This window comes from Lycium barbarum, chromosome 1 (assembly GCF_019175385.1).
Source record: "Lycium barbarum isolate Lr01 chromosome 1, ASM1917538v2, whole genome shotgun sequence".
Classification (NCBI taxonomy): Eukaryota; Viridiplantae; Streptophyta; class Magnoliopsida; order Solanales; family Solanaceae; genus Lycium; species Lycium barbarum.
Genome location: NC_083337.1, coordinates 98927010 through 98999098, shown reverse-complemented (window position 1 = coordinate 98999098; position 72089 = coordinate 98927010). Strand labels below are relative to the sequence as shown.

At 38.0% G+C, this 72089-nt stretch overlaps 1 protein-coding gene, 1 long non-coding RNA gene and 1 pseudogene across 10 annotated transcripts; 1 reads left to right on the top strand and 2 right to left on the bottom strand.

Moving 5' to 3' along the window:
- The first annotated feature begins 37102 nt into the window (after positions 1–37102).
- Positions 37103–52897, top strand: LOC132636310 (squalene synthase-like). 9 transcript variants are annotated; one of them, XM_060353125.1, is made up of 15 exons: positions 37105–37514; positions 47548–47590; positions 47678–47767; positions 47949–48024; positions 48522–48591; positions 49161–49304; positions 49401–49505; positions 49636–49782; positions 50081–50227; positions 50615–50690; positions 51350–51438; positions 51926–52017; positions 52130–52157; positions 52249–52318; positions 52571–52897. In XM_060353125.1, exons 1-14 carry the CDS (start codon positions 37326–37328, stop codon positions 52309–52311), a joined length of 1359 nt encoding a protein of 452 aa, XP_060209108.1. In that variant the 5' UTR covers positions 37105–37325; the 3' UTR covers positions 52312–52318; positions 52571–52897. The 9 variants fall into 9 exon arrangements, 6 of the variants coding, with proteins under 6 accessions (XP_060209128.1, XP_060209108.1, XP_060209116.1 ...); XM_060353148.1 differs by having other exon boundaries at positions 37418–37514; positions 48529–48591; XM_060353133.1 differs by lacking the exon at positions 50081–50227 and having other exon boundaries at positions 37106–37514.
- Positions 38623–40514, bottom strand: LOC132636354 (uncharacterized). The gene is made up of 2 exons (XR_009581211.1): positions 39651–40514; positions 38623–38941 (listed from the first exon to the last, which is right to left on the bottom strand). It is a non-coding gene; the product is annotated as an uncharacterized LOC132636354 (long non-coding RNA).
- A 95-nt stretch (positions 52898–52992) lies between the features above and the next one.
- LOC132636347 (protein POLYCHOME-like) lies at positions 52993–54880 on the bottom strand (annotated as a pseudogene).
- Positions 54881–72089: the final 17209 nt, after the last annotated feature.

Genomic DNA, 72089 nt, shown 5'->3' with positions numbered 1-72089 from the left:
TATGTTACGACCCAAACCGATGAGCCGTGAGGAGTGCCCGACCACTACTGGCCAAGCACTCCAATGCTTGCATTTACTTCTCACTGATAAACATGGGCCTATACACGATCTATAACTGAGCTATACTGCCTCCTGAACAATCAACACAGCAAACACCGTCTCGAGAACTTACGACCAACACATACATATAAACAAAAATACTGAGAGTAGAAACGCAAGCCGATTAGGCCGCTACATATATTGTACAACAAAACAAGCACCGACGAGGCTACATAACATCACGACTACATAAGACTGTCTACAGATCTCTATGGAATACAGACTGTAGAAAATACAGGACAAGGCCCCTGCCATACCCATATATCTATATATCAAAACAACATATCAAAAGGGCTGCAGCTCCAGATCAATGGAGCGCACTGGCTGCTGCTGAGGGGAGGTCCTACTGATCTGGATTGTCTGGTTGGCTACCTGATCCTACGGGCATGAGCGCAGCGTCCACAAGAAGGGACATCAGTACGAACAGTGTACTGAGTATGCAAGGCATGAATAATATCATAGTAAGAGACATGAAATATAAAATAAAGAAGAGAGATAACCTATACATCCAATTGCCTCATAAGGCGGATACCATGCATGCTTAGCTTTCTTTATAAATTCTTTCGTGTACATATATACCATAAGAGTGCTGTGGGACGTGTAGCCCGATCCATATATATATTATATTGCTGCAGAACGTGCAGCCCGATCCATATATATATATATATATATATATTTCTGCGGAACGTGCAGCCCGATCCATTTAGCCATATATCCCGCGTCTGGGCATCTCGCGTCCGGGATGATATCATAATATACCAACAGATCAGGTGTTTATGCGTATATAATGCCTCACCCTTTCCCATAACCCCATATATATATATATATATATATATATATATATATATATATATATATATATATATATATATATATATTATAACATAAGTAGCATGCATGAGAGCCCAAAGAACATTATGACTCTATCGGAGTGACGTAAGGTCGGTAACCTCCGATTATATTATGGAATAATCATCATCACTCTATCTTACCTTGAAGGAACAATTATTATAAGGTGAGATCAACAACAATGAATAAAATCGAGAAAATCATGAAATAACTCAACATTCTCATAATAACATTGAAATCATAAACTTGGAACCTTTAAACATAAAATCATCATTATCATTGTAATCATCATAGAAACATTCTCATCTTTAACATCATGAGAAGCTTTAAGAATCATGAACTTCTAGATTTTGAAAACAAGGAGGTTATGGAAACATTTATGGAATCATAACATAGGAATCATGCCTTTGAAAGAAAGGGACGAACCTTAACATACCTGTGCGGCCTCCTATTATCTACGCTTATCCGTTCGTACTCGTAAATCTACATTCAAGAATATTCGCACTATCGTCAGACTCATTGTTATATACTTATGCCAGGTCTTCATATTAAACTATTCTATATCCTGCCGAAAATCGGGCAGCATCTCCCCTGTTTATATGCCTAGCCCGAAATCACAATCCAATAACCAACAACAAAAGCAACAATATCGACATCACAACAACATTATCAACACCCATATGCTCCATGAAACATCCCCCACGATGTTTCTTTAGCCTAATAATCGATTCATTAATTATATGATATTCTAACTGTTTTACTCTCGGAAGTTAATCCCAATTCGCAACAACAATACCAACATCAGATACATATGAAAATAGCACCATAATTCTTTTTATAACTCCATAAAATCCATTCCATATCACAATTATATTCTAACTTCAAACAATAATATATTTCATCTTTCTACACTAAAGCCTTCCAAAACAGTAAATAAAGTATAGGGTCTTACCTTAGGATGGAGAATACACAAAATCCAAGCATAGTCTATGCCCACAAGATCAATACATCTTCAAGCACCATGAGTTAGTTCCCTTGACATACCTTTCTAAATCTTCAACTAAGATCCTTAATTAATTTGGTTATGGAAACTTTGTTTGGAGCTCTTGGAAGTTCATAGTTTTTTCTAGAACTTTGGTGAGCTTCTTCATTTAATTTTTGGTGAAAACAATGGGGTTTTACCCCTTTTATAAGGTTCTAAATTCGGGTCGGGGTCACTGTAGCAAGTCGGTTACTGTAATAGTTACTGTAGCACACGTAGCTGCTCTGTCAGCCTAACTTGTAACGTTCATAATTCTCTTCTCCGATGTCGTGTTGACGAGCAGTTCGTTGCGGTTGAAACTAGGCTTTTGAAACACCTTAAAACTCCTTATATACTAGGAGATATACCCCTCCAAAGTTGACCCAAAATTCTGTCAACCTTTTCCAAATTTTCAACAAACTTATTTTCTTCGATTTGCTTGATCTCAGAATCTTCCGAAACGCTCCATACATGATATTTATCATTGATCATACTTGATAATGGTCATGTCCAGTGGTTCCAAGGTTTTCCTTCCCAGTTACGACTTACAAGATCATAATCCATCCTTTACTTAAACAATATACTTAATAATGCTTCGTTCCTCACAATCCAAAGTTGTTTTACTTGTCCATAGCTAGACATACTTACATTCAAATTTAACCAGTGCTTCTCCGAGGTACGGGGTGTAACATCCTCCCCCCTTTAGAAACATTCGACTCGAATGTTGAGCTCTTAGGGATTTCTATAAAAAAATTACTATAGTTTCCCCTGTAATTGTACCACTACCATCTTGTCACAACAACCCAAAATATGCAATGCCTCACAGGGCTACAACATCAATACCCATATTGGCCACACACGACCAACAAATCATTCAAAGAAGCATTGCATACCTGAGGATAATGGTGTCTCTGGATGGAGCTCTTTTGTTCTCATGTACATAATCATAAATCAACTAGTATCCCATTCTCGTTCTGTCTCCGTTACAGTAATCTTGCCTTATTATGTCACGGCTACTCACCATCCTGCGAATACTCTCTTTTTCTCGCTCTTTATTTCACTATTATTGGGCAACTCCCTTGTTTACTCCTTCGATGCTGCCTCAAGCTATTCCTTCTTATACTCGTTGATCTCTTATACGCACTATATTGTCTCCTTGTAATTCATTGGTTAGGCTCTCTGATCCCTTACAACTTAATCGTAATTCCACTTACACTGACTCCCCAAATGATTTTTTTTCACAATACTTTATTACTAATAAGTCCCTACTCTTAACGGTTATGTTTCTCAAGTTATCCATCCCAATTCTTTTTCAAGATCAGCTATAACAATATCCTCAACACAATCTCTTAAGTACGTACATACGTAACGTTTCCTCACCATCTTTATTATTCCTCGTAGCAGGGTTATGCTTATAATAAGCTAATAATCATAGTTCAAACTAATTCATAATCCAGAACATCTTCGAGCTCCTATAAAAGCTTTTCCTTTAATTTCCTTTTCTCAAATCCTACAATATAAATTTATAATTATAGAGCTAAGGCAAATTCTCACATTACCACAGCTTCCGCCTAACATCAGTATACTTATCTTTGACTCCCTTATACTGGTGATTACTTATCTAGTTGTTATTCTTCGTTGGCTTTCCATTGTTGCCTCTATACCATTTTGTTGGACATAACCTCACGTTGATGGTTCATATAGTTCCACAATATACACTCGCGTATTCGGTATGGTTAGCGACTCGTGAGATACTTTCCAATCTCCGGCAATACCGCTATCTTTCTATTATAAAACATCACTCCCCCTCTCTTGGAGATTGCCAAGCCGCCTATCATTATTCCTTTTGTTGGATAATTTTTTTACTTCTTCCGACACTAAGATTCCTTTTTGTTGTAACCTAAAGTGTCCTTTGTATTCATCATCCTTTTCATAATTCTCTCGGTAATTAACTTGGAGACCATTCTTACTCCTTGTCGCTCTTTAGGACACGTGCTTTAGGACATGTCACTGTATATCTGGGTGCGGTACAATTTCCCCTGTACTAGGGATTCGAACCACGGTCTAGAAACATCATATCTCACGTCATTTTCTTTGACTCGTTAATTCCCCTTATTTTCCTATCATACTTTCTTTCTCATACCTGCCCCGTAATATACTTATTTTCAACCTGCTCCTGCTTTCTCCCGATGTATTCTTTAACTTTAGCCTCCTTAAGCTAACATGTTTCTCTTTTTTTTTTTTGACAATGTCATAACTCATTACAGGACTAGATCTTCTTTTCCCCCCTTTTTAAAGAGGTCCATATACATCCACGACCTTCGAGCATCAATCATCTTTGATATTTATCAGCCAGCCTTAACTGTTACACCTTGTAAAATCCCCCATTAACGTACAACGAATAGGCTAGCAAGGGGCACGACGTATAAGATGTTGTGATAAGAAAGAAATAGCATTTGATGATCCTAATCGAGATTCAAAGGCAATTGATGTAAGGGAAGAAGGTTGTCAAGGAAAGCAAGGGATATGTTGCGTGTCGGTTAAGGATTATGAGCGGCAAGTTAATGATGGTGTAACGATGTCTTGGAGAAGAGAGATAATGTCCCTTAGATTGGCATTGAGGTGTTAAACAAGTGTCAAGAAAGTTCCATAAGGATTGGAGATCAAACGAGTCGACGAGAACAAGTTTCGGAGAACTAGGCATTATACGGCCAGACATACTAGCCGTATAAAACATACGGACCGTATGTCCAGCCGTTTGTCTTGCCTAGAAAAAGGGTCCTCACTAGACCAAAAATACGGCCCGTATAAAATGTACGGACCGTATGATGGTCCGTATGTTTCGGTTGGGACAGATTTTTAATGTTGATATAAGGACCCCTCCTTCTCATTAATTCATTTCATTTCCACTCTCCACCCTTCAAGAACCCTCTAGAATTCTCTCCACTCTACATCCACAAGAAACCAAGGGAAAACCATGATCAACTATACCAAATCCATAAAATCAAGTGTAGAAAACCTATCAAAGTTCATCTAAGCAAAGAAATCCCAAAGGAAGTGAGTTAGGGTTTTTGTGCAAGAAGAGAATTCCCACTCAAGGCTTAATCACCCATCATCTAAGGTGAGTTTTATGATCATTCCTTGTTTTTAAGGTGTTGAAAGATAAAAACACTTGGATTGTAGAAAGATATAAGAAATGGGTCATGAATGTGGGAATAGTGACATTGTTGGGTAAAGGTTTGGATTGAGTCATGGTTATCGATATGTTGTGATTGTAAATATGTTATGAATGACATTTAGAACATGGAATAAGTATTATATGTGAGAAAATGCAATAATGAACTATGACCATGATTATGGAGAAATTGGAGTGAAATGGTGAAATGTGGTTAATGTAGATGAATGATGATTGTTGTTTGCGATATTGTGAATGTTGTTATGAATGTTTGGGAGTTAATATAGGATATGGGAAAAGTTGTATAAACAAAGGAAATGCTGCCCAATTTTCCCTAGAAATAGTAAGCACGTTTAAGTAATCGATTAGCTAATCTTAATGCGAATTCTCTTGAAGGTAAACCACGGGGACATTGAAGGAGAACAAGCAAGCGATAGATTAGTTAAACGTAAAAGGTATGTAAGGATAGTCCTTTCTTTCTAAGGAATGAATCCTATGGCATGATTCTTCCTTCTTTTCCATGAATCCTCTACATCCCAGAAAGTTAAGAGTCTATGTTCATGAATATCCATATGAGATAAGAGATGCATTACAATCCCAATAATAATGATGATGAGTTAAGTATAAAGATTCTAGAGTTCATGATATGATGTATCTATAAGCTAATGATGTCGTTTATTGTATACACTCACCTTATACACTATTTCCTTCAAGGTGAGGCAGAATGCTTATAAATGCTCCATAATGGAATCGGGGGTTCACGACCTTATGTCACCCCGATAGAGTATAATTGTCTTAAGTTTCCAGTCATGCATTATGGTAATAGTATGATGAGAATATGATAAGTCTATGATATGTGCATGATGCTATCACACCGCGCCTACATGGCCGGGCAGACACCACTAGTGAGCGGCATGAGATGGTACCCCAGACGCAGGAGGCCTGGACGCAGGCTAATGATTATCACACCGTACCTATATGGACAGGCAGCTTATACATTTATGCATTTATGATATGATGATGATTATGAAGTAAGCCAGCACACATTATTCCTTTTATAATTGACAGTCAGATATAGTTGCTCCTTATTTGATGATCCTTTATCTCATTGACGTATTATTATTATTTATGCCTCTCATACTAAGTACAATGTTCGTACTGACGTCCGTTTTCTTTGGACGCTGTGTTCATGCCCACAAGTAGACAGGGAGGTGATCTTGATCCAGACTCGTAGGAGCTAGTAGCTGATTTGAGAGCACTTCATTGATCCGGAGGTGCTTTTGATCATTCTTTTGTGTAGATACGTATATTTTTGGCACGACGGGGTCTCGTCCCGTTCCTATGTCTAGCACTCTAGTAGAGGCTATTAGATACGCATGTGTGGGTTATATGGTCCCACGATGTTGCTATTATGTATATGTTTATATTATTTTGATAGCCGAAGGGCTTATGTTTATATATATATATATATATATATATATATATATATATGAAAAGTAATCATGTTTCCAAATGAGAAATGATTTTCTTATGATATAAGTACGAATAGTAAGGGAATGAGTGGTGCTCGGTGGTTAGCCCCGGGTACCCGTCACGGCCCCTAGTCGGGTCGTGATAAAAGTAGTATCAGAGCAGTTCAGTCCTAGGAAGTGTCTACGAGCCGTGTCTAGTAAAGTCTTGTTTATGGTGTGTTGCGCACCACACTAACAAACAGGAGGCTACAGGGCATTTAGGAAAACAATGACCATCTTTCATCTTAAGAGATCGTGTGATAGAGCTGTATTCTAAGATTTTCTCCTCCCTAATAGTGTGCTATGATTTCCGGTCTGTGCCGCCAAAGGGAAAAGCTACAACTGCCCAGAAGGGCAAGACCACGATGAAAAGGCGGGTGGAAAGAGAACCTCCGGTGAATGTAGAAGAGGGCGAATCACATAATGAGGCCTTATCTAATACTTCCTCTACCTCGCCCAATGTAGAAGAACAAGGAGGAGCTTCAACTCCAGTTCCTCCACCGGTCGCTTCGGGTCAACAAGTGACCGAGGCTATCCATTTATTGACGCAGTTAGTTCCCACCCAGGCACAGCGGCAGAATGTGAGCTCAAGTGATCGGGCAGCTAGTACCAGAGCTCGTGATTTTATGAGTTTGAATCCTCTGGAGTTTTCAGGTCAAAGCCAGATGAAGACCCGCAAGGTTTTATTGATGAGATGCTGAGGACATTGAGGATTATACATGCCTCCGAGACTGAATCTGTGGAGTTGGCATCTTATAGACTCCGAGATATGGCGGTATTGTGGTACAATAATTGGCTACCATCAAGAAAATAAAATGCGCCTCCTCCCGTGCGGCAAAAATTTGTAAATGCTTTCATCCGTCACTATTTGCCATCCGAGGTCCGCCGAGCTAGAGCGGATAGATTCTTAAATCTAAAGCAAGGAAATATGAGCGCCCGGGAATATAGCCTTCAATTTAATTCGTTGGCTAGATATGCCCCGACTATGGTGGCCGATATAGGAGATAGGGTACATAGGTTTGTGAGTGGCTTGGAGCCACATTTGCTTAAGGATTGTTTGACAGCTTCGTTACAAGATGGGATGGATATTTCCCGAATACAAGCCCATGCCCAGAATTTACAAGGACAACAACCTCCGCAAAGGGATGATCGTGATATCGATAGAAGGCAAAGCAAGAGGGCCAGATCTATGGGGGCAGGCAGTGATTATAGAGGGGGATCAAGGCAGACACATTCTAGACATTCAGGCCAGTCGGTGACTAGTGCACCTCCACTATATACGGGTAGGAGATTTGATCGCTCCTTTCCTTCAGGACAGGGCCAGAGTTCGAGGGCCTCAGATTCTCAGTTTGAGGGAGATTATAGCCAGAGGAGACCCCCAGTACCGTGATGCAGCCAGTGCGGTAGATTGCATTCTGGACAGTGTCGCCAAGGTTTAGATGCTTGCTATGCCTGCGGCCGGGTTAGGCATATGATGGGAGATTGCCCGTCGATAAGTGGTAGAGTTGGAGTTCAGCCTACAGGATCAGTGGTTGGTTCATCTTCAGTGCGCCCGGTAGAGCAGACTCCCCAGATCTCAGCAGGTCAAGGTAGAGGCAGAGGGGGAGCATTTACTTCAGGTGCCACTCAGCCCCGTGTGTATGCTTTAGCTGGACGACAGGATCTTGAGTCCTCCCCGGATGTGGTTACGGGTACATTATCCATATTTTCCCATGATGTATATGCATTGATAGATCCGGGTTCTACCTTGTCTTATATTACTCCGTATGTTGCTGGTTGAATTGGGGTGAAACCTGAGCCAATTAAACCTTTTAAGGTATATACTCCGGTTGGTGATCCCGTGATAGCTAGACAGGTGTATAAAAATTATGTAATTGTGATATGCGACCGCCAAACCAAAGCTGATTTAATTGAGCTGGAAATGTTAGATTTTGATGTGAATATGGGTATGGATTGGTTGGCCTCGTGTTATGCTAGTGTTGATTGTCGAATGAAAGTGGTTCGATTTCAATTTTTGGGAGAGCCCGTGCTTAAATGGAAGGGTAATACAGCATCTCCAAAAGGTAGGTTTATTTCCTACCTTAAAGCAAGAAAGATGATAGCTAAGGGCTATATTTATCACTTAGTCCGAGTACATGACACTGAAGCAAAATCACCAACTTTCCAATCCGTTCCGGTAGTGAATGAATTCCCGGATGTATTTCCAGATGAGCTTCCAGGCCTTCCTCCAGAAAGAGAGATCGACTTTGCTATTGATGTGTTGCCGGACACCAAGCCTATTTCTATTCCTCCTTACCGAATGGCTCCGGCAGAATTGAAAGAGCTAAAGGCACAGTTGAAGGATTTGCTTGAGAAGGGGTTTATTAGACCCAGTTCATCACCGTGGGGAGCACCAGTCTTGTTCATGAGAAAGAAAGATGGTTCCCTACGAATGTGCATCGATTATAGGCAGTTGAATAAGGTGACGATAAAGAATAAATATTCTCTCCCAAGGATTGATGATTTGTTTGATCAACTACAGGGTGCTAAATGGTTTTCTAAAATAGACTTGAGGTCAAGTTATCATCAAGTGAGAGTTAGAGAAGAAGATATTCCCAAAACAGCCTTCAGAACGAGATATAACCATTATGAATTCCGGGTGATGTCGTTTGGGTTGACCAATGCTCCGGCAGTGTTCATGAATTTGATGAATAATGTATTCAGGCCACTCTTGGATTTATTCATGATAGTATTAATTGATGATATTCTGGTATACTCTCACACAGAATCAGAACATGCAGATCATTTACGTATTGTTCTTAGAATTCTTCGAACCGGAGAATTATATGCAAAATTTTCAAAGTTCGAGTTTTGGCTGAATTCTGTAACATTTCTGGGCCATGTTATTTCAGATGATAGTATTCGAGTCGACACTCAGAAAATTGAAGCAGTGAAGACTTGGCTAAGGCTTACGACGCCTACAGAAGTCCGTAGTTTTCTGGGATTAGTAGGTTACTATATAAGGTTCGTAGAAGGATTTTCGTCTATTTTAGCCAAATTGATGAAGCTAACCCAGAAGTCAGTTAAAATTCAGTGGAATGATGCTTGCGAACGCGGCAGAGGCGGAGTTGAATCTGCGGCAGAGGCGGTGGTTAGAATTATTGAAAGATTATGATGTGAGTATTTTATACCACCCCGGAAAAGCAAATGTAGTAGCTGATCAATGGGCAGCCTGTGTGAAGTTTCTTCAGAAAAGAAAGAGATAATTCATGAGCTCCACCAACTAGCTAATCTTGGAGTACGTGTAATTGATTCGGGTAGTGCAAGGATTTGTATTAATGATCCCACAGTTTCATCTCTGAGTATGGAAGTGAAAGAGCATCAGTATGAAGATCCTCATTTGTGCCATTACAGAGACGTATTTCATGAAAAAGAGAAGTCTCTATTTGAAATTTATGGAATTCTTAGATACCGAGGCAGGCTATGTGTTCAGAATGTTGCAGAATTGCGCCGTCAAATTTTAGAAGAAGCCCATTATTCTCGGTATTCTATTCACCCAGGTGCAACAAAGATGTATCATGATCTCAAATTGATATATTGGTGGGATGGCATGAAGAGAGACATAGCAGAATTTGTAGCCCAATGTCCAAATTGCCAACAAGTGAAAATCGAACATCAAAAGCCAGGAGGATTATTGCAAGCAATGGAAATCCCTACTTGGAAATAGGAAGTGATCAACATGGATTTTATTGTGGGGTTACCTCATTCTCGAGGCAAGTATGATTCTATATGGGTGATTGTGGACAGATTAACGAAAGCAACTCATTTTCTTCCAGTCAGAACCACGTACTCAGCAGAAGATTACGCGAGGTTGTATCTCAAAGAAATTATACGACTCCATGGTATTTCGATATCCATTATCACAGATAGAGGAGCACAGTTTATAGCCAAGTTCTGGAAATCCTTCCAAGAAGGTCTAGGTACTCAAGTGAAGCTTAGCACGACATTTCACCCACAGACCGATGGACAAGCCGAACGTACCATTCAGACCTTGGAGGATATGCTAAGAGCATGTGTTCTAGATTTCGGTGGTAGTTGGGATGATCATTTACTTCTAATCGAGTTTGCATACAACAATAGCTACCATTCTAGTATCCAAATGGCTCCCTATGAAGCTTTATATGGAAGGAAGTGCAGATCCCCAGTTGGATGGTTTGAAACAGGAGAAGTACAGCTAATAGGCCCTGAGTTGGTTCAGCAAGCGGTAGGAAAAGTCAAGGTGATCCGAGATCGATTGTTGACAGCTCAAAGTCGCCAAAAATCTTATGCGGATAACCGTCGGCGAGACTTGGAATTTCAGGTTGATGATTGGGTATTTTTGAAGGTGTCGCCAATAAAAGGGGTAATGATATTTGGCAAGAAAGGGAAGTTAAGTCCTCGATACATTGGACCTTATAAAATTATCCGCAAAGTGGGCCAAGTAGCTTACGAGTTGGACTTACCTTCAGAACTTGAATCAGTCCACCCAGTTTTTCATGTCTCGATGCTCCGAAAGTGTGTTGGGGATCCTACGAGGATTGTCCCAATAGATGATGTTCAAGTGACAGAAAACCTAGCATATGAAGAAGTGCCCATTGCCATCATAGACAGGCAAGTACGAAGACTTCGAAATAAGGAAGTAGCTTCAGTCAAAGTCTTGTGGTGAAATAACAACCGGGAAGAAATGCTTGGGAAGCAGAAGAGATCCAAGTACCCGCACTTATTCCAACCCCCAGGAGAGATTCAAGATGAAGCACCAAGAATATGAGGTATGTATGCTTTCTTTTCATGCTTTTGGTCGTGTGCGGCCAATTTATAGTTCTATTGTATTGTTGCCCTGTGAGGCAATATTATTATGGGTTGTTGTGATAGGATGGTAGTGCCATATTACAAGGGAAACTCTGGTAAAATTTTTGTAGAATTCCCGAGTGTTTAACATTCGAGGACGAATGTTCCAAAAGGGGGGAAGAATGTTACACCTTGAAAAATCCGCCATTAACGTACAGCGAATAGGCTAGCGAAAGGCACGATGTATACGATGTTGTGATAAGAAAGAAATAGCATTTGATGATCCTAATCGAGATTCAAAGGCAATTGACGTAAGGGAGGAAGGTTGTCAAGGAAAGCAAGGGATATGTTGTGTGTCGGGTAAGGGTTATGAGCGACAAGTTAATGATGGCGTAACGATGTCTAGGAGAAGAGTGATAATGTCTCTTAGATTGGTATTGAGGTGTTAAACAAGTGTCAAGAAAGTTCCATAAGGATTGGAGATCAAACGAGTCGACGAGAACAAATTTCGGAGAACTGGGAATTATACGGCCAGACATACTGGCCGTATAAAACATACGGACCGTATGTCCAGCCGTATGTCTTGCCCAGAATAAGGGTCCTCACTGGACCAAACATACGGCCAGACATACAGCCCGTATAAAATGTACGGACAGTATGTTGGCCCGTATGTTTCGGTCGGAACAGATTTTTAATGTTGATATAAGGACCCCTCCCTCTCATTAATTCATTTCATTTCCACTCTCCACCCTTCAAGAACCCTCCAGAATTCTATCCACTCTCCATCCACAAGACACCAAGGGAAAACCATGATCAACTATACCCAATCCATAAAATCAAGTGTAGAAAACCTATCAAAGTTCATCTAAGCCAAGAAATCCCAAAGGAAGTGAGTTAGGGTTTTTGTGCAAGAAGAGAATTCCCACTCAAGGCTTAATCATCCATCATCTAAGGTGAGTTTTATGATCATTCCTTGTTGTTTAAGGTGTTGAAGGTTAAAACACTTGGATTGTAGAAAGGTATAGGAAATGGGTCATGAACGTGGGAATAGTGACATTATTGGGTAAAGGTTTGGATAGAGTCATGATTATCGATATGTTGTGATTGTAAATATGTTATGAATGAAATTTAGAACATGGAATAAGTATTATATGTGAGAAAATTTAATAATGAACTATGACCATGATTATGGAGAAATTGGAGTGAAATGGTGAAATGTGGTTAATGTAGATGAATGATGATTGTTGTTTGCGATATTGTGAATGTTGTTATGAATGTTTGGGAGTTGATATAGGATATGGGAAAAGTTGTATAAACAAAGGAAATTCTGCCCAATTTTCCCTAGAAATAGTAAGCACGTTTAAGTAATCGATTAGCTAATGTTAATGCGAATTCTCTTGAAGGTAAACCACGGGGACATTGAAGGAGAACAAGCAAGCGATAGATTAATTAAACGAAAAAGGTATGTGAGGCTAGTCCTTTCTTTCTAAGGCATGAATCCTATGGCATGATTCTTCCTTCTTTTCCATGAATCCTCTACATCTTGGAAAGCTAAGAGTCTATGTTCATGAATAGCCATAACAGATAAGAGATGCATTACGAGCCCAATAATAATGATGATTAGTTAAGTATACAGATTCTAGCATTCATGATATGATGTATCTATAAGCTAATGATGTCGTTTATTGTATACACTCACCTTATATACTATTTCCTTCAAGGTGAGGCAGAATGCTTATAAATGCTCCATAATGGAATCGGGGGTTCACGACCTTATGTCACCCCGATAGAGTATAATTGTCTTAAGTTTCCAGTCATGCATTATGGTAATAGTATGATGAGAATATGATAAGTCTATGATATGTGCATGATGCTATCACACCGCGCCTACATGGCCGGGCAGACACCACTAAGGCGGGCAGCGTATACACCATGTCCAGATAGCATGGGCAGACACCACTAGTGGGCGGCATGAGATGGTACCCCAGACGCAGGAGGCCTGGACGCAGGCTAATGATTATCACACCGTACCTATATGGACAGGCAGCTTATACATTTATGCATTTATGATATGATGATGATTATGAAGTAAGCCAGCACACATTATTCCTTTTATAATTGACAGTCAGATATAGTTGCTCCTTATTTGCTGATCCTTTATCTCATTGACGTATTATTATTATTTATGCCTCTCATACTAAGTACAATGTTCGTATTGACGTCCGTTTTCTTTGGACGTTGTGTTCATGCCCACAAGTAGATAGGGAGGTGATCTTGATCCAGACTCGTAGGAGCTAGTAGCTTATTTGAGAGCACTTCATTGATCCGGAGGTGCTTTTGATCATTCTTTTGTGTACATACGTATATTTTGGGCACGACGGGGTCCCGTCCCGTTCCTATGTCTAGCACTCTAGTAGAGGCTCGTAGATGCGCAGGTGTGGGTTATATGGTCTCACGATGTTGCTATTTTGTATTTGTTTATATTATTTTGATAGCCGAAGGGCTTATGCATATATATATATGAAAAGTAATCATGTTTCCAAATGAAAAATGATTTTCTTATGATATGAGTACAAATAGCAAGGGAATGAGTGGTGCTCGGTGGTTAGCCCCGGGTACCCGTCACGGCCCTTAGTCGGGTCGTGACATTAATGACCCTTCAACTTTTCTATTCCTTATAACATCATAGTTCTTTCATCGTATAGTCTGACCTATTTTCCTTTCTACTAGTTGAAGTCTTTGTATATAACTGAAGTACTTATGCATATCCGATCCGCTCCAGATGTCTTCTTTATTGTCTTTTCATTTCTACCTTTTATGACTAGTAATTCCATGGGTTAATGATTAGTGGGGACAGTAGAATTCATTATGCCCCCCTTAATGGAGTGTCCGATTATACCTCGCTCCTTTAACCCCTGGCCATTTTTTCATGATTATCTTCTCAATACCCTCTAGATTCTTCTTGCTCTGGGTTCCCACTTCTGGTTTACGTCTATATTATACCATTAAAGATTAATATTCCATACCCTTCATTCTCACGTGTCATCCTTTCATTCGCTTAGCTTATTTGTATCGTAATTCTCTTCAACTACTTATTTGCATTATAGCTATGCATCATAATTCTTCCAGTGTTCTGCCGCTTCTTGTTCTTATCATGAAATCCTTACAAAGTACACCCTTTTCTTTCTTCTTTTGTCGAGTCTTCATCTTCCTTTTTGACACAACAGCTGGTTCATATTTATGCATATCCCCCGTGTATCGTTCTATTTCCTTTATAATCGAATCTTTTTATTTCTTATCAAGGTTCTTATCCCATGTTACTGATGTTTTGCCTCTTGGCCAGACTTGGTTACTTATTATCCTTTCCCTGTCCTTGGTGATTGTTCAATTTTCTTTAACCAATCCATTAGTGTACTTTTCTTACTTTCGTCCTCAGGACCTTCCTTGAGTCCTTTTCCTCTGAAGCACTCTTCTCCACTTGCTATTTTTATGGTATTTTCCCTGAAATTCATAAAATATCCTTTCCGAATGAAAATCCGTTCTATTGCTAAATCATCTTTTTGGAAGGCTTTCCCGTTTCTGAGGTAATCGTGTCAGTATGGTTCCACATTTATCTCTTCGACTTCCCCCCAAGAGCTGGAAATCCCTTGGCATTTTTTTTGAAAAACCTGCTTATTTTCTCCCAATTAACATCCTTATTCGTTGTTACTTCCCATCAGTCCCACTTATCAGAATCTGATTTCAAGCCCCCTACATTCGTCTTTTGCTTCCCACTGCCACGCTCCTTTCTCCCCATATATTTTTTTTTTAGATTCATCCGAATGGTTCTTTGCTGCTATCGTCGTCTTGAATTTTTTTCTCTCGGAAGCTTGACTTAACCTTCTTTAGCAACATACCTCCGATGCTTACACTCCTCCTCTTCTCAGGGCATCATAATCTTCTTACTCTTGTATACTCACTTTCTTCTTTTCCCTGATGTTATTGCATCAGGCTTATCCATTTCTAACCTTTAGAGAAAATAATGTCAACTTGCTCTGTGGCACTTTTAACTTGAACTTCAATACCCTGTTCAATCAGTACCTTTAACATATCGCATCAGGGCACACATACTGACTAACATAACCACACATAATATATCGTGTATACCTTTACTAACACCTTACTTACAAAGTATCCCTAATACTATTTAAACTTGTCCTAATTCTGTAGCTGTAACATGTCTTCTCTCTCTTTACCCAACCAGTCCGCCTTATCTTTCACAATCATCTAGAATTTCCAACCATGAATTTCACAAGCTTCTAATTTCCCTCAAGCTATTTTAGTTCCTCATTCTTCTCTTATGTCTAGATCTGTAGGATTTCCTAGCACACTTCCCAGGGGGTCACCCATCCTAGTATTACTCTCACCCCAGCATGCTTAACTTTGGAGTCTTGATAGGATCCGGTGCGTTAGTGCTGGTACGATCACATCCACTCTGCTACGTGACCTTTATCGCATGACCTAGAACAAGTTGAAGTTCTAACGGATCCCAATAAAATTCCTGTAATGCATCTCCCTCCGAATTGGAAAGATCCCTTACTTTCCTGACCAAGCAAATGTTGGTTTAGCCTTCAGAACTCTTTATAATAACCATCGATCAACACACGACTATCTTCCATTCCTAAATTTAAGATTCCTAGTAGTGGCCAAAATATCTTAATCGTAGTTATCCATAAGTACTTTGGTTATCGGTTCCTCTAAAACTCCCATTTGTCACCTATTAATGATATCCTGCAATAATTGTACACACATAAGAAATTTCAATAAAGAACTCACATACCTGTAGTCGACCTGTCCTGAGCTTGGTCTGGAGGGCTATAAAGTGAAGTGTCATCTTCATTGTCCTCCCGCTATCTGCTAGTCAGGCCCTCCTCATCTCTTTCATCTGAGTCCGAGGGATACGGATATTCGGGCAGCTCCTGTTTTACTGACGGCCAAGATAATGGACTAGAATAATCAGTAACACTCTCAGGCGTAGTTGGCCTGACATAGTGCTCTGCCATCGGAGCAGCTGGGGGAGTCAACTCTCGTACAATCTCGAAAATCTGCTCCTCTGGCGTCCCATATGAACCCTCAGACGGGTTAGTGTCATAACTATCCTCCGATGGATCCTCCTCTCTAGAATTCAGAAATTCTGGGGGAATCGTCGCGGGGTCCTCCTAGGGATCAGTCGCGATGGAATAGCTAAGGCTCCTCCTGCTCGGTCCCGGAGCTTGTGGTCCTGAATCCACTCTAGGGGCCTTCTTGGCACCCTCACTGTCTGAGGCCGATCTCTTCATCTTTACCAATCTGTGCTTACCTACAGGAAAAGAGGGTCAGAAGTGATCTTTCCTAGATGCTGGCTCTATCGCACGATCTAAGATAGAAAGGAAAGGTCATTGATTCCTAAATATCCTGCAGCCTCCTGTTTATAAGTGTGGCCGTCTTAACACCCATAAACACGACTCTACCGGACACGCTATGTAGACAATCCCTAGGACGAACTGCTCTGATACCACTTTTGCCGATATCACAACCGATGAGCCGTGACGAGTGCCCGACCACTACTGGCCAAGCACTCCTATGCTTGCATTTACTTCTCACGGATTAACCTGGGCCCATACACAATCTATAACTGAGCAATACTGTCTCCTGAACAATCAACACAAGAAACACCATCTCGAGAACTCACGGCCAACGCATACATATAAACATAAATACTGAGAGTAGCAGCACAAGACGGTTAGGCCGCTACATATACTGTACAACAAAACAAGCACCGACGAGGCTGCATAACATCACGGTTACATATCACTGTCTACAGACCTCTATGGAATACAGACTGTAGAAAAGATAGGACAAGGCCCCTGCCATACCCATATATCTATTTATCAAAACAGCATATCAAAAGGGCTGCAGCTCCGGATCAATGGAGCGCACTGGCTGCCGCTGAGGGGAGGTCCTACTGATCTGGATCATCTGGCTGGCTACCTGATCCTGCGGGCATGAACGCAGCGTCCACAAGAAGGGACGTCAGTACGAACAGTGTACTGAGTATGTAAGGCATGAATAATATCATAGTCAGAGACATGAAATATAAAATAAAGAAGAGAGATAACTTGTACATCAAATTGCCTCATAAGGCTGATACCATGCATGCTTAGCTTTCTTCATAAAATCTATCTTGTACATATATACCATAATAGTGTTGCGGAATGTGCAGCCCGATCCATACATACATTATATTACTACGGAACGTGCAGCCCGATATATATATACATACATATATACATACATACATATATACATGTGTGTGTGTGTGATATTGCTGCGGAACGTACAGCCCGATCCATTTAGCCATATATTCCGCGTTTGGGCATCCCGCGTCTGGGACGATATCATAATATACCAACTGATCAGGTGGTTATGCGTATATAACGCCTCACCTTTTCCAATAACCCCATATATATATATATATATATATATATATATATATATATATATATTATAACATAAGTAGCATGCATGAGAGCCCAAAGAATGCTATGACTCTATCGGAGTGACGTAAAGTCGGTAACCTCCGATTATATTATGAAATAATCATCATCGCTCTATCTCACCTTGAAGGAAAATTATTATAAGGTGAGATCAACAACAATCAATAAAATCGAGAATATCATGAAATAACTCAACATTCTCATAATAACATTGAAATCATAAACTTGGAACCTTTAAACATAAAATCATCATTATCATTGTAATCATCATAGAAACATTCTCATCTTTAACATCATGAGAGGCTTTAAGAATCATGAACTTCTAGCTTTTGAAAACGAGGTTATGGAAACATATATGGAATCATAACATAGGAATCATGCCTTTGAAAGAAAGGGACGAGTCTTAACATACCTGTGCGGCCTCCTATTATCTACGTTTATCCGTCCGTACTCATAAATGTACATTGAAGAGGATTCATACTACCGTTATACTCATTGTTATATGCTTATGCTAGGTCTTCATATTAAACTATTCTATATCCTGCCGAAAATCGGGCAGCATCTCTCCTGTTTATATGCCTAGCACGAAATCACAATCCAATAACCAACAACAACAACAATACCGACATCACAACAATATTATCAACACCAATATTCTCCATGAAACATCCCCCACGATGTTTCTTTAGTCTAATAATCAATTCATTAATTATATTGTCACGACCCAGCCCCGTGGGCCGCGACTGGCACCCTATCTGGGTACCCAGACCAAATCACATGTTTATTATCAAATCCAAACTTATTTCAGAGTTTCATAAAAGTCAAATCAAACATAACTTACCGAAATATGTCTTAAGCGGTCGCACAAATCAAATACAAACTGAGCGACGGAATAGACATCGCCGGTCAAAAGTGCAAACATAAGCATAAGGGCCATTTGGGGCCATCATAACAAGCAGACCGCTTTAAGACCAGAAAAACGAAATCAAACCAACATATACAGGACCCTCACCCCACATATATGACTACAGGCCTCTACGAATTCAAAACAAAGACATATGGCGAGACAGGGCCCCGCCGTACCCAAATAGTCAAATATACCGAACATATACAAAGCAGAAGGAGTCTGTACCAAAAGTGGACTCCGGATCAAAGAGGAGTACTCCGGAATAGCAAAGAGGGAAGCCTACTATGGAGGATCACCAATATCTGCACCTGCGGGCATGAAACGCAGCCCCCGAAGAAAGGGGGTCAGTACGAAATATGTACTGAGTATGTAAAGCACGGAGTACAGAAATATGGATCAAAACTAAAAGCAAATCAGATAACAAAGTGGAGTACAAATCGGGATGTCAAAATCCGTATCAAAATCATATACGTATACATAATGCAAACGAAATCATGCAAACGCTTAAGAACGTGGTCGCCATTCCGAAGCTGGCGCCACACACAGCATAACACCAGAAGGTTTCAAATCTCCGTAATCTCCGAACACAAACACAAACATAGGTGAGCGTATCGCATCACGAGCCATATCACAGCATAACTCCAAACGGAACCCGGCCCTATGGCGAAGCCTCGGGAACCGTAACACAGCATACGGCCGAATTATCGTAAGGCGCACGAATCATAACCGGCCCGGGAACCGGTGAACGAAGTCATAATAAGGCACGAGCGGAGTCGTGAGCAAACAAATGCAATCATACTTCAAAATAGTCTTTCAAAACATAATAGTTTTACAAATCGTTCCATAGCACAAAATAAGCGAATACTTAGTCGATGCAAAGATCCGTTTCACAAAAGTTTCCAAAATGGTACGTATGGCTCAAAACGTAACTTAGCATATCATAATATTCCAATTATATCTCATAGGAGGGAGTTCCAAAATCGAAAGTATCATATCAGACTTTATTCACAAAGATAGCCCAATAAGACAAATAGGGCGTCTCGGGGTTAGCGGGCCCACCTCGAGTCAAATTGAGGTGGCGAACATAATTTACGAACATTTAGGGGCCAAAAGGTCATACATAATCATTTCTAAGTTACCCGACCACATTTCAATAGGTTTCGGATGATTGGTGGCATCCTAGCCAAAATAGAGCCCTTAGGCTTCAATTGAATTGAATGAATAGTAACTTTTCTATGGATCGGGTTTCGAGGAGCAGAAATGCTCCGGAAGTTCCAATATTCGCCTATCACACTAAGACATGCCAAATGAAGAAGTGGGAAGCTTTACATACCTTACAGACGTCGTATGCTCTCCCAAAAGTCAAGTCCCGTTTCGTCTGAAATCTGCAAATGGTCAATGTTACCAATTGAGATTCTTAGGCTTAAAAATGCCATTAACTTCATTTTTGTCTACCGAAATTTCGGCAGCATTTCCCCTATAAATCTAACACCCCCGAGACTTAGCTCGGCTCAAAATACATCAACAACAACAACCCAAACATCATCAATCAATATAAACCATATTCAAACTTCAAAAGTCTACCTTACTACGCAAGTTGGAAATCTTTCATTCAAACTTCAAAATTCCAAATCTATATCCATATTATTGTATTCATTTACTCATTCAAGATTATGCCATCACATTCCAGATACTTTCCAAGCCATACACGAAATTGCCCAAAATCCATTACTTTCCATAATTCTTTCAAAACACCAAAAGTCACGACGAACATTCTAACTTGTGTCGTTTCATTCCGAATTCATTAACATCAACCATAAATCATATTTAAAGTCTTTAGCACCTTAGACATACAATGATATACACAACTATACCAAAGGTATACACTTTCCGATAACGCTCCATCAGCCGACGTGTTTTATTGTATTATGTTACAAATCCGTTATGTTTACAGGTTTTGTTTGATTTGAGAATAACGATGAAAAAGAATATTTCTGAAAGTTGTACTATGTATTTCACCTTTATTCGATTTAAAAGTCTAAGAAGATTATGTGTGCATTAAGGGTCTGAGGGTTCACTCGGCCCTAAGTAAGGGTCGGGTGCCCATCACACCCTAAGGAGATTAGGGTGTGACAATACGGACCGTATATTGGTCCGTATAAAGATGGTCGGCCATATTTGTATTTTTAATATAAGGGACCCTTTCATTTCATTTTTCATTCCATTCATTCTCCACTCTTCAAGAACCATATAGAAAACTCTCCACTCTTCCACTACAATAGAAATCAAAGGAAAACTAAGATCATCAACACCAAATCTATGAATCAAAGTGTATGAAACTCAAGTAAAGCTCATCTTCTTCAAAGAAAACCAAAAGAGGTGAGATAGGGTTTTGTTGCTGGAGGAGAAAATCCACTCAAGACTTGTTCAACCATCATCCAAGGTAAGTTTCATGACAATTTTATGTTGTTTAAGGTATTGGAAGGTTAAGATACCCGAATTGTAGAAGAGCATAGCAAATGGGTCATTCAAGAGTGAATAGTGTCATGAGTGAGTGGTAGTTGAATGGAATCATGAATGTTAGTGTGTTATGAGTATGAATACATTATAAATGATATGTAGACCGTGAGATAAGTGTGATACACGGGAAAATACGATATCAAACCTATAACCATAAATGTGGGGAAAAATGAAGACAAATGGTGGATCATGGCCATTGTATATGAATGATAATTGTGATTTGCTATATTGTGATTGTTATTGTGGGTGATTGGGAGTTGATATGGAATACGGGAAAAGTAGTATAAACAAAGGAAGTGCTGCCCAATTTTCTCTAGAAATAGTAGTGCGTTCTTATAGTTGGTTAACTAACGATCGTGTAAATCCTCTTTTTGAAGGTAGAGGCGTGACATTGAAGGAGAATAAGCAAACGCGAAATTGCTTAAACGACAAAGGTATGTGAGGCTTAACTCTACTTTCAAAAGGCATGAATCTCTCAAGTCTTCCACAAATTCTTCTATAAGATGAAGCTTAAGAGTCCTTCTATATATTAAATCCCCTATAAGCATGATAGTGATGACAATGAGCTAGAGTCTAGAGACTCAAGAAATCGTGGCATGACGTTACTACAATGCTAATGATGTTATTATTGTTAACACTCGCCTTATGTTTTATTCCCTTCGAGGCGAGGCATGATACTCATAAATGTCCATAATACAATCGGGGGTTCACGACCTTACGTCACCCCGACATAGTATGGTTGTCTTAAAGCCTAATGAATGCTCTTAATGCTGTTGTATGTTATGACAATAAGACAATAAGTAATGCTAACTTGTAACACTATGGGACACAGGGAACACTAAGAAATGATAACATGAAGCTATGGTTTGAGATGTATAATAATGACGTGTTATGATTTATGTTGTGATGATAAGATTCCACCGTGCCTATATGGCCGGGCATGTCACCGCTAATGCGGGCTACGTATGATTCCACTGTGCCTATATGGCCAGACAGGTCACTGCTAATGCGGGCTGCGCCGAGCCGAGAGTGTCAGGCACGATCACCAATAGTGGGCGGCATATGAGGGTTACCCGGACGCGGGTAACGATACAGATTAGGATGTGACGATGTATATGATGACGTACGTGATGATGTATGGGATGTGATAACATGTGTGCTATGATTGTGTAAATTGTGAAATATGATAGTAATATGATTGCCAATGACATTGGTGCAGGTTACAACTTTATCCCATGACTCATGATCTTTCTATTATGTTTGTTTCTTCCATTCCTGCCTTACATACTCAATACAATATTCGTACTGACGTCCTTTTTCTTTGGACGTTGTGTTCATGCCCACAGGTAGACAGGGGGGAGATCTTGCTCCGGATTCTTAGAGGCTGCTAGCTGACTGAAAGCCCTCCATTGTCCCGGAGGTGCCTATGATGATTCTTTTGTGTACAATTGTAGATGTCATCGCTTAGAGGCTCGTAGATACTCGACGTGGGTCGTGTAGTTTCATGGCATGGTCATTATGTATATATGTATATGTATATATTATTTTTCCAGCCTAAGGGCTCGTATGTATAAAAGCATTTCGTTTCTAAATGAAAATGGATTTTATTATAAATTGAGCACGAATCGGATAAGTGATGGCTAAATAAGCTTAAGAAGTGATGGCACGTGCGGTGCTCGGTGGTTAGCCCCGGGTACCCATCGCGGCCCCTAGCTGGGTCGTGACAATATATTTTAAGCCAACTGGGCCGGGTATGGCCCTATTTGGGGTTCGACTCGGCCAACTGAAAAAGAAATAAAGGGAGGGAGGAGCCCTATGTAAAACGCGATATACATATGTGTATATGTATACACATGCGTATTGTCACACCCCGACTTTACTAGGGTGTGATGGGCACCCGACCCCATATCTGGAGTCGAGCGAACCCGCTGACTCTTATTACATAGACAAACTCTTGTATCAGTTAAGGAATAATTACATAGTAAGTTCTCAAATTTTTTTTTTTTCATAAGTAAAATCTGACACCATATAAGACTCGTGACATAAAACATAATAACATATTGGCTGGTGAAGCCGTCTACCAATGCTGACACTCTATACTCATGACTCTGTCTGCAAAGTCTCTAACATAGAACAAAACATCATAGCATATACTTGGACTTGGCAATCCTCCGGGACAAGTGGAGTTCGCCATCTCCGCTGGAACACCTTCAGTAAGGTCTTCTAGTCATCCGGGATTACCTGCGCGGCATGAACGCAGCCCCTGAAGAAGAGGGGTCAGTACGAGTAATGTACTGAGTATGTAAAGCATGAATAGTACCATAATAAAGGAATATACAGTATGAACAATAACAGAATAGACATAAGGAGCTTATACTGGGACAGATGTAACCTGTGCATATGAATGCCTTTCTGCAGATATCATGCATGCTTAGTTTCTTTTTCAGGAAAACGGTGTCTCTTATTTACATATACAGAAAACAGAACATTTCAGAGAACGGTGTCATTCATTTACATTCACAGACGCCGAGTACATCGGCTCTCCCACCCCCCTCCCCAACAGTGTCCCAACATTTTATATATAAATATCACAAATACAGATGCCGAATCCGGCTCTCCCATTATCCCGCGTCCGGGCATCCCGCGTCCGAGATGAAATCCAGCTGAATCAGGTGGTGGTATAACAGTGGCCCTTCCCCTTTCCCATATACATGTACATATACATATTCACATTCATATTCATATGTCATACAATTGGCATGCATGAGAACCCAAAGAAAGTCAGGTGTCCATCGGAGTGACGTAAGGTCGAAACCCTCCGATTACATTATGGAATACTCGGGTCACTTGTCTCACCTTGAAGGAACGATAATTATAAGGCGAGACTATCAACGAAAGATAGCTTTAAGAGGAGACATAGAGTAAGATCATAGGCATTATAACCGTCAATTCATAAGCATTTGAAAACTTTTAGAAACTAGTATAACACTTCCATATTCACATTGGATTCTTAGCTCAAGACTCTTAGTCGTGAGATCATTCTTGTCGTACTTATCTTAGGTATATTCCCTTTTCTGACATCATCGTTATCATTATCATCATGGAAGTATCCTCGTTAGCATAGTTACAGTACTTGTCATTCGATGAACGGAATAAAGATCAAAAGTTTTCCTTGGATTTCGCTTCAAAGAAAATCAAGCGGAACAATAAGGAAAACCGGGAACAAGGGGGCCCACCTCGGGTCAAATGAGGTGGCGCACTAAATTTACATGTGTTACATGTAATGGCGTTACTTGTGAGGGTATCAAGGTAGTCGAGTCTTAGTTATGCAAGTCCTAGAGGTTTAGGAAGGTTTTTCAACATTTTGCACAATTTCTGATTCAATTCTACTGAATGAAAAAGGAGAAACTTTAGGTGCGAATTTCGGGGAATAGGGTTGTCCCCGAGGCTCGTATCCAACTTAATACGTCTAAGACATGCCATAGAAAGAAGGGTGAAGCCTTACATACCTTTTCTGCTTCTTATGCGACTCCAAATTCACGTTCCAAATCCGCCAAAATCTACAAATTGGTCATGTTTACCAAAACTTAATTAGATCATTTAGAAGTGGAATCTTAAGGCAACATATGTCTACCGAAATTTCGGCAGCACTTCCCCTGTATATACGCCATCTCCAAAACATCAACTTAGCCAATTTTAACCAACAACAATCCGGGAATTCAACCCGGCCAAACCAACGACAATACTAGCAATCATTCTAGCAACACTCCAACATTCAATTCTATTCAATTCAATTCAATTCGATTCAATTCCATTCAATTCATATAACTTTCAAAACAATTCAATCAACATGCTACTTCATCCAACACTTTTCAATTTCAACAAGAACAATAACTACTTAATCCCTTCTTTCACATTCAATCACCACCACCCGACTTACAATCTTCCAAACAATGGCTCACTTTCAAGTTCATGAATTATATTTATAGCCTACACATTAGTAATATCATTCTTACAAATATAGGAAGTCATAACAAAATCGCACTAACTCCTTCCGTAATACACCAACAATTTCATATTCATTTCGAGCCATTAAGCCTTCATTTAACATCATAAAATTTACAACACAACAACAATCGAAATGCTACATAAATTCAATTCATCATATCTCACAACATCACCCCTATTTTCGGCCACAACAACAACATTCATGTTCCATGCATTTTCATCCATTTTTATACATTACACCAACAACCAAAAGACTAAATAAAACTTGTCCATCATCACTACACAATACCACACATACACGGCCACACTTGGCATGTACACGGCCACAACACAAATTCCATATTTTCATGGATTTCATTCATTTTTTCTATACAACAACATATATAAACCATCCACAACATACACAAAGAAGATGAAACCTTACCTTTCTCCTTTGATTCTTCATTTGGCTAAAATTATAACCTTGCAAGAATATGTGTTCTACTTGCTCCAACAACTCTTCCATGTCATAGAGGACCCTCCAATTGATAGGAATACTTGAAGAAAAATATTTTCCTCCTTCACACCCTCTTGGCCTTGTTTGGCCGAATTCCCCTTCTCTTTTTTTTTTCCTTTCTTTCTTTCTTTCTTTCTTTCCAAATTCTCTAGAGTTTTCATGAGAATTATGACTAATAAGTCATATATATAGTTAGTTTCTTCCACTTCTACTTATTTATGTTTAGGTCCCTCAAGTATGTTCACATGTCCCCTTTCTTCCTTCTCTAGAATTTTCTTCTATTTTCTTGAAATTTCTCAAATTCAACAAAGAAGACTAAATGTCTTCCTTTGGAAGCGTTGATCCATCCATTTTTTTTTTGACTTACAATTAGCCCCCATTAATTAAAAATATGGCACACCATACGGCCAACATGGCATTTTCGTGAACTTTCTTGAACATTTGTGAAATTACCATTTTGCCCCTAAGCTTCCACATTATTACCATGTACCATTTTGTGAATTTATCTTTTTACCCTTAACCTTTCTCAATATTTCCATACAATAATATTTATAAATAATATCCATAACCAACTTGTACATTAAAATAATTTTTGAAAATGGTCTCGCCCTTAACTTTCCACGACGACTTTTGAATTTCCAAACACACAAGATACGGGCTATAACATCCTCCCCCTCTTTAGAACATTCGTCCTCGAATGTTCAACTGACCTTGTGGGGTCTTGTAGCACTTCGGGAGGGGGTTCCTTTATAGTTGCCCTTTTCTCCATGTCCATTCCATATCTATTATCCTACTTTCCTTACTACCAAACTCTTGGGTCCTTACATGAGTCCTCATTCCATGTCATGGGTTTCTTTTATAGCTGCTCTTTCCATTATGCCCATTCCTTATCCTTTACCTTATTTTCCTTATAATCGAACCCCTTGACTTTTCATGAGTCATTGCTCCATGTCATAGGTTTTCTCTGGCTCAGTGTGTCACCTCATTATCCTTGTTCTTTCCGGGTCATTTCCTTTCTATCATTGTCTCGTCGCCGCATCTTAACGGAAACCACGTCTTAGTACGCAATCTTTACTTAACGATTCAATGTAGCCGTAGGCTATTTCCTTATCCTTAGGTCTTGAAATCTATAATATGGTCTCCCCCTCTTTAGGGGGCTCCTTATATACTAACCGTCTTCGAGCACCTTCCTTTCCTTGCTTAATTCACTTGTTCGTAATTCTTCCTTAGTTGCGCGTTTGTGCCGTAGCTGTGGCCTGTGTGTCCATATCTCTCAAGCGTGCTGCTACTTTTGTTCTCAGCACAGAACCCTTACAACTTTCACTCTCCCTATCCTAATCGCTATTCCTTTAGCCCCACTTGTTGAAGTCAGTGCTCCAACCTCATACACTCCTCTCCTATTTCCTTTTGCCACACTCTATCTCTTTTCACATGCCTACTTTGACTTCTTACCCAAATAGTCTCGCGCTTTGCCGGTAGTTTCTTTCGGGAGCTTCACTTACTAAGGTTTCTTACCTTTCACTTCCTTCCGACACTTTGATCTCTTTATTTTCCAAATATCGTCATACTAGAATTTCCAATCTTAACCTATAGTAAAATAATAGCATTTTACCTGGTGACACTCGTACCATTTATTTTTGTCGTCCCTTGAACTTCGGTACCCTTGTGTAATCAATACCTTCTTCACCGTAGCGCCGGTTGCTGGAACTTACATGTCCACCGATACAATCATATGTGGGATATCCTACGCCTCCATATATATATATATATATGCTTTCTACCAACTAACCGCAAAGTACTCCCAATCATTGTTCAAGCCTATCCTAATTCCACGGCTCTTTACCGAGCTAGCCTGCCTCGTTTCACGCGTCTTCTTATGGTCTCCCATCATCTCATATACCGTAGTTTCACTTAGGCTATTCTAGTTCTCCATTTGTCTTTTACGTCAGAATGTGTAGAATTTCTTATAAACTTCCCATGGGGGTCACCCATCATGGAATTGCCCCTACCTGAGCACGCTTAACCCAAAAGTTTCACTGAAATTCGGTGCCTTAATGCCGATATTTTCGCGTCCGCTTCTTCACATGACCTTTATTACATGTTTTGGAGCGAGTCGAGGTTTCACAGGCTCCAAGGCACTTTCGTAACGCGTCCTTCTTTCACAATTACGGTTTTACCCTTTTGGTTCCCGATGTTCATCTTCCGCCTGTGTGTATGGCTACCTCCTGTCTTGGACTTCCAGATTCCCGATGATAGCGACCCCACCTTCGTCGCCACGTCCAAATCCATAACCTTTCTGAACCAACGCATTTCACTTATTGCCTATTTACAGTATTTCCTTTCCATGCTTCCTCCAGTGGGGCGTACCCGTCCTGGCCGAACCTCCTTTACCGTTCCTACATTCAAAATCTGTATGCGGCCAATGTCATCAATGCCTCATAAAACGTACGACTACATGGCACATCCCCGCCATCCAGTACTTCCAGTTCAGGTAACAGAACAATTATGTCAGGACTTACCTCTATAAGCTTCCACAGCCTCGTTCGCTCCCTTTCGTTGTACGTATAACTCGTATGAGGAAATCTTATTCCTTATGACTTGGCTCTATCGCACGATTTAAGATTGAAAGAAGGTCAACAATTCCTAAATGCCCCGCAGCCTCCTGTTTATAAATGTGGCCGGCTTCACACCCATAAACAGGACTCTACCGGACACGACTTTGCAGACAACCCCTTAGACCGACCTGCTCTGATACCACTTTGTCACACCCCGACTTTACTAGGGTGTGATGGGCACCCGACCCCATATCTGGAGTCGAGCGAACCCGCTGACTCTTATTACATAGACAAACTCTTGTATCAGTTAAGGAATAATTACATAGTAAGTTCCCAAAATTTTATTTTATTTTTCATAAGTAAAATCTGACACCATATAAGACTCGTGACATAAAACATAATAACATATTGGCTGGTGAAGCCGTCTACCAATGCTGACACTCTATACCCATGACTCTGTCTGCAAAGTCTCTAACATAGAACAGAACATCATAGCATATACTTGGACTTGGCAATCCTCCGGGACAAGTGGAGTTCGCCATCTCCGCTGGAACACCTTCAGTAAGGTCTTCTAGTCATCTGGGATTACCTGCGCGGCATGAACGCAGCCCCCGAAGAAGAGGGGTCAGTACGAGTAATGTACTGAGTATGTAAAGCATGAATAGTACCATAATAAAGGAATATACAGTATGAACAATAACAGAATAGACATAAGGAGCTTATACTGGGACAGATGTAACCTGTGCATATGAATGCCTTTCTGCAGATATCATGCATGCTTAGTTTCTTTTTCAGGAAAACGGTGTCTCTTATTTACATATACAGAAAACAGAACATTTCAGAGAACGGTGTCATTCATTTACATTCACAGACGCCGAGTACATCGTCTCTCCCACCCCCCTCCCCAACAGTGTCCCAACATTTTATATATAAATATCACAAATACAGACGCCGTATCCGGCTCTCCCATTATCCCGCGTCCGGGCATCCCGCGTCCGAGATGAAATCCAGCTGAATCAAGTGGTGGTATAACAGTGGCCCTTCCCCTTTTCCCATATACATGTACATATACATATTCACATTCATATTCATATGTCATACAATTGGCATGCATGAGAACCCAAAGAAAGTCAGGTGTCCATCGGAGTGACGTAAGGTCGAAACCCTCCGATTACATTATGGAATACTCGGGTCACTTGTCTCACCTTGAAGGAACGATAATTATAAGGCGAGACTATCAACGAAAGATAGCTTTAAGAGGAGACATAGAGTAAGATCATAGGCATTATAACCGTCAATTCATAAACATTTGAAAACTTTTAGAAACTAGTATAACACTTCCATATTCACATTGGATTCTTAGCTCAAGACTCTTAGTCGTGAGATCATTCTTGTCGTACTTATCTTAGGTATATTCCCTTTTCTGACATCATCGTTATCATTATCATCATGGAAGTATCCTCGTTAGCATAGTTACAGTACTTGTCATTCGATGAACGGAATAAAGATCAAAAGTTTTCCTTGGATTTCGCTTCAAAGAAAATCAAGCGGAACAATAAGGAAAACCGGGAACAAGGGGGCCCACCTCGGGTCAAATGAGGCGGCGTACTAAATTTACATGTGTTACATGTAATGGCGTTACTTGTGAGGGTATCAAGGTAGTCGAGTCTTAGTTATGCAAGTCCTAGAGGTTTAGGAAGGTTTTTCAACATTTTGGACAATTTCTGATTCAATTCTACTGAATGAAAAAGGAGAAACTTTAGGTGCGAATTTCGGGGAATAGGGTTGTCCCCGAGGCTCGTATCCAACTTAATACGTCTAAGACATGCCATAGAAAGAAGGGTGAAGCCTTACATACCTTTTCTGCTTCTTATGCGACTCCAAATTCACGTTCCAAATCCGCCAAAATCTACAAATTGGTCATGTTTACCAAAACTTAATTAGATCATTTAGAAGTGGAATCTTAAGGCAACATATGTCTACCGAAATTTCGGCAGCACTTCCCCTGTATATACGCCATCTCCAAAACATCAACTTAGCCAATTTTAACCAACAACAATCCGGGAATTCAACCCGGCCAAACCAACGACAATACTAGCAATCATTCTAGCAACACTCCAACATTCAATTCTATTCAATTCAATTCAATTCGATTCAATTCCATTCAATTCATATAACTTTCAAAACAATTCAATCAACATGCTACTTCATCCAACACTTTTCAATTTCAACAAGAACAATAACTACTTAATCCCTTCTTTCACATTCAATCACCACCACCCGACTTACAATCTTCCAAACAATGGCTCACTTTCAAGTTCATGAATTATATTTATAGCCTACACATTAGTAATATCATTCTTACAAATATAGGAAGTCATAACAAAATCGCACTAACTCCTTCCGTAATACACCAACAATTTCATATTCATTTCGAGCCATTAAGCCTTCATTTAACATCATAAAATTTACAACACAACAACAATCAAAATGCTACATAAATTCAACTCATCATATCTCACAACATCACCCCTATTTTCGGCCACAACAACAACATTCATGTTCCATGCATTTTCATCCATTTCTATACATTACACCAACAACCAAAAGACTAAATAAAACTTGTCCATCATCACTACACAATACCACACATACACGGCCACACTTAGCATGTACACGGCCACAACACAAATTCCATATTTTCATGGATTTCATTCATTTTTTCTATACAACAACATATATAAACCATCCACAACATACACAAAGAAGATGAAACCTTACCTTTCTCCTTTGATTCTTCATTTGGCTAAAATTATAACCTTGCAAGAATATGTGTTCTACTTGCTCCAACAACTCTTCCATGTCATAGAGGACCCTCCAATTGATAGGAATACTTGAAGAAAAATATTTTCCTCCTTCACACCCTCTTGGCCTTGTTTGGCCGAATTCCCCTTCTTTTTTTTTTTTTCCTTTCTTTCTTTCTTTCTTTCTTTCCAAATTCTCTAGAGTTTTCTTGAGAATTATGACTAATAAGTCATATATATAGTTAGTTTCTTCCACTTCTACTTATTTATGTTTAGGTCCCTCAAGTATGTTCACATGTCCCCTTTCTTCCTTCTCTAGAATTTTCTTCTATTTTCTTGAAATTTCTCAAATTCAACAAAGAAGACTAAATGTCTTCCTTTGGAAGCTTTGATCCATCCATTTTTTTTTTTGACTTACAATTAGCCCCCATTAATTAAAAATATGGCACACCACACGGCCAACATGGCATTTTCGTGAACTTTCTTGAACATTTGTGAAATTACCATTTTGCCCCTAAGCTTCCACATTATTACCATGTACCATTTTGTGAATTTATCTTTTTACCCTTAACCTTTCTCAATATTTCCATACAATAATATTTATAAATAATATCCATAACCAACTTGTACATTAAAATAATTTTTGAAAATGGTCTCGCCCTTAACTTTCCACAACGACTTTTGAATTTCCAAACACACAAGATACGGGCTATAACACGTATATCTGTGTATATATGTTTATATGCAAAGGGAGGTCAAATGCACAAATTTAACGAATAGCTATATTCCAAAGCTGTCATTTAGTTGACATTTCAAATATAGCCTCATTGAATGTAACTAATCAATAAAAAACTTTGCAGAATATGACCTAATAGACTTAAATCATGGAAATTGATCTTCAATTAAGGTCATAATTAAACTAGCAATTGATTATTTCAATTGTAGCCACTTCTAGCCATATAACAAACAATTTATGGATTTAACCACAATTAAACAATTAATTAATTATGATAAATACCAATTTAGGTATTGAGGGGTAAAATGATTAATTCGTTCAAGTAGTCAAATTTCTTTGGATTAAACGGAGTAAAAAAATCAATTTCTGATAATTTAAACAATTAAATAAGAAATTATTTTAAATTATTTCCTTGATTAAATTTATCAAATATATCCTATTTGTCGCAAAATATGTAAATTACTTTCCAAATGACTTATAATATTATAGAAATTATTTTACCAAATAAGAATGGTAAAATATTATAATAATTTTATAAAATCATTTTGACTTCTAAAAATACATATTTCACTCCGTTTAATATCCAAGGACTCTGGGTAATTAAAATAAATTATGGGAGGTCAAAAATTAGGTGTCAACAAATATGACACTTGATAATTTGGACAATTAATTGAATAGTTTTTTGAAGTTATTTTCTGATTAAACTTGACAAATACTTTAATATTAATAGTAAAATATGTAAATTATTTTCAAATGACTTAATATATATATTTGAAGTTATTTTTCCAAACGAATGGAAAAATATTATCGAAATAATTTTGCAAAATCATTTTGATTTTAAAAAAAATACATATTTCACTCTGTTTGAGATCCAAGAACTCTGGGCAATTAAGTAAAATTATTGGATGTAAAAACTTAGGTGTCAACAATACTGAGTTAGAAGAAACTTTTGATCATTTGTTTTTCACATGACCATACTCTCAACATGTATGGAATTCTCTACTGAATTGGTTGGGTGTCCACAGACCTGTTGGGACTTGGGACCAAGAGATTGTATGGCTGATCCAAAGGATGGGAAATGGTAGACCAAGTGCTTGTATTCGGGGGTTCTATTTTGCAGCTGCAGTTGACCATATTTGGGCCAAATGCAATGGGAGAAGATTCTCTAATCAAGCTACTGGCCCTATGCACAGGCTCCGGGAGATTTGCTATTCAACTGTATATTGAAGGACAAAGCATTGCAAATGGAGAAGTCATTTAGATAAATTCAGTGTCTACCATGTTTAGTATGTTGTAGGAGTAAATGACTAAATGGTGCTACTAGTTTTTTTAGAAAATGTATAGATTGTTATTATAAGATCTAACTCTGAGTCATAGAGTTAGTTACATTGTCTAGAACACATTTTTGGTTGAATGAAAATGTAACGACCTGTTTCTTCGTTACTGTGAATTCCAAAACATTCATGGCATTAACTCCTTGAGACCTGCTTGTTCTATCTTTCATTTCTGGAAAAACGTTAGCTCAATCGGGAAATTGTACGAGTTGCGGGAAAAAAGGATAGGATCTGGACCACCTGGGTCCAGTTGAGCCGCTGTTGCGTCCTTCATGCCGCCCTAGCGATGGCGCAGCATCGAGGGTTTTACCGCAAAAGCGGTACAGACCATTTCCTTCGAGGACCGGCCCAGCGGTGCCACAGTCGCAGAAGCGGTACCGCTGGAGCGGTGACCCAGACTGCCCCAGCGGTTACAAGCAGTGATTTACCCTATTTAAGTGACATTTCGGGAATTGACCTCAGTTTTCAAAAACCGTAAAGAGTCCAGCCGCCCTTGGAGCCTTATGGAGCCAAAATTTATATTTTGTTGGGAAAGGTAATCCCTTTAACTCCTCCCATTCATTTCTTCCTTTTAATGATTCTTATTAACAGTCCCTTGTCTAGAAAACACAAAATGGGTATCTCAATCTCCTAAGGCTTAAAAAGATGATTACTTAGTTGTTCTTAATATGTACTCATTGGGGTAATTCCTCCTTGTTCATCACCTTGAAATGATTACTAACCTAGCTTCTCATTTTCCCTATTATATTACAAATGGGTCTCTACTATGAATCTTGAAAATGGGTTTCTAAAGGATAGATGAAAATGGTAATTTGACCTAGCTAGTGGCTTGAAGAGTTGACATTAGTCATGAATAGAGGTTGATAAATCACATGTTGTTGCTATGTATGGAATCTAGTGGTGGGTTAAGTTCCCAACCTTCCTTTTAATCTGAAATATCTTATAAGGGTTCTAACGATGATTTCTATTCTTGGGCCTCATGTTGTCTCAAATTTCCTTCGTGCGGATTACGACGTCATGATCGAATTGAAGACTCAATGGATGCTCGTGGAACCCGCTCGGCCTTGAGGCAGGTTATGGCTTCCCTTTCGGTAGACTCCGATTAGTTTTTCATATTCATGTATTAGAAAGAACAGAGAATGCATGTGTAGGAAATGGAGATTTGGGATGGAATCCTAGGATGGTATTGTTGTGTGATTTGTATGTTCGGGCTTGTGGCCGGTAGATTCTTTAGGATGCTTGATTTGGTTTTCGTGAGTATCGGTGGATTTTACGTTATTGGGAGTAGTGGTTGATACCTATTTTTTGTGTCTCACGATGAGAATTTCCGTAATATGTGATGAAGTGTGTTATGCTATTAATAGTGAATCTAGTTGATCAATGGAAGGATAGAATGTACAAATAGCTGCGATTGAGTTCTAGATTGAGTAGGAATGAATGCCTTGTGAGTAGGAGGTGAATTTACTTATACTAAGCTAATAGGCTAATAAAGGAAGAGCGGTAATATTGTATTGTTACTGATTTGATCTATTGTGTTGGCTTGATGCCACGAGTGAGTAATTGGTATTGAGAATTTTTGTTACAACTTGTTTGTGTTATAGTGGTACCTTAATTTGATGTTGATACGAGGATAGAATTCCGTATGACTTGTGTAGATATTGATGATAGTGTTGGTGTACCCATGTTGGTATTGGTGACTTTGATATTTAGTTGGCGTACCCATGTTGGTACTTGTGACTCTGATATATTGTTGGCACGCCCATTGTTGGTGTTTGTTATGCGTACCCATTGTTAGCGTACCCATTGTTGTTACTTGTGATATTGAGCATGATTATTGATGATGATACATGCATTGCACGCACTCTCATTATTCATGATATATTATTGAGATACTGATGATGCTTGATGAAACACTGTGATGAGTTGGGCTCGATTTTTACTTGAGTGACGTGAGAGGGCGATATCCGATGTTTGTTTTGGAATTGTTGATCGAGTGAGTGCACGGACTCCGCGGGTCCCCCAGAGTGGTGCCTGTGAGAACCCCCCGTGGGCAAAGATTCGAGGTCCCGTGTGTTTGTTGGGTAAAGATCCGGGACGGGTGGTACTTAGACTTCGCGAGTCACACTGGATTGTGCTACCGAGATGTCGATATTTCCATCTGGAGTACATGTGTACACAGCATTGGCATAACATTGCATTGCATCATACATTATTGCATTGCATTATGGCTTGTTTGAGATGATTTGGTGTTTATTTGTGATGTTGGATTCGGATTGATATATTGAGACTTGGCACAATTAGGATTAGATGCTACTTAGGCGATGATGTATACTTGTCTTCGATTATTTGTGACTTTTACTAGTTGGTTTATCTTGTGGATAGTTCGTAGGATCAGTTGTATGTTTGGCCTCTAAAGGATGTAGACTAAAGACATCATAGTGAAGAGTCGACTCCTAGATTAATAATGAATGGTATTAATGATTTATGATTGTCGTGATATTGTTGTGGATCTAGGTTGTAGTTATTAGCGGAAGGTGAATGAGTTAAGGGTCTTGTTGTCATATTGAGCGGTAAATAGATGTAGGACTTGATTTAGTTGTTGATCATGTTGATTTGTGACTTCTTTTATTGATATGTGTTTCTAACCATTGTCAGCCTATGATACTTACTCAGTACGCATTGATTGTACTGATATTGCTCTTGCTACACCCTTTCCGGGTGTAGAGTGTTTTCAGGTGATTGGTTGCAACATGTTCGGAGATGCGCGATGCCTAATCTGAAGGCCTCCTTCCACTTCATTCTGGGACGGAGGTTGGATCTTATAGTGTTGTTGTAATCCATATCATTTAGTCGCTCTTGTACTAGTCTAAACCAGGTCGTGAGAACTTGAAAAGAGTCTTTATTTATTTAACGGTTGTAAATATTTTCAATACTGGAGTTTTTTAGATAATTGATTTCCGCTGTTAATTGTACTTATTTATTGGAATATTCAAATTGTCTTTACTTGATTAATGTGTTATTGATTGAGGGTTCGCTTACCAAGGAGGGAAAGGTAGGTGCCCGCGCGGTTCTAAATTGGGTCGTGACAGAAAATATTAATGTTTAGCCAAAAAAACAAAAAAATTGCCTGCTTCAATAAGATCGAAAGCAAGTGCTAGATTCAATTATTTTCTAGGTTTCTTATTGAGAAAATGACAAAAATAGTCCCTTATGTTTGAGGGTAGGTTTAAAATAATCCCTTAAATATGAACTGAATAATTTGGTCCTTTAAATTTGTCAAAAGTTAACATATAGTCCTGGTCAAATGTTTAACAATTTAGGTTCGTGACATATGACGGAAACAACGGAAAAAAGATTTTAACCATAAAAGAAAATCTCATCAAATAAAAAAATATACCTCATAAAAACTGCACTAGACACCCAAAGATATTTTTAAAAATAGGAGAAATTACACCTTAAGATATTGCACCGGATTCCAGAAATAAATAAAAAATAGCAGAATCTACAAAATTTGTAACTCTAAATGTGAGTTCCCCCAAGAGTTGTGCCAAAGAAAGAGCTTAATGCGACACATATTTCACGATTTAAGTCCAAGCTCAAAAAAAGAGAGATTCCTTTTTAAACAAAAATACTTTCCATCAAATCTAATAAACAAATTCGATAAATATTTGATGTGAAATTAAAATTATTAATTTTTGACGAACTTAACAGACAAAAATTGTTCAGTGCATACTAATGGGACTATTTTGAAACCCATCCTCGAACATGATAGACCATTTTTGTCATTTTCTCGTCGGTCTTCCTGTATGTTATAGAAACATGCTTTCAACGAGTTTGATTAAAAGTCAAATTCCATAAATTATAAGTATTCAAATATTAGGTGCTTCACTTGTTCTCTCAACACCATTAGATTCATTTTCCTGTCCACCGACACATCCTATATATATTGGTGAGCTTTTCTTCTTGAAGGAATATAATTTAACAGTGATATGATGGGAGAAATAGTGAGGCATCCGAATGAGTTATACCCATTGATGAAGCTGTTAGTAATAGCAAAACGAGCAGAAAAAGAGACTCCTTCACAGCCACACTTGAGATATTGCTATTTGATGCTCCGCAAGATTTCTCGCAGTTTCTCTCTCGTCATTCAACAGCTTCCCCTCCAGCTCCGTGACGTTGTTAGTATTCTTTCCTTCTCTTCAATTCTTTAACCTTTTTCATATATTGTTTTTAATATGACTTAAACTAATTTAATTAAGATTATAGTAGCAAATAACTTATTAACCTAATTACTCAACTTTAAAACAATAGTGTAAAATTCTTTACATTAGTATATATTCGCTTTGTTCAATTCCCTCATTCTCAATTTGTTTGTCCGAGCGCGAAGATTAAGAAAGCAAAAAGAACTTTTAAATTTTATGGTTTTAAATTAAAAATATGTATAATGCATCAAAATGTCTTTTAATATTGTGATTAACCATGTCATTTGGCATGCTGGAATTAAAGAATTGCCAAATACATATGCTAACAGATGGAATATATTTTGTTACTTGCTTAATTAGTTTTAAAAAGAATTTACACCTTTATATATTTAAAAATAATTTAATTTTAAATCTTTTTTATCCTTAATAATTTTTTTATAATTACAATATATTTGCAATCACAAATTTTAAAAATATTTTTTTAAAGATACTGTGTCCGACCAATCAATTCTTTACACAAATTGAAAGCGAGTTCGTAACGTCTAAGTCAAATTCTTTCTTTTTAAACAACAATTAGGTTTAGGGCTGCATATTGGTCGGTTCGGTTCGGGTTTCAAAATTATTGGTTTAACTTATTGGTTATCGGTTTGTAGACATATTAAACCGTTAAAATATCGGTTAATGGGTTATCGGTTAATCGATTGTTGTATGTTATCGGTTCGGTTATCGGTTTAACCGTTAAGATTTCACACAACAAAAAAATGACTTGACCACAATATGGACGGTGACTGGTTACAATTGTAGTAGAAGGAGCTCTGCACTATGCCTGTGAAGCTTTTAGATGTTGCTATGCAACCAGGAAAGGTAGAGAGAGCACACAAAAGCGCAGACAGAAATTAATTCGAGACTGAAAAATGTAAGAAATTGAAAGAAGAATCAGCTATCCTTATTCTTTTACAGAGATAAAAATACTGATTCTCTCAAGAGTTTGTGACGGGACCAAACTATAGCAGCTTTCTTTAAAATCTTGTAAAGCTACATGGTATGGCATCTGTGCAAAGCTAATACAGAATAAAAACAGTGATTGCAGAGTTTGACTGGACCAAACTCCAGCAGTTTCCCTTTCAGGTCTTGTATAAACCTTCATAATAGTAACAAGTTGCTAAAGCGCCTTTTTGGTAATACAACAATTTGCATGCTGGCCCTCACTAAATCTACTTACAATACCAGATAATTAAGAATGCTTTGACTAGCAAGTTGTTCAAGCAACTTGCTTTGGTAACCACAGATACAAATTCTAAAGAAATAATCAAAACAAAAAGTTCTCACCCAACAAGCTATAGTTTTAAGTTCAACCAATGATGGCAAGTACTTTTGCTTTTGCATTTCCGACCCACAGAGCCCTATTCTTGAAAAACCAACAAGGTGTAATTAGTTCACTTCACATCGACCTAAAGCATACATCTCAGAAAGGTCTATTTCACTGAGTTAGAAGCAATGGAATTCTTTCATTATCTGAAATAAAGAACATCTCTCACCAAAAAACCACTGGTAAATATCACAATACTTCTATGGAAACAATGTGTCAATGATACCTATATTTTAAAAGAAGCAAACAGTCTATCAGGCAATCAATTTCAAAAATTAACAATACTGACCAATAGTGAGCATTGCTAAAGATGAATGCACCAAAAGAAGACATATATATAAGCATTCTTACGAGAAAAAAAAAAAAAAAAACTACCAAAAGAATAAGATGAAATGGAGCTTAAGTGTTCAGATTCCATTTGGATTTTGTGTAACTTGAGTTCAATTCATCTTACATTGTAAAGAAAGAACACAAAAATTAAGTAGAGAACCCTTTTTGCAAGCAATGCTTCAACCAAAAATAGAAATTGCACAAATTATTACCAGGTTTGCAACATTAACAGCAAAAAAAAAAAAAACTCATAACCAAAAACTCAATTTGCAAGCAATACAAGAAGAAATTCCCACTATTTCTCAACCCAACAAAGAAAAGACATTAAATTTACAATTCTAAGAAAGTGATTTCCCTAATTTCCCAACCCCAACAAAAACCCCATAACAGAAGAGTGAGAATTGAAAACGTACATGTTCGTGAAAGAGGCAGAAATCGTCAAAGAAGAGGCAAGAAAAAGAGGGGCTTGAGAATCATGTGAATGAGTAAGACGTAAGAGAGGCTTGAGACTTAAAGAGAGGCAAAGAGGTTGTGTAATGAAATGAAATGAAGTAACCCTAATTGTAGTGTAAGTGACTTAATATATATGAAAGGGTAGAAGTGTAATTAATTAAATTGTTATCGGGTTATCGGGTAACCCGTTAACAAAAATGGTCAACCCGCGACCCGACCCAATAACCCAAAAACACCACCCGGTACCCGAACCGGTAATCCATTAACCCGAACCATTAACTTAATAATCAATTCGGGTTATCGATTTAACCGTTAACATGCACAACCCTAATTAGGTTAATGATGCACGTATTTCCAAGGAATTGAACGTGTATCAAAACCATCGATGGTGACTTGTCTTCTTTGTTTGCCATGTATAATGCATGTGGCTAGCAGTTCTCCACTTCTTCTGTCTAATACGGAATCTTTGACCGAAAATATTATTGCAATAATGTAATGCCAGCTATATTACGACTAGATTGCTAGCTTATGATGAGCCCTAACTTATCATGCATGTAGGACAATTTAATATGATATCCATGCATTCAATTTTAGTATTTTACTTTTCTTTTTTATTTCTACTAAAAATAATATCTCTTTTTATGTTTAATCAATTGACAATTCAAATACCATGACAAGATTTAAACTATATTTTAGTACATTATAACATTTTTAATTTAAAATCACAAAATTCAAGTCCCTTTTATTCACTAAATTTTATGTCACCGCAAAATTCAAAAGCCCTTTTTATTCCTTAAATTTTATGTCAAGTCAAATTAAGACACTTAAATTGAGATGGAAAGAATAACTTTTATTCCAATTCAGAAGACCTTTTTTTCTAAAAGAAAAATTGATCCCTAAACATTTGATACCATTTTGTTCTTATATAAGTTTTGAAATTAAATTGACTGATAAATTTTTTTATCTTATGCTCCTAAGCTAAATTTTCAATCATTTCATAAAAGTTTTGCTTCACTTCCATAAATATAATATGTTTGTAATTAATTTTTACTTTATCAAGCTGTGTGTACTTAGAGGGTGTTTGGATTGACTTATTTTAAGTGCTTATTGATTTTTAAGCTCTTTTCTAAATTTTATAGTGTTTGATAAAGATAAAAAATGCTTAAAAGCATTTACTTTTAGGCAAGAAAAGTACAAAAATAATGCAAAAGCCAAAAGTTGGGTATTACCAACTTATGGCTTATGGCTTTTAGCTTTTAGCTTATAAGTTACTTTTAGAAAATCAATCCAAACACCCTCTTAATACCGTCGTATATAAATGGGCACTTTTTTTTTTCCACTCAAATCCCCAAATTCCTTCCTCCCGTGCAATTTGCTACTCTCTATGTTCACTTTTATTTGTCACATTTCACTTCTCGAAAGTTAAATTACATGGACTACTTTGATTAATATTTTAAGATATGTTTTTTCATTATATTAATATGAGAAAAATTACAACTTATAATATTTTTTGTATGATTTTTTAAACATCTAAATTTAATTTTAAAATATTAAATTAATCTAATTTAATTTACCTTCCAAGATTAGTCAAATTGAAATATCACAAGTAAAAATGGACGGAGAGAGTAGGATACTGAAATCCAACTAAACCCAACTCTTCATGGTGTCTCCTACTCCGGCCAACTCCAGCAAATATTTCAAGCTTTTTCTTGTTTCGACATTTCCTATTTCTCCAACAACAGTGACCAGTGGGATAGATGCATCCGTTCAAGGCGGATTTAAAATTTTTAGAATATGAGTACATCACTAAAATAGGAAAAGAAAAATATATTAAGTGAGAATTGTTCCATATTCTTGAGGATGAATAACTCATGATCGAACCAAGTGCACCAGCCTGTCCTTTAGGAGCATGGTACCAGCAAATAATATGTCTATTCCCTCCGTTTCCAAATAAATGATGTTTTAGGCTTTTTATTTTGTTTCAAAATAAGTGATGCTTTAGAATTTCAAGAAAAAAATTAATTTTATTCCTCCAATATTACCCTTATTTACATAATCAAGAAGAATTAAGTAGCTTTTTTTTTCTAGGCATTTAATTAGGGATAAGTTTGTAAAAACACTTTTAGGAGAGCACATTTTTAAAGGATGTGCATAAGCTAAAAAAAAACCCGTATAAAATATATGTAGTTTGGCGGAAAGACAATGTGTTAGTTTGGCGGAAAGACAATGTGTTAAAGTGCACAACTACAAGATTAAATCCGCTACCCAGCTTCTTCTTCCATAAGCAAATTTCTTTATTAATATTAGACCATCTCGAGCTCCTTTTGTTATCAACAAAAGCATAAATTATCAAATGGAAGCTATATATGAATATATTCAAGATCCAGTGATCTATTATTCGAAGGGATAATGTAACATTTCCACCCCAAAAATTGTTATGAAATAGAAAAAGCGGAAGTGAAAATCAAGAGAGAATGAATGAAAACTTATTGCATTAATTCATTATATTGTTTCTTGTATTGAAAAATAAAAGACTGCATCTCTATTTATAGAGAAATAAAGAGAATAAAATAAAATAAAATAAAATATATTATTTTCCTTATAGATACTGAACTAATAGGAAACTAAATATTTTATAATTAATATAGTAACTAGACTAAGAAGGAAATTAAATGTTCTAGAATATTTCTAGACTAAAAAGGAAATAAATCTATCTACCATCAATTAAATCATAAAGTAGAAGAAAAGTAAATTTTGACATCCCCTCAAACTCAAGTTGGTGTATCCAATTTGAGTTTGAAGACTTGATTCTTCTCCTTCTTCTTGAAGGTCGTGTAAAATTATTTTTTAACTTCATCTCCACTAGTCAATTGTGATGGTTTTCACTTTTCATCAATGAAGATTTGTGGAGCATTCAAAAATATATTGATGCTTGACATGGTTTAAAATAGGAATGGATTAAAACAAGTACTAGTTAAAAATTGGTATTGGTTGAAAATTGGAGCCCGGTGCGTTGAAAGTGAACACGGGTTAAAATTATTGGAGCCCAGTGCGTTGAAAGTGAGCGCGAGTTAAAAATGAGCCCTGCGTTAAAAATAAAAGCAAGGGTTAAAATTAGGTTGAAAATAGGAATGGGTTAAAAGTGGTTGAAAGTAGTTCTTCTTCTTCAATGAAATCACAGATCCATTGAGATCAATGAACCTGGCGTTGATACCACTGTTATGGAATAAAAAAAGCGGAAGAGAAAATCGAATAAAGAATGAATGAAAACTCATTGCATTAATTCATTACATTGTTTCTTGTATTGAAAAATAAAAGACTACATCTCTATTATAGATAAATAAGGAGAATAAAATAAAATAAAATAAAATATATTATTTTTCTTATAGATACTAAACTGTTCTTTGTCCATACACCTGTAGTTATATTTTGCTGACTGTAGTTCTTCCAATAATTTATTAGTTCATACTCGTTTTCGTGGCTTTGGTTATTGATGGTAGACTAGGGTCATGTTCTCGTTCGGCGAGGGGTAGGAGGGGTAAGTGGGTTAGAGGAGCGTCTAGGCTGAGAGTAGGTTCTTGGAACATTGGGACGTTAACGGGGAAGTCCATAGAGCTAGTTAAGATTCTTAAAAAGAGGAAGATTAATATAGCTTGTGTCCAAGAGACCAAATGAGTAGGTCCTAAAGCTAAGGAGGTAGACGGGTATAAGCTTTGGTTCTCTGGTAGGTCGAACTATAGGAATGGGGTAGGCATTTTAGTAGATAGTGAATTGAGAGATCAGGTGGTAGAGGTTAGAAGGGTCACTGATAGGATGATGTCGATTAAGGTGGTCATTGAAGGGCTCACTTTGAACATTATTAGTGCGTATGCGCCGCAAACGGGCTTAGGCGAGGAGGAGAAGAGGCATTTTTGGGAGGATTTGGACGAGTTAGTGGGAGGCATACCGCCTACTGAGAAACTATTCGTGGGAGGTGATTTCAATGGGCACATCGGGCCTATTTCAGGGGGTTATGATGATGTGCATGGAGGTTTTGGCTTCGGGGATAGGAATGGAGGAGGAGTCGCACTTTTGGATTTTGCAAGAGCTTTTGGGTTGGTGATAGCCAATTCGAGTTTCCCAAAGAAGGAGGAGCACTTGGTCCCGTAGTTCGGTGGCTAAGACTCAGATAGACTTTTTACTCCTTAGGAAGGATGATAAAGGGCTGTGCAAAGACTGTAAGGTCATCCCGAGCGACAACCTTACAACCTGACATAAGCTCTTGGTGATGAATTTAGGGATCAAGATAACGAGAAAGAAGAGGGTCGTGGGTGATCGGCCTAGGATCAGATGGGGGAGTTTGACCATGACTAATGCCCTGGAGATAGGAGAGAAATTGCAGGCTATGGGGGCCTGGGATAGTAGTGGGGATGCGACCAATTTGTGGGATAGAATGACTAGTTGCATTAGGGTAGTAGCTAGGGAAGTGCTGGGGGTCTCGACAGGTAGTCGTGGTGGGTAGCGAGGGGATTGGTGGGGGAATGGAGAAGTGCAAAGGAAGGTGGAAGAAAAGAAGGTGGCGTATGCGAAGTTGATAGAAAGCAAGGATGAGGTGGAGAAGTTGATGAATAGGGAACTTTATAAGATGGCGAGGAAGGAGGCGAAGTTGGCTGTTTCGATGGCAAAAACGGCAACTTTTGAACGTCTTTATGCTGAACTAGAGGAAAAAGGCGGGGATAAGAAATTGTTCAGGCTAGCCAAGGCGAGGGAGAGGAGGGCACGTGATATGGATCATGTGAAGCGCATCATGGACAAGCATGGCAAAGTATTGGTAGAGGAGGCTCGCATTAGACGGAGATGGCAGTCATACTTCCACAAACTCTTGAATGAAGAAGGGGACAGGGACATTATGTTGGGAGATTTAGAACATACAGGGAGGCATCGCGATTTTGGATATTGCAGGAGTATTAAGGTTGAGAAGGTTAAGGGTGTTGTTCGTAGGATGCGCAAGGGAAGAGCGACCGGACTAGACGAGATTCCTGGGGAATTTTGGAAGATTGCGGGCTCAGCAGGTTTGGAGTGGCTGACTAGTTTGTTTAATGTCATCTTTAAGACGGCAATGATGCCCGAGAATGGAGGTCGAGTGTAATGATCCCTCTATACAAAAACAAGGGCGATATCCAGAGTTGTAACAACTATAGAGGTATCAAGCTGCTAAGCCATACTATGAAAGTGTGGGAAAGGGTGGTGGAGATGAGGGTGAGGAGAGGCGTATCTATTTCAGAGAACCAGTTCGAATTCATGCCGGGACGCTCAACTACAGAAGTCATCCATTTTGTAAGGAGACTGGTGGAGCAGTATAGGGAGAGGAAGAGGGACTTACACATGGTAGTCATCGACCTAGAAAAGGCTTACGACAAAGTTCCAAGAGAGATCCTACAGAGATGCTTGGAGGCTAAAGGTGTACCTGTGGCGTACATTAGGGTGATCAAGGACATGCATGAGGGAGCCAAGGCCAGGGTAAGGATAGTAGGAGGAAACTCAAAGCACTTCCCAGTTTGTGATGGGATTGCATCAAGGATCAACTCTTAGTCTGTTTTTATTCGCCTTGGTGATGAATGAATTGACGTGGAAAATTCAAGGTGAGGTGTCATGGTGTATGCTTTTCGCGGATGACATAGTCCTGATCGACGAGACTCGTAGCGAAGTTAACGCTAAGCTGGAGGGTTGGAGACACTCTGCAGTCTAAAGGGTTCAAGCTGAGTAGGACCAAGACAGAGTACTTGGAGTGCAAGTTCAGTGAAGCACCTCAAGAGGCTAGCGTGGAAGTGAGGCTTGATACCCAGGTCATCTAGAAGAAAAGTAGTTTCAAGTATCTTGGATCTATTATACAAGGCAGTAGGGAGATTGACGATGATGTCACACATCGTATTGGGGCACGGTGGATGAAATGGAGGCTCGCTTCCGGAGTGCTATGTGATGAGAAGGTGCCACCACAACTTAAGGGCAAGTTCTACAAAGTGGTGGTTAGACCGACTATGTTGTATGGGGCGGAGTGTTGGCCAGTTAAGATCTCTCACGTTCAAAAGATGAAAGTTGTCGAGATGAGAATGTTGAGATGGATGTGTGGGCACACCAGGAGTGGCAGAATTAGGAATGAGGCTATCCGGGACAAGGTGGGAGTGGCCTCGGTGGAAGACAAGATGCGGGAAGCGAGACTGAGATGGTTTGGACATGTGAAGAGGAGAGACACAGATACCCCAGTGCGGAGGTGTGAGAGGTTGGCCATAGATGGTTTCAGAAGAGGTAGGGGTAGGCCGAAGAAGTATTGGGGAGAGGTGATTAGACAGGACATGGCGCAGTTACAGCTTATCGAGGACATGACCTTAGATAGGAGGGTATGGAGGATTCAGATTAGGGTAGAAGGCTAGTAGATAGTATCGTTTATCCTTTCATATTAGTAGTCGCAATATCGCGATATAAGTTCTTGTGCTTTGATTTCTGCTACTATCTATTATTTTCTGTACTTTGATTATCTTATTTTATTTGTGATAGCTATTGCCTCTTTGCAAACTGCTTCACCATGGCTTAGTCGCTTTTGTTATTCTCATTTCCATATCGCTTTGAATTTCTTGGCCTTATCTGACCTCTTTTTATGCTTTCTATTGAGTCGAGGGTCTTTCGGAAACAGCAGTCCTACCTTGGTAGGAGTAACGCCTGCGTACACTCTACCCTCCCCAGACCCCACGTTGTGGGATTTCACTGGGTTGTTGTTGTTGTTGTTGATACTAAACTAAAAGGAAACTAAATATTTTATAATTAATGTAGTAACTAGACTTAGAAGGAAACTAAATGTTCTAGAATATTTCTAGACTAAAAAGGAAATAAATCTTTCTACCATCAATTAAATCATAAAGTAGAAGAAAAGTAAATTTTAACAAAAACATGAATCAAAAGAAGATTTTACCAAGAAAAACGAAATGTGGAATATTCTCAATATGTTGCCTGAAAGATTACATTTCTTAAATTTCACATAATTGCTGTTAAGATTTAAGCTAGCCCACCATTATCTTAGACTGAAGATCAATGATCCTCACTGTTTATTTTTCATTGGAGAATTTTGTAGCAAAATCTCCGCAATTGCAGTTATAGCTTAGTATACTATGCTTCCAATAGTGGTCTAAATGAAACCCGCCAACTTTAAAAATCATTAAGCATGAATAAGATTTTTCCTGTGGGAGTAAATTTGGTATTGCAAGATGCTCCAATGGTAAGAACTGGAGAGGGAAAACATGAGTTGGAACTATTGCTGAAAAGAAAAGATAAAAGTCCCCATTCTACTAGTATGCAAACAACGTATAGATATATATATGTGTGAAAGATTACTACTTATTTTTTTTTAATTTTGTACATATAATTGCAAAAGCATAATGGGTTCGATGATAATAATTAAAAGTTAAACTCGTCAAATTTATATCTTAGATTGACCTTTTGGTAAAAGTGCACTCATCTCATTGAAATTATAGATTTGCCAGAAGAAAAAGAGAAAAGAAGAACGAGAGGAGGAGATAATAAACGAAGAAAAAGAGCGAGCCTTTAATTTTGAGAGTTCGAAGGAGTGTGTTAGGACTTAGGAGTGAGGTTAGGACTCCTTTGTATACTTTAGTTAGTTATTTAATTGAAAATTCTAATTTTTTTGTTATTATAAACCAGCTCCCGTTTTATTTAATCAACTTTTATCAATAGAAGATATTGTGTAAGACTAATTCCTCGTTCGCACTTCCCAGCTTGTTTTGTGTTTGTGAACCCCCCATCCTTACATTTGTGAGTTCAATTTTCTTCACTTGTTGTAATCGCCATGTAATCTTCACTTTTCAGGTATGCGTATTCTATTTGGTTCTTCGAGCACTTGACACTGTTGGTGTGTAAAACCACTGCTTGCTATTTTTCAAACATTCAATTGGAATACATCAGTTTGTTATTCATGTGTGATTGTTCTTTTGGACAGAGGATGATACCAGCATAGCGACACAGGTCAAAGTACCTATTCTCATAGCTTTTCATCGTCACATTTATGATCATGAATGGCATTTTTCATGTGAGTAGTCTAAATTCTTCTACTTCTTTATTTTCCCTACTCCAAGCTAGCATATTTGTTAATTTCTATACTTTGATAAAAGATTCTCCTTTATGATATGGAAATGCTTCAAAATCAAAATCACAATCACTTTTTCTTTAGTTTTGTCTCTGTTTGGTTAATCCCGCTTTTTGTTTGATAGGTGGTATAAATGCCTACAAGGATCTCATGGACCAATTCCATCATGTTTCTTCTGCTTTTCTGGGGCTTGGAAAAAAGTGAGTTCTTCTCGTGTGGTACTGCTAATTTTAGAAAGACTCGTCATAGAAAACTTCTAATAATTGTGGTCCAATAGGAGCATTAATCTTCTAATTAATAGAGGGTTCATATATGTTTTTTTTTTCATGAGAAGGATGCATATTAACCATCTTAGAGGTATATTAGACTATAATTAGAAGATTAATGTTTGTAGTTTCTTGACTCTTCTTGACATCTGTCTCCTCGACATCAAGTTGGCTGAATACCCGGGCACCCTATAGATTTGAACGGATGTTAATGTACTTCAGCTACAAGTTTATCCTTCTTTTATATAGTCTGGAAGACGGTATATGTTTATATTTAGACTGACTTGACTTTCATATGTGAACTCATAGTTGTGGTTTTGAATCTCTAACCAATGCTATACGTTATCTCATTTTATATGCTTTAGGAGTCGGGTTCCTAAAGTTATGCCAATACTTTGTGAATGAAACATTATATTCATGTAATTTTATAGTTATCAGGAGGTGATTGAGGATATTACAATGAGGATGGGTGAAGGAATGGCTAAATTTGTAAACAAGGAGGTATGTCATATTACAACCAAGATAATCACGACTTTTGTGAAACGGAATGAAGTTCCCATTTGTTTGCATCTTGTATCAGAATGACTGGCTCATTCTTTGAGGCTTTCATGTTTCAAGGAATCCCGTTGCCCCTTTTTCTCTCTTAATAATTCATATCCTCTGAAACTCCATTTGGCTGCTCATCCAGCACTTAACACGGGCTCCTGCTTTTCTATACCATCAGTTACTAGTACATCTGTTATTGGTAATTTGGTATATCAGTTACCTACAGGCTCTTAACAACATTTCTGAGAGAAATTTCTTTGAATATAATGAAGCATTATTGGCCAACAACAACTACTACATCTTCATTTTCTATTAGTCATCTTCTATGTATCAAGGCTGACATTATTTTGTAGGATTTCAAAACTTGTTAGGTTTTGGTTGCTGCTTTCAGCCTCTAGTGATTGGTAACTAGAATCTGTGCAATGCGAGATCGATACTGTTTCCAGCATTCTATAATGTTTCTGGATGCTTCACTGGCCCATCAGTCTCCTTGGATTCTGCTTACAACTAATTCTGCCTTGCAGATTGAAACAATTGATGATTACGAGGAATATTGTCACTATGTAGCTGGGCTTGCAGGATTAGGCTTGTCAAAACTTTTCCATGCCTCTGGTAAAGAAGATTTAGCTCCAGATTCTCTTCCCAATGCCGTGGGCTTATTTCTTCAGGTATTAACTATTAACCTTAATCTTAGCAGGCGTAGGAGCCATTGTGGCCACCATTGCAATCTTTTCAGGGCGGTAACAGCAATTTATTTATTTCAGAAAACAAATATCATTAGAGATTATTTGGAGGACATAAATGAAGTACCCAAGTGTCGTATGTATTGGCCCCGTCAAATTTGGAGTAAATATGTTTACAAACTTGAGGTTTGTTTTCTTCTTGTGCTAGTTAGCTCATCATAGAGTTTCTCATCCCTTAATTTTGCCCATCTGACCATAACCGTAGCCAGTTCATGACCTATTGATTTGAGCATACAAAATTTGTGTTACTTCTCAGGACTTGAAGCTCGAAGAAAATTCGGTCAAGGCAGTACAATGTCTCAATGACATGGTCACTAATGCTTTATCACATGTGGAAGATTGTCTTGTTTGCCTATCCACTTTACGTGATCCAGCTATATTTCGATCCTGTGCTATTCCACAGGTACTTGAAGGTCTTTCCTTATTTTATGATGCATGTTCCCTTGTGCCGCTTAAATTTATGCTCTCTTTCCTGCTCTCTGTTAGTTTCTTTTCTCACAAACTTGGGTAACTCAAGTGTCGTATGTATTGGCCCCGTCAAATTTGGAGTAAATATGTTTACAAACTTGAGGTTTGTTTTCTTCTTGTGCTAGTTAGCTCATCATAAAGTTTCTCATCCCTTAATTTTGCCCATCTGACCGTAACCGTAGCCAGTTCATGACCTATTGATTTGAGCATACAAAATTTGTGTTACTTCTTAGGACTTGAAGCTCGAAGAAAATTCGGTCAAGGCAGTACAATGTCTCAATGACATGGTCACTAATGCTTTATCACATGTGGAAGATTGTCTTGTTTGCGTATCCACTTTACGTGATCCAGCTATATTTCGATCCTGTGCTATTCCACAGGTACTTGAAGGTCTTTCCTTATTTTATGATGCATGTTCCCTTGTGCCGCTTAAATTTATGCTCTCTTTCCTTCTCTCTGTTAGTTTCTTTTCTCACAAACTTGGGTAACTCGTAAAGAATATCTTGTGTTTGGAGAAAATATTCGCATGATGGAGTGTGTAGAGTTGGTGTATGGAGAATGGGTTAGAGTTCTGGTAAAGAATGATATTTTTACCATCTTTTCAAGTTCTATGCTTCTTGATGTGGCTGGTGGAGACATGATAATCTATGGACAGCTTTTCTCAATTGTTGCTGTATTATGTAACTTCTTACCTTCCAGCAGTACTCAAATACTTCTATTTGTCTTAAAACATGCTTTAGTTAGTGTTAGTTTCTTATCCTTAACAGGTCATGGCTATTGGGACATTGGCAATGTGCTACGAGAATATCAAAGTCTTCAGAGGTGTTGTAAAAATGAGACGAGGTAAGATGTATATGATTCCTCAACATGAACCTTGCTAGTTTCTCACGCCAATTTTTTTTTTCTTTAGCGTTAAATTTTTCATGTGTTCTTTTGTGATGACTGATCTAGCCGCTAGAAAATTTGGTCAATTTTCTGACGTGTTAGGCCATCGTGTAAAATAGAATAAGATATTTCCTAATCTTACAAATGTATGAGAGCTATACATACCCTTTAACATCCCAGATTATACTTTAGAAACTGAACACCTGTTTCTAATAGAAGGCCTCTAACCAACGAGTCTTGTCACGAACGTCATCTAATGGTACATTTTTCTTTCTAGTGCGATGCTTCTAATAAATTCAGTTTGCTTGATAATTAACACAAAAACATTGACCTTGCTTGGAATCTTTCATATCTTTCATCACTTACTCTTTCAAGCTTTCTAAAAGTATCTGCTTGATCATACTTGCATTTATGTCTGTCTAGATTTATGCATGATTAAACAGCTCTTTACCTAGTAATATTTGTGTGCTACCTAGTTTTTATGTTTCCTCATGCTTTATTAGTTTGTTGGCTCTGCAATTGATTCTTCTTCTTTTTCTTCCCATCACCGACATAACAAATGTCCTATCATCAGAATCCTTTCATCATCATCGAGTCGTGCGGTTTCTTCTATGTAGGACTCAGTGCTAAGGTTTTTGACCAGACCAGGACAATGGCCGATGTCTACGATGCTTTTTCACATTTTTCTTGTATTCTGAAATCCAAGGTATGGTGCTTATATTTATCCTCTGTACTAGATTGATTCCTAGCTGTAACCTGATCATTCTAGAAGTTAATAACCATTTTTAGAAATACTTGAGCTTTCCATTCTACAAGTTTTGTGTATTATATTTGTTTCTCATTGTGTACATCTTTCTGTAAGTGTTTATTTTCATGTTTGTTTATCACTAATGTGAAAACAGACCTCATGTTGCATGGAATATTTTCCCAGTTAGACGTCAATCACTGTGTTGAATTGGTCGTTGCCACTATTCTCTATCGTTGTCACTGCAATAGCTCTCTGCAATTATTTCCTGTCTTAAAATCAGTCATGTTTGGTTGAAAATTCGACTTAATCTATTGATTCCTTTCAATTACCATCAAACTGTTTAAGACATTCACTTTTGATCCTTAGTGAGTGAATTAAATCTTGTTCTTATTTCTAATGAAACACATACCGCTAGAACTTCTGAGGTGTGAGTTGTTTTTTTCAGGTTGATAATAACGATCCAAATGCAACAAATACTTTGAAGCGGATTGAAGCAATTATGAGAACTTGCAGTGACTCTGGAACCTTGTATAAAAGGTTCATTATATTCTCTAGCTAGTTGCATTTATTTCTTTTTTATTTTACTTTTTCCTAGGAATTTTGTCAGCTGGTGCCTCTATCTAACCACTAGGAAGTTTTATCTTATCAGGAACAAGCCTAACTACATACCAACTTTGGTGAGTTTTTGTGCTGATAATTTTTCACACTTTGATACCAACTCATCTTTCTGCAATTGAAAATTTCTAATATCCTGAATAACTTGTGCAGGCTGTTGTATTTTTCGTCATAGTGGCTATTCTTCTTCCCTATCTGTCTGCAAAAAGAACTTAGACCCTTGGTACGAAACAGGATGCCAGTATTTTACTTGACCAAAGGAAGAATTGCTTAAGTTTTTTTCTCTCCATAAATTGCATGCATGAACGCCATCCTCGTGTGATACAAAAATATGCTTATTATATTGCACCTGATGTTTTCCTCTCCCTCCTCCTGCATCAATCTTAATATTTCTCCAAATGGAAAGTTTCTGTAGATCCCATCAGTGATCTCAATCTGAATATTAGCTTTCCCTATCTTATGTTTTTGGTTGCAGTTTTGAAACCATCTTTGCTGTGACAATCGGGCATTAGAACTTGCAGCCTTTTCACGTTGTGCAGATGGTTACTAGCGAAGTTTCTTTTATTTTAACACCGATATTGAGTCATTCAAAAGAACGAAAGAAAAAAAGGTCCACCCAAAGAAGATGGCACCAATGTATTAATTTATTTTTGCATGGATATACCAATAATCCATCAAAGGAGTAGGGAGGCAAAATTATCCTATGGTTTCAGAAAGGTGTTGATTGGGCAAGTTGGATCAAATTTGACCGTGTCATAACATTTAAAGTCAATAAATGGGTCATGATCTAATCTATAAAAAACTTACTTGGATCAAGATAGACTAAGTTGTGGATCACTAACCCAATATGCTCTACTTTGTTATTCATTGTTCTGTAATTTTAGAAAATTCAATGTACATCAGAAAGAAATACTGCTCCTTATCATAAAAGGTAACAATGTTAAACTATAGAGCAAATTCAGCTACTATGTACATGTTCAAACAACCGTGTAACCTTCAATGTTGTAACAGGCAACCGAAACTTCAGCATTATTCTAGAAAAGGATAATATGCTATAAGGACTGAAATGTATCCTAATTCAATTGACAGCTTGATCATCAGAAGATGATCAACTATACACCACACTGGTCGGCTGCTCTTTCCTCCAAAATTTAGAAGCCTTTGGTGCCTCAACCTTGATTGAGCTAGCTAGATATCAAATGGTGAATCAGCGCATGGACATCAAAGTCCCAACTCTTTTTTCCCTTTCTTGTTTCTTAGCAATGGGAGTCCTCATCAACTTATGCAGTTCTTCCATCACTGCTTTCTCAACTTTGTCAATTGAGTGCAGCAGCTTTCTCTCTGGTGTGAGGCCATCGGAGTCTCCCGAGTTGTTCTGATAAGTGATATCGAGCAATATCTTTGGTACTTTACCTACAAATTTGGGATAATGCCTGCTTCTCAATGTTGGATGTGGAGTCATAAACAAATTATCGTGCTCAAGTTGAGAACCTGATGTAGAGTCAGAAGGATCAAGAACAGTCCGGTCCTGTGGTATAGGACTCTCAAGTTGTTGGCCTTCGCTCTCTCCCAAGCGAGCTCTTCTTCTTTCGATAGCCTATATAGAGAAGAATCATATAACAATCAGATTCATCCAGATTAGAGGAGAACTTTCATATCCAATTATATGCAAGTTGAGCACCTAATAAGTGCAGTAAAAATAGATTTTGGTCCAATACCTAGATTAAGGCTCAATTAGCATTCCAGTATGAAGCCACAAAGCACAAACAAAGTTTTCGCTAGAGATGCAAAGAACCTCTTTCTATTTGTCTTCTCATTGCAAAAGTCAATCTAGGAAAACTCTACTTGGAAGTTGAAAGCATTAATCAGCTTCCAAGATTGGTTAGTACTTGTCTTGTTAAGATGCATTTCTGACTAGTTGAGTTCGATCAATCAATAACTGAAGTGTAACAAGCACATGAGTTCTATCAAGAAGGCAGATCAAGACAATCCATTGTACCCAAAGTTGCCAAATAGCTCGATATAAAGCAAAAGAATGAACTAAATGTCAAATTCACTTATGGATACTCTTTCTACAACCTTACCCTAGCACATTCAAACTTCATTAACCAATCTCAATGTACTTCAATACACAAACATAACAAAAATTCACATCAATAAAAAAGGCAATACATATCAGATTTGTATAACAAATTGAGCAAAATATATGCCTGAGAAGTCAAGAAAGGTAATTACCCTCAGAATGGAAGTGATATCCCGAAGAGGAGTTCTTGGATACCAAGAAGGAAGGACAATATGCCCTCCTCGTCCCATGCGAAATGTTCTCTCGACCAATCACCCTAGCCGAGTTCCCATTTCTCAGCATCCCAATACCGACCCTTCTTCTGGCACCATTCCAATCACCAGCACTAAAATTCATCGTAGCCCTGTCCTCTTGTTCATCCTCAAAAATCGCAATGCCACCTCCTTCAACTGTCCTCCATCGACGACGACTATACATGCCTATTAGGTCCTCCGCCCTAGATAGTCTATCTCTTGTGTCCGGCATTGTTGCAGAATCTTCAAAAAAAAAATATATAAAACTGTTAGTTTCGATGACCCATAAAATCAAAAAAAGTAGAAAGAATCGTGGACAGAAAATTGCATTTTCGGGTGTCCTTCCATTTTTGCGGCTAAGATATACCTTGAGATTCGTATGGGTTGTTGAGGGATTCTTGAAGATGAGAAGTAGGATCTGCTAGAGAGAGAATAAAGAGAGCTTAGAGAGAGAGAGAGAGAGGCGAATAGGCAAATTTTCAAAATGGAGTTTGGGCGCTACTTTATACATACACCAAAATGCAAAAAGGAAAAGGGCCAAAATTATCCCTGAACTTTGAGAAATTGTTTATTCATACCCTTCGTTATACTTTAGGGTCAATTATACCTTTACCGTTATACTATCGGGTCAATTATACCCTTTATGTCAAATGGCTGCCACGTGGCATCATCCCAAACCATCAAAATGATTTTCTCCTCAAATAATTTTTTACCCACTAAAATAACTCAACCCCGACCCGAATTTATTTTATTCAACCAAACTATTACAGACCCAACCCATTTACCCTAAAAACCATTACCCACCCACCCCCCCCCCCCCCCCCCAAAAAAAAAAAAACTCCCACAGACTCTCTCAATGCAAAGATATAACTCCTTAAGGATGCAATTAGAAAGAACAAAAATCAACGTGCAAATTAACATTCCATCGAACTACTTCAATTGTCTAGACTCTCAAAACCTAGTCCAAAGTTAAAAAATGATCTCTAAAAGAAAGACGGCACAACCTCGAAGAACCCTGCAGAAGCTAATCACACTCATTCTGATGAAGATGTCATCTATTTAAAATTCCTCGTTTGCTTTTCATTATTTTCTTGTTCCCCTATGTCGACCATGGTAAAAAGGACAAGAGTTCCATCAATCTACGTCCCTCCATAATCTGCTAGGAGTAGGTCTCCCCAGAATTACTTGAAAAAAGATATCCTAAGACAACACCTACTAGCCCAGGACATCAAATATTGGGTCTGTATTAGTTTGGCTAAAAATTAAAAAACAATCGGGTCGAGTTGGGTTATTTTAGTGGATAAAAAATTATTTGAGGGGAAAATAATTTTGAAGGTCTGGGATGATGCCACGTGGAAGCCATATGACATAAGAGTATAATTCACCTCATAGTATAACGGTAAGGGTATAATTGACTCTAAAATATAACGAAGGATATGGATGAACTATTTTCCAAAGTTCAGGAGTAATTTTGGCCCTTTTCCGAATGCAAAATGAAACTGAAATGTTTTGAAAAAGGGAAAAGGGTCAAAAATGTCCCTCTACTTTGAGAAAAGGACTAAAAATATTCTCCATTACGAATTCGGATCAAAAATACCTCTCCTGTCATTAATGTTTTCAAATATATCCTGTCTTAGCAGAAATTTTCAAATACCCCAAAATAATCTGATTTTATTTTTAAAACCTGTCTAGAATATACTTGGATCGCTAAATTCATACTAGAAAATAAGCTATAACTACAACTTCGTGTATCAAATCAATGAATAATTCGAGATATTTAAATTGTGGTTTCCGTTTCTTGATTCATGCCAAGCCAATCAAAACGAAAAATCAAATCGTCAGCTCTGTGATCGTATGAGTTTTTTTTTAGTTAGGTCGGATTTAAATGGAGCAGGTTTAAAAAATGAAACCGGGTTATTTTGGGAAATTTGGGGATCTCCGTTAAGACAGAGGTATATTTGAAAACTTTAATGATGGGAGGCGTATTTTTGACCCAAATTTATAACGGATGATATTTTTAGTCCTTTTCCCAAAGTAGAGAGGTAATTTTGACCCCTTTTCCCTTTTAAAAACTCAGAAAATTAGTAAAGACGGAAACCCTAGCTGCTTACTCAGATTTCACATTTCGAATTTTATTTCATTAGCTGTTCTAATCCTCAAATGGGCTAGACAAACGTGCTTCTATTTTTGGACTACAGAAAAGGACCAGATATGCCCCTCGACTATTGCATGATAATGCCCCCCGTTTAAAGCTGGACACAAGCACGCCTCTGTTGTTCAAAGTTGAGCTATTTATGCCCTTAATGAGACGAAATCCACCAAAGACCCATTTTCCCCAATTGATACCCAAATAACCACTCGACCCACTAACCCAATCTTTTAAACTCGAACCCCACCTTTATTTTCCCCTTAGTTGAAGGACATATTTGTTCAGTCGCGCACAGGGGCGGCTCAACGTAATTTGTGGCCTAAAGCCAAACCATAATAAAAGGCCTTAAGTTTATTAATAAACTAACTTTTTTCTTAATAATTGTGTATTTTAAATTAAAACTATCAGTTCTAAAAATAAATAAAAAATACTACAAAAGACTTTTTTCAATTTTTTTTATCAATATCGTCATCAAATTAGTCCTTTTTGTATAAACATGTTTGTTATGAAATTTGAGTTATTTATCTTAAAACCCTCTACCACATTTTTTTAAAAATTTAATACTTTTATTAATAATGTCTTTTATGATACATAGTCAAATATAAAACAATAATTTTGGGGCCCTCAATTTTGGGAGGCCTAAGGCAATTGCCTTAGTTGCCTCACCATTGAGCCGGCACTGGTCGCACATAGTATAGGGGCATATTTGATCCATTAAAGTTCCTGAACTGCATATTGCAACAATAGTTCTAAGTTATTTTTGTGCACCAGCAATTCTCAGTTTGGTACCATTGAGTTTTTGATATTGTATTTAGAAACTGAGTCAAATCATTCAATCGTTACATTCCATTTAATTTTACAACTAAAATTATGGCACAAAAACAACATGTTGGCACAAAATGTCATTGCATTCCGAAACATCAAAAACATTTGCAGTTACAATTCATCCAACCATTACATTACACAGTGGCAGATCTAGCATGCTAGGTAGGGGTTCCATTGAATCCCCAACTTTCGACGCGGAGCATAAATTTATGTATAAAAATTTATTAAAACTGCAATAAATAGTAGACATGAACTCATAACTTTTAAAATACGACGGGTTTACACTAAGAATCTTAAGTTTGAACCCATAGAGTTTAAATCCTGGATCCGCCTCTGACATTACATTGCATCTAAATTATACAACTAAACAAACCAAATACAATTACATAAGATAGATATTTTCCTTCAAATTTCCAAGTCTTCATAGATTCTTTGGAGTCCACAAAGTGAGTTGGAGCAGCAACTTCACATCCACAAACCCTTACACGGCTACTTGAAGAACTCGAAGCTTCCAACATTTTATTAGAAGTAAAATAAATAAAAGAGCAAAGTGGCTAGAAATCACCCGAGAGATAACCTTCTTTAAAAATCTACGGGGAAGAATATAACCCTAACTGAGGACGACAGATCTACTAGTTAGGATTCTCGTATCAGCTATTGGTGAGCCCCCCTTCATTCAGGGTGTTATCTTTATGTCATGTTCATGTCATGATAGGCAGTAGAGGTATGTCGGGAGCCTTGTCCCGACAATTAGTTCAGGATTATTTTTAGAGGTTTCATAGAGTGGTCTAGCATGTCATGTCAGATGTTCAGTTATCGTATAACCCATGTTGACTACGCACTTATTACGTTTCAAACTATTTCCGCACTACTAATTCCAAACAATATTTCCAGTATTTAGTATTGATTATTAAATCACATGCTTCATTCAGACTTCCGTGTTTTAACTTATATTTCGCATTAGTACATGTCTCATGTTGATTCAGCAAGCTATGTGCTTTGCTTGGTCACATGCAGCAAGGCACCGAGTGTCGTGTTATGTCCAAGCCCAGCTTCGGAGTGTGACAGACATAAGCACTAACAATTTGTAATTTTTGTAGATAAATTTATACTTTGGTGAAGGTAAAGTCGTTCGATTTTAATAGTAGATTGGGGACGAAAATAACGTATGATACATTCTAATTGTATGTTTAACTGTGACAAGTTATTTATAATACTACTCATGGGACACGTGTGTTCCTCGTGGATCCCGTGCTAATTAGAATAAACATTTTACAAGTACTACAATAAGTGTGCAATGAATTGCACTATAATGCAAGCTTAAACTGATGAATGATGAGATTAATTATTTGACTGATATTTATTATCATTGTAAAATATAATCATATTGAAGAATGGCTATCGAATGAATTTTTAAAGTAATGTTGACCTACTTCAATTAAGCAAATCTTGTAATATATCAAGTATTCGACTTAGACAGTAATTTATAATTGTATAAGTCAACTACACATAAATTAAATGTGTGTTTGAGGAATATCGGCTACGGTTACAAATTTTCATTTCTTAAAGATTTTGCCTTCTTTAAAAAAAATTATAATCTCCTCCTTTTTATAGTCGCATACATATCAAGAAGTTATTGTCGAATGAGATCTCTTGGCCATCCTGATTAGTTTCTTAGCACTGAGCATTGACCTTTATTTATATATTTATTTATTAATTTATTTATGAGTCCTTTCATCTGTAAATTTAACAAAATAAATATTAGTTAAGTTATAGACGTATAGTTAGTAAATATTATAAAAATTAGCACGCGCTAGTTATGACCCATAATTTTTTTTTTTAAATTGTTTTATTACATAGGGAGTAGGGGAAAGAGAAATGGGGGAGGGGATTACAACGTAGGGATTCGAATCCTCACCAATAAGGTGAATGTTTAGGTAGCCAACCAACTGAGCTACTAAATCCCTAGTTATGACCCATAATAGGATTCAAAATAGTGATATAAAACCTTCGAACAATTTAAAGAGAAATCACAAATTATAATACAAAATTTAGGCACAAAAAAATAATACAAACAAAAGGATCTTCTAATATAATAGGAAAACTAATAAAATTTCACACACAACTTGCAAATGTGAAGCTAAACAGGAAAAAATGACATCTTTTTTCTCCATGCCTTAGCATCCATTATTTTGTACTCAAAATCACGTGTTTTTGGACCAACTTTTAGAGTATTAGTAAAAGGAGTACTTTTATTTTCTTTCCCTTCATTGAATAAGAAAATGAAGATATGGCAGAAAATTAATCTGTAAACATTAACGCATTCAAAAGACAAATCATGAATCAGGGACATCAATAAATGGAGATCAGAAACACAACAGTATAAAAGAAGAATCTAGGAAAAAAAAAATTAACCTGTGATATTACAGATTGAAATGTGATACAATGTGGAGCATTTGATGCGCTTTTTTTATAGTGTGAACTGAAGAATACAATAAGTCAGCAAAAATATTTTTATCACTGTGTAAGATGAAAGAACAAAATATAAATGTGCGTTTAAGTACCCCGGGATTATGAAAATTTATAGTCAGTTTTTTTTTGGAAAAAATAGAAGGTGTGATTTGTTCAATAGTTAATGAAACAAATATGCTTGGACTTCCATCTAGCAACTTACTGCAAGTGTTTTCATAGGTTTGATGTCTTTCTATCTTCCATTACCTATCGAAAATGTTATCATTTATCAAAATCTTTGGAATTATCCTCCTTTTCAATAATGAATCTGTCTTTTGGACTTTTATAACAGAACACAAAGAAATTTAAAGCTAACAAATGTTAAATGTTACTCCCTCTGGATAAAAAAAAGAGTCCAGTTAGCCATTTGCACACCCCTTAAGAAACTACTCACTCCAAGAAAAAAAAAAATATAAATTGACTAAACCACCCCTAATTAAATAGGCATTATGATTTGATCACATAACACTTAATAGGGGCAAATATGGAAAGATAAGGTTAATTTTTTATTGATTTAATAAGTGAACACTTTTTCTGACACAAGAAAAAAAGGTTAAGTGGACGCTTTTTTGATCCGGAGGGAGAAACTTTTATTGGGAGTAATTATAGTTTTAGATAAGGGATAATTTGATCATTAATGCACCAGAACGTGTGGTTGAAGATTCATGTAAGCATAATATTACTCCCTATTTACTATTTAACATATTAGATAATTTATTACATTTAGATTTAGAATGGAGGATAAACGGATTCTTAGAGGCGGTAAATATTTGTAGGTTTTTTGATCTTGGTTACAATGGCAACCGCTTTACGTGGGAACGATGTAGAAACTCCCAAAACTGGGTCCTAGAGAGGCTCACCCGTGCTTTGGCAACAAGTGATTGGCAAAATAACTTTCCAAATGCCAAAGTGTTCCATGTTGAATCGGCCTCATCTGATCATGCATGTATATTTTTAACCTTGGGTGCGAATGTTATTTGCTATGCTACAAAACCCTTCCGGTTTGAAAATTTCTGGATGAAAGAGATAGATATTAAGCAAGCAGTCCAAACCGCGTGGGAACATGGAAAAGGCCAACCCATAGCCGAGATGATAAAGAGTTGTGGTGCTTATCTCCTTGAATGGGGAAAGAACAAAAGACAACAATTTAAGGCCAAGTTGACAAGATATAGAAACAGTTCAAACCCGTATCATATGCAGTCATTTAATTTAGCTAAAAAGGCGTACTTACAGGCACTTGAATAGTAGAGAGCTAAACAACATGGTTGAGAAAAGGTGAGACCAACACAAGATTTTTTTGTGTTATGGCCTAATACATTCACACAATTGAAAGATAGTTTGGGACAGTGCCGTGGATGGGATAACGACTTACAGTATGTGATCACGGGTTTCTATTATGCTTTGTTCACATTTGAACAAGGTGCTATAGGTACAATTCTTGGCTTGGTTGAGAGAACGGTGACCACAACCCATAATCTATATTTGAATAGAGTTTTTACTGCTGCTTAGGTGAAGGACGCGGTCCTTTCTATGCACCCAAATAAAGCTCCAATATCTGATGGACTAAACCTGGGCTTCTATTGTAGTTTTTGGTCGGTGGTGGGTAAGGATGTTTCAGATGCAATTTTACATTGTGTTAATTACAATGGAAACATACCTGGTCATAACAACACAAAAATCGTCTTAATCCCGAAAAAGAAGCAACCAGAGGCAGTGTCTGATCTTAGGCCTATATCCCTTTGTAATGTTATTGATCGCATTGCTTGTAATATGATGGAAAATCGAATGAAGCATTGTTTAAATGATATTACCTCTGAGGCCCAAAGTGCATTTATCCTAGGCAGATTTATTATTGATAATGCCTTGATATCGTTTGAGATAAATCATTACTTGAAACGAAAAACAAGTTTTGTGGCTTTAAACACTGACATGAGCAAAGCCTATGATAGAGTGGAGTGGGATTACTTGAAGAACATCATGCTTAAGCTTGGTTTTTGTGTGGAGTGGGTCTTGAAGGTCATGAGGATGGTTAACACAGTATCGTACAGGATATCTCATGCGGGCAGAGAGTTTGGAAATATTATTCCATCGCGAGGCCTTCGTCAAGGTGACCCTCTATCACCTTATTTATTAATTATTATGGCTGAGGGTCTTTCGACACTATAGAGGTTTTATACACAACATGATAGTTTGCATGGTGTAAAGATTGCACCTTATTGCCCTCCTATTTCCCATCTCTTTTTTGAAAATGATGCACTATTTTTCTTTAAGGCAGTTGATAATGAAGCAAATACTTAAGCACTGCCTTATGATCTATCAGCAAGCATCGGACCAGCAGGTGAATTTTCATAAATTAGAGATTTTTTTAGTAGAAACATTGATGGTGTAGTAAAGGACCCAATTGCTTCTATTCTAAATGTACCGATGGTTGATCTTCCTAGTCAATATCTTGGGCTGCCAGCTATTGTGGGTCGTAGCAAGAAAGAGGTTTTCAGTTATGTAGTGGATAAGGCACACTCAAAGCTTCAGAGTTGGAAACGACCAATCATGTCAAGAGCAGGGAAAAGATTTTACCGAGACCAATTGTACAAGCAATCCCGAATTATCTTATGTCCCTCTTTGCATTGCCTATTGACATCTGTATTGCTATTGACCGCGCTATGAATGACTTTTGGTGGCGCAGTGGAGATAGCAAGGGATCTGGAATTAAGTGGATTTTATGGGAGCGTCTCAGTAAGAACAAAAATGAAGGTGGTATGGGATTTCAGAGTCTTCAACATACAAATACGACATTGCTAGCCAAAACAGGATAGATGATTTTGACACGACCATCTTCTCTTGTAAGTCGCATCCTTGGGGATAAATACTATCACAACTCAGACTTTCTTAATGTGGGTGAGGGGTCAAATCCTAGCTTTATCTGGCGGTCTCTCTGTGCAACAAAATATCTTCTTCAGAAGGGATGTGTAAAGAGAATTGAAAATCGGCTTGACCCATGTCTACCAACAGGCCAATCTATATTTATTCAAAGTGATCCAGATGGTGAGTCCATGAATCTTTGTGTTGCGGAGTTGATAGATAATGATACAAGAAAATGGAAGCTACATCATTTGGAAACCCACTTTACTATAGATGAGATAAATTGTATCAAAGCCATTCCCCTGGAATTTACATCCCGGGATGATCGTTGGATGTGGAGGCTAGATAGACAAGGAAGATATACCGTTAAGAGTGGGTATTTAGTGCTACAAGAAAATAATATCCCTAGTTCGGATGACGATATTTGGAAGAAAATCTGGAAGCTAAAAATGCCACCGAAGATCTTAAATTTTGCTTGGCCGGCATTGAAAGGAGTATTACTGACATGTGATAACTTACTTGCTCGAAAGGTCTTTCAGCGGAAATTTTGCCCAGCATGCCTTCAGGAAGTCGAAACCATCTTTCATTGTCTAGTAAAGTGTAATAAAGCAAAGTAGGTTTGACTTGAGTCTTCTTTGGGCTAGCAGCCGATGGGAAACTCGCTAATGGACTGGTTTACAACACTAGTACATGTTGTGACGCATGATCAACTTCATAAGGCTTGATCAGCTTCATGAGGCTATCATGCTCCTTTGGGAGATATGAAATGCTCGCAACAACCTGATCTGAAATGGTAAAAATACACAGCCAGACACTGTCATACATAGAGCCAGCCACTTCTGGCAAGAGTGGACTAAGACAGGTATTAGTGGTAATATTTACTCTGTGTCTGAACCTGGTTTTATTGTTAAATGCTTTCCTCTTGATCCGGGTATTCTGAAATGCAACATTGATGCTTCGTGTGATATTAACTATGGAAGGGTAGGGGCTGGTATGTTGATCCGTGATACTCATGAAAATTTTGTTAGAGGATTTAGTTCATCACTGGAAGCTTCATATGATGCACTAATGGTTGAAATATTAGCAGTCCGTGAAGCTTTGGGCTGGTTGAAGAACCACTACTACACATCCCCGATTGTTGTTAAGATGGATTGTCTTTTGGCGAAGCAAGCATTGGAAAAACATGAGAGCGGAAATTCTTATTTTGATATTATTGTGCAAGATTGTAAAGCACTCATGTATGACTTTACATTTATATATGTCTTTTGTTAAATGGTCAGCCAATCAGTGTGCTCATATGTTAGCCCGGGCTGCAGGTTCTATGTCTGATGCTCCCCATCTTTGATTCATGATGTATTCGTTTACGATTTGAATAACAATTGAGCTTATTGCTTCTTTTCCAAAAATAAATAAATAAATTACATTTAGATTTACAGCAGGGTAAATTTGTAATCTAACTTTGAAGTTAGGAGCTTTCCACTTTTAGTATAAAATATGATATGATATTGGTTAGAGAAAAGAAATCATTTCCCCCCTAAACTTGGCGCAAAAACTCACTTTAGCAATTAAATTTAACTTGTATTTATATACCCCCCTAAACAGCATAAGTTTCAATTATTTTCAACCTCCAATTGCCCAGACCTGTGCGCGTGCGAAACAATCGCTGACCAACGTGTTATTTGATTTGTTAAAAGATCTTTTTAAATAGAAAACTATTTTTAAATGGGGGTAATGGTTATATTACCGTTCCCCCTTAATTACCCACCCGACCCACCCCCTTTAGAACCCTAAATTAATTCTTCTTCATCACACCTTCAATCAGCCCCAATTTTTCCTCCATTCATGAAATTTCTTCTTCCTCACACCATTGCTCCTTCATATATGTATTCTTCCTCCACCAAATTTCTGTCCATAATTCCACTCTCTTCTAATTCAAAAATTTTGTGGGTTCATAAATGTCTCAAGGTAGTTGTTCATCTCACGTAAAATGTAATTATGGCACCATTGCTAAACACCTCACTTCATCGACTCCTAGTAATCCCGGACGGAAATTCTAAAAATGTCCGAGGCCTAAGGTTAAATTTTGTGTTTCACAATTTTCATTCAAAGTTTATCGTTACTTTAATTTACACTATTAGCGTTGTAATGATATTTTTTTGCTAGGGCAATTCTTGTGGATTTTGGGAATGGGAAGATGAATTGTTCCCTGAAACTCATTGGAATAATGTTCAAAATTTAACGTTGTCATTAGATGCGGTCAAGAACGAAAGAGACAAATTGAAAGAAGAATTAATTGCCATTGAGGCTAGACATCTACTTGAAGTGAACAAAATGAAGGAGGAATTAATTGTCTTGGAGAGTAAACACCAATTTGAAGAGAAAAAAGTTCTAAACTTGGGGGAGAAACTTGCAAATACAAGGATTTTGCTTTTGATTTCATGGGGAATATTTATTGGCTTTCTGGCGGCGTCCTTAATCAACTGAATTTATGTTGTAATCGCGTAGTAGGTAAATTAAGAACTTTATGCTCTTCTTGTAATGTAAATGTCATGGAACATGAGTAGTTGAAGTATTTTGTTGTTATGGTGTAATCTAGACATCATTGATTATGGTTGTATGCACTTCGCAAAACTGCAAAATTGAAGCTGCGAAACAGGTTGGTAAAAACTGTAAAATATTAGCTCCAAACTTGAAAGTAAAAGTCAAGAAATTTTATAGATTACTTTAAATAGAGAATCCGGAGACCTAATCTATCATTATGATCTCCGGATCCTCCTTTACATAAACAAAAAAAACTATGCGGTTGTCAACTTCACATACCTTAAAACACAACACATCCCCTATCCCTAATCTGTTAGCATCAATGAAGTTTTTCCAGCCTTGAGAGAGGCGTGTATATGCGCCAATCTTGTATTTCATATTATACTCATGATTGTCGTAAAGAACAACAGCGTCCTTGTTGGTATTTGGAAGAAATTCCAATATGTCACTTGGAAGGATCTGCAACAAATACATGTTATTACTAAAAGAGGTAAAAGAACAATTGAAAATATATAATAAATTAACACTTACGAAATCATCTTTTTCGACGTATGATCTCGTCAATGTTTTGTCAAAACATGTGGCCATTTCAGTGTCATCCATGTTAGATGAAGGCTGCCTCTTTAATATGACTATATGAGTTACAGTTATATGAGTTGAGTGAAAGAGAGATAGAATGAAGGCCTATTTATAGTTGAGTTATAGTGTTAGTGTAAACTGTATTTAGTGTCTCGGATTCAATGTGTTTGACCACCATTCTCAACTAGCAACTACCATATAGTGTCTCGGATTCAATGTGTTTGACCACCTCAAAATTGTAGAATGCATTTAGTTGCATCCATTCAATGTTTTTGACCATCTCAAATCTGTATAATGCATTTAGTGTATACACAAAATTGCAAGATTGCATTGTCACAAAACCAGGAAATATATAGCAACAGTGCAGTCACAGCTGCTTAATATTGCAAGAGTTGATTGTCAATACAGGGCAAAATTGCAGTCGCAGCTGCAAAATTGATAAAGACTAAAATAACAAGGCAAAATTGCAGTCACAGCTGCAGAATTGATAAAGACTAAAATAAGTAGACAGTGCATATTTCTTTCACAAAAATGTGCATTATCTAGCAGACACAACTGCATAATTATTTCACAAAAACAACATCAAAATCTGTAGTCACTGCTGCATAACAGTCAGTACCAAAGACATACACATATAGGACTAAACTATTTCAACTTCATTTTTTCATTTCATATCTGGGCAGCTGATTGTTACACCTTGGAAATTTCCCCCGCTAGCGTACAGTGATTAGGCCAATGAAGGGTATGACGTATATGGTGTTTTGACGAGGGAAGACGCCCTTTAGACTGGTATTGAGGTGCTAAATAATTGTTAAAAAGGTTCCATAAGGATTGGAGATCAAACGAAATGACGAAAATAAGACTTAGTGAACGGATGGGTTATACGGTCAATTATACGGACCGTATAACATTATACGGCCGTATAATGGACCATAAAAGAGTCACATAATGAGGCAGAATGAGGTTGCTGAAGGGATGATTCTACGGTCAATTATACGGACCGTATAAAATTATACGGCCCGTATAATGTACCGTCAATTTGACACAGAAAAAAGGGTAGTCAGTGGAGCAGTTTTACGGTCGATTATACGGACCGTATAAATTTATACGAACCGTATAATGGACCGTATAATGATGTCGGGACATATTTCAATTTTTAAATAAGGACCCAAGTTCATTTTATTTTATTTCATCCTCTCTCTCCACGACCCAACATCTCTCTAGAACCTTTCAAAACTCTTCCAATACATAATACCAAGGAAATAAATGATCAACAACATCAAATTCATGAATCAAAGTGTATGAAACTCAAGTAGAAGTCATCCAAACTAAGAAAACCAAGAAGAGGAGAAATAGGGTTTTGGTGAAAGAGAGAGAACTCCACTCAAGACTTTTTCAACCATTATCCAAGGTAAGTTTCATGACCATTTTATGTTGTTTAAGGTATTAGAAGGTTAAGATACCCGAATTGTAGAAGAACATAGCAAATGGGTCATTCAAGAGTGAATAGTGTCATGAGTGAGTGGTAGTTGAATTGAATCATGAATGTTAGTGTGTTGTGAGTATGAATATATTATAAATGACATGTAGACCATGAGATAAGTGTGATACCTGGGAAAATCCGATAGCGAACCCAAAACCATAAATGTGGGGAAAAATGAAGAGAAATGGTGGATCATGGCCATTGTATATGAATGATAATTGTGAATTTCTATATTGTGATTGTTATTGTGGGTGATTGGGAGTTGATATGGAATACGGGAAAAGTAGTATAAACAAAGGAAGTGCTGCCCAATTTTCTCTAGAAATAGTCGTGCGTTCTTATAGTTGGTTAACTAACGATCGTATGAAACCCCTTTTTGAAGGTAGAGGCGTGACATTGAAGAAAAATAAGCAGACGCTAAATTGCTTAAACGACAAAGGTATGTGAGGCTTAACTCTTCTTTCAAAAGGCATGAATCCTTCAAGCTTTCCACCAATCCTTCTATAAGATGAAGCTTAAGAGTCCTTCTATATATTGAATCCCCTATGAGCATGATAGTGATGACAATGAGCTAGAGTCTAGAGACTCAAGAAATTGTGCCATGATGTTCCTACAATGCTAATGATGTTATTATTGTTAACACTGGCCTTATGTTTTATTCCTTCAAGGCGAGGCATGATACTCATAAATGTCCATAATACAATCGGGGGTTCACGACCTTACGTCACCCCGACGTAGTATGGTTATCTTAAAGCCTAATGAATGATCTTAATGTTATTGTATGTTATGACAATAAGATGATAAGAAATGCTAACTTGTAACACCATGGGATACATGGAACACTAAGAAATGATAACATGATGCTATGTTTTGAGATGTATAATAATGACGCGTTATGATTGATGTTGTGATGATAAGATTCCACCGTGCCTATATGGCCGGGCATGTCACCGCTAATGCGGGCTGCGTATGATTACACCGCGCCTATATGGCCGGGCATGTCACCGTTAATGCGGGCTACGATGTTTACACCGAGTCGAGAGGGTCGGGCATGATCACCACTAGTGGGTTGTATATGAGGGTTACCCGGACGCGGGTAACGATACAGATTATGATATGATGATGTATATGACGACGTACGTGATGATGTATGGGATGTGATAACATGTGTACTATGATTGTGTAAAATGTGAAATATGATAGTAATACGATTGCCTATGACATGTGTGCAGGTTATATCTCTGTCCCCTGACTCATGATCTTTCTATTACGTTGTTTATTTCATTCCTGTCTTACATACTCAGTACAATATTCGTACTGAAGTCCTTTTTCTATGGACGCTGTGTTCATGCCCACAGGTAGACAGGGAGGAGTTCTTGCTCTGGATTCTTAGAGGCTGCTAGCTGATTGGAAGCCCTCCAATGTCCCGGAGGTGCCTATGATAATTCTTTTGTGTACAGTTGTAGGTGTCATCTCTTAGAGGCTCGTAGATACTCGACGTGGGTCGTGTGGTTTCACGGCATGGTCATTATGTATATATATATATATATATATATATATATATATATATATATATATATATATATCTGTGTGTGTGTGTGTGTGTGTGTGTATTATTTTGCTAGCCTAAGGGCTCGTATGTATAAAAGCATTTCGTTTCTAAATAAAAATGGATTTTATTATAAATTAAGCATGAATCGGATAAATGATTGCTAAATAAGCTTAATAAGTGATGGCACGAGCGGTGCTCGGTGGTTAGCCCCGGGTACTCGTCACAACCCCTAGCTGGGTCGTGACAAAAGTGGTATCAGAACAATTCGGTCCTAGGAAGTGTCTATGAGCCGTGTTTAGTATAGTCTTGTTTATGGTGTGTAGCGCGCCACATCAATAAACAAGGGGCTACGGGGCATTTAGGAAAAATGACCATCTTTCTTCTATGAGATCGTGCGATAGAGCCGTGTATAAGATGTTATCCTCTCTAATAGTGTGTTATGATTTCAGAATGCCGCCAAAGGGAAAAGCTACAGCCGCTCAGAAGGGCAAGCCTACAACAAAGAGACGGGTAGAAAGAGAGCCTCCGATGAATATAGAGGAAGGTGAATCGCACAACGAGGCCTTGTCAAATACTTCTTCTAACCCGCCTAATATGGAAGAGCAAGGAGGAGCCCCAGCTCCAATTCCTCCGCCGGCTGCTTCGGGTCAACAAATGACCGAGGCTATTCAGTTATTGACCCAATTGGTTGCCGCACAAGCACAACGATAAAATGTGGGTTCAAGTGACCGGGCAGCAAGTACAAAGGCCCGTGATTTTATGAGTCTAAATCCCCCGGAATTCTTCGGGTCAAAGCCGGAGGAAGACCCAAAAAGTTTTATTGATGAAATATTGAGGACATTGAAGATTGTCCATGCCTCTGAAACCGAATTCGTGGAGTTGGCATCCTATAGACTCCGGGATGTGGCGGTGTTATGGTACAATAATTGGGTATTATCAAGAGGAGAGAATGCGCCTCCTCCGGTTTGGCAAGAGTTCGTAGATGCTTTCATTCGCCACTATTTTCCACCCGAGGTCCGCCAAGCTAGAGCGGATAGATTTCTGAATTTGAGACAGGGAAACATGAGTGCCCGGGATTATGGCATGCAATTCAATTCTTTGACTAGATATGCTCCGACTATGGTGGCCGACATGGGAGATCGGGTACATAGATTTGTGAGTGGTCTGGGACCGCATTTATTTAGAGATTGTCTAACGGCTTCCTTGCAAGATGGGATGGACATTTCTCGGATACAGGCCCATGCTCAGAATTTAGAGGGGCGACAACGACAACAAAGGGGCGATCGCGACAGTGATAGGAGGCAAAACAAAAGGGCTAGATCTGAGGGCACAGGTGGTGATTATAGAAGGGGATCGAGGCAGGCTTATTCCCGACATTCAGGCCAGTCAGCGACTAGTGCACCTCCCCGGTTCGCAGACATGGGATTTGATCGCTCTTTTCCGTCAGGACAGGGTCAGAGCTCGGGAGCTCCGGGTTCTCTGTTTGGGGGTGATTATAGTCAGAGGAGACCGCCAGTTCCACGATGTAGTCGGTGCCGCAAATTACATTCAGGGCCGTGTCTTCAGGACACTGATAGTTGTTATGTTTGTGGGCAGACCGGACATTTGATGCGAGATTGTCCCTTGCGATATGGTAGAGGTGGGGTTCAGCCCACATGCTTAGCAGCGGGTTCCTCATCAGCATGCCCCGTAGGGCAGACTTCCCAGATGACAGCAGGCCGAGGGGCAGCATCTACTTCGGGTGCCACTCAGCCCCGTGTATATGCTTTAGCGGGACGATAGTGTTATATACCGTACTTTCGCATGTTCGGGAAAATTCGAAATGATTTTGATTTGCTAGGAATAAGGCCATATGTTGATATGAATTCACATAGGTGAGTGTTGTTCATGAAAAATATTGGTGTGGGAATACGGAGGAAGGCCAAGGACAAAATTGGAACTTCAAAAATTAGTTTCGGGACTTATAAAAAAAAAAAAGATTTCTTTGGAATTGGGCTCATAAAATAAGGGATAAAATTAGGCCCAAAAGAAATGGGGTGGCCGGCCAAAGCTATGGCCCAACCCATGATTTTAATAATTTTCCATGTGCAAAAATTATATAAGGATCACTATCCATTAGAATATTCAAGAAACAACAAAGAGAGGACAAAACAAAAGATGAAGGGCAAGGGAAAGGAGCTTTCGGCCATGGCTATGGAAAAATAGCTGTTATGTCCCGTGTTTTCGTGTAATTGGAAATTGAGAAATAATTTCGACTTGTGTGTTATAAGGACATAACTTGATTTTGGTGAATATGACTATGTTGGTTATGGAATCATTAATGTTAAGACGTCGGGGAAGGCCGAGGGTAAATTCGGAATTTCGGAAATTAGTTTCGGGAATTACAAAATGGGACTCTTAGTGAATTGGGCCAAGGAAAATATAACAAAATTGAGGCCCAAGGATTGGAGGGTGGCCGGCCATAGCTTTTGGCCCAAACCCATTTTAATGTCATGTGCTATGCACATGACTATTAGTGGATATATATCATTCTTCCACTTAGAATCTTCAAAGATCAAAAAAAAAAAATTCAAGAACACCAACAAGAGGGTTTCGGCCGAGAATAGTGGAGAGGAGAGAAAAAATTTCCCAAGCCTTGTGCTTGCTCCAAAAATCTTGATTTTCACATAGTTGTAAAGTGCTCAAGACGCTCTCCGACGTGATACAAGTAGTTTGGGGATGTTTGTATGTGATTTGGAACTTGTATGTAGTGTGTTTGAATAATTGGGAATGAGTGAATGAATGGACTAATGTGGAAATAGATGTGGAATTTTGAAGTTGAGTCAAGAATTTGCCAACTTATGTATTAAAGTGAAATTTTGAAGTTAATGTAGTATGATTGTGGTTTGTATGGTTTTATGATGTTCGGGCTGTTGTTGTCGTTGTATTTTGAGCCGAGCTAAGTCTCGGGGGTGTTAGATTTATAGGGGAAGTGCTGCCGAAATTTCGGTAGCCAAATATAGCCCAAAGACTAAAATGTTAATTCTCATGAATAGTAACTGGTAAAAGTGACCATTTGCAGTTTCTGGACGAAACGGGAATTGCGATTTGAGGAGCGTAAGGCGCCAACCAGGTATGTAAAGCCTACCCATCATTCTTTTGGCATGTCCTAGACATACTAGGTTAAGATCGGCCCCTCG

Excerpts from the sequence above, each read along its gene's own strand:
- LOC132636310 (XM_060353125.1), top strand. The coding sequence starts at position 37,326 with ATGATGGGAGAAATAGTGAGGCATCCGAATGAGTTATACCCATTGATG. Across the intron at positions 49,506-49,635 it reads AATATGTTTACAAACTTGAG|GACTTGAAGCTCGAAGAAAA; the intron begins GTTTGTTTTCTT and ends GTTACTTCTCAG. Across the intron at positions 51,439-51,925 it reads CTTGTATTCTGAAATCCAAG|GTTGATAATAACGATCCAAA; the intron begins GTATGGTGCTTA and ends TGTTTTTTTCAG.